The 56,389-nt window shown below is 25.8% G+C and overlaps 2 protein-coding genes and 1 long non-coding RNA gene across 6 annotated transcripts in view; 2 read left to right on the top strand and 1 right to left on the bottom strand.

Moving 5' to 3' along the window:
- Positions 1–9,652, top strand: part of LOC135925272 (uncharacterized) — a 16,449-nt gene extending 6,797 nt beyond the window's left edge. Inside the window, exons 2-3 of the long non-coding RNA XR_010571600.1 lie at positions 8,859–9,027; positions 9,348–9,652. This is a non-coding gene — a long non-coding RNA (uncharacterized LOC135925272). The remainder of the gene's footprint in view (positions 1–8,858; positions 9,028–9,347) is intronic.
- A 14,690-nt stretch (positions 9,653–24,342) lies between these two features.
- LOC135924607 (threonylcarbamoyl-AMP synthase-like) lies at positions 24,343–26,399 on the top strand. 3 transcript variants are annotated; one of them, XM_065459698.1, is made up of 6 exons: positions 24,343–24,380; positions 24,831–25,048; positions 25,089–25,284; positions 25,326–25,563; positions 25,602–25,732; positions 25,776–26,399. In XM_065459698.1, exons 2-6 carry the CDS (start codon positions 24,988–24,990, stop codon positions 25,831–25,833), a joined length of 684 nt encoding a protein of 227 aa, XP_065315770.1. In that variant the 5' UTR covers positions 24,343–24,380; positions 24,831–24,987; the 3' UTR covers positions 25,834–26,399. The 3 variants fall into 3 exon arrangements, with proteins under 3 accessions (XP_065315770.1, XP_065315768.1, XP_065315769.1); XM_065459696.1 differs by lacking the exon at positions 24,343–24,380 and adding an exon at positions 24,613–24,648; XM_065459697.1 differs by lacking the exon at positions 24,343–24,380 and adding an exon at positions 24,751–24,778.
- Positions 26,400–31,454: 5,055 nt separating this feature from the next.
- On the bottom strand, positions 31,455–56,113 carry LOC135923721 (thioredoxin reductase 1, cytoplasmic-like). Of its 2 annotated transcripts, none has more exons than XM_065458629.1 (16): positions 55,739–56,113; positions 55,190–55,337; positions 52,178–52,238; positions 40,494–40,813; positions 39,889–39,961; positions 38,796–39,001; positions 38,213–38,357; positions 37,953–38,065; positions 36,840–36,955; positions 36,117–36,351; positions 35,182–35,274; positions 34,641–34,833; positions 33,148–33,311; positions 32,814–32,909; positions 32,393–32,527; positions 31,455–32,069 (listed from the first exon to the last, which is right to left on the bottom strand). In XM_065458629.1, the coding sequence occupies exons 1-16, from the start codon at positions 55,996–55,998 to the stop codon at positions 32,007–32,009; spliced, it is 2,421 nt and encodes an 806-aa protein (XP_065314701.1). In that variant the 5' UTR covers positions 55,999–56,113; the 3' UTR covers positions 31,455–32,006. The 2 variants fall into 2 exon arrangements, with proteins under 2 accessions (XP_065314701.1, XP_065314703.1); XM_065458631.1 differs by lacking the exon at positions 55,739–56,113 and adding an exon at positions 55,422–55,517 and having other exon boundaries at positions 31,460–32,069.
- Between the last annotated feature and the right edge of the window lie 276 nt (positions 56,114–56,389).

Raw genomic sequence — 56,389 nt, 5'->3', positions numbered from 1 at the left:
ATAGCTGAAAGATCGCAAAACAGAAAGGATTATAACCTTTCAGATTTTATTTCATCCCCATAGTCATTTCTACCAATAGGTTCTTACATTTGGGGTACAAAGGGGGGGGGGTGCAGATGCCGGCTAAAATATTTTTCAAAGATATTAAACTGATTCCTATACCTTTTATCGCATATATATTCCAATTTGCATTTATTTATGACATTCACAGCAAAAATAAATACGCTACCAATTTATTTTATAAATTAATATTGATTTCAATTCTCCTTGGCGTTACATTTCTCTACCATTTTAAATTTCCCACAAATTATATGAAACTTTTTCACTGCAAGGTAAATATTTTAAAAAAAAACATAGACTTGATTTAGATTATGAGAATAGTTGATATATAATGTTGTAAAATGCTCGATTTGAGCCTAGCCAGAAAAATATTGCCTATACCTCGAAATATCCTTAATCCAGACCTTGTACCATCTATGGGAAGAATTTTACTGGTTACAGTGTAGGATTATTTATATAAAATAATAAAGTAGTTTTCCTTTAAAAATTTTAATATATTTATAAAAAAATAACATAAATATTAGTTGGAGTAAATAAGTGAGCTAGATAAAAATAGAGTCATTTCAAAGCTTTTCTTCAATATTCACAGATTTAATGGGGATTTTTATACAAAATCCTCTCTGATGTGCTCAGGCATCTCTTAAAATCATTATTTTTTAAAATTTTCGAATGGAATACGAATATATTTCTTCTCATTAATGCATAAATTGTAAAGTAGTTTATAGGGCTATTTAAAACCTTGTTTGACTAAAAAAAATATAATTACAAATTTTTGCGCTATATTTTGATGATTGTGGTATATTATTTAAAAAAATTGATAAAGTTTTATATATTTTAAAAAACTGAACTTTATATTATAGTAAAAATTTTTTTTTTAATTGGCCAAAAAAAATAAGCATCACTTGTTTTATTTTTAAACCGTAAAAATTTCGGTGAATATAAAACAAATTCTAACAAAAGAAAAAGAAATCAAGGGGTTTCCCCATTGATGATTCTAAAAATGTTATAAACTTGAGACATCAAAAGAATTGTATCTTGGTTACTTTTTATTTATTGTCATATTAAAAAAAAAAAAGGGGATTCGAAAATATTTGATATTTATTATGGTTATAATTTGCGATATTTATTTTATTATTCATATTTTTATTTTATTGAGACATCCATATTATATATAAATATTTTGATATGTATAATTAACTAAATAACTTTTTAAGTTAGGTTTATTTAAATTACACCCATTTGTATTTTATATATATTTTTTTTATTATACACAATTCAAGAGATCGTTAAATGTAAATTCATAATTTTTATGGTTAGGAAATGATAACTCTATTACTATCTGCCACTGCAAGAAATTCATCGTTTATAGATAAAAGTTAAGCATGTGATTTAGAGAGAAATAGTTTTAACTAGTAGTGTTCAATGACATAATAATACTTGTCTATAATTATTTCTTCATAAAACAGCTGGCGTTATGCCATGTTGGTATCCCGATCAAAAGAATCTTTTTACTGAATTCCTGTAACATTTATACAGGAAATACAAAAACTTATTATATAAGTGATATTTTATCGTGCATTTTTTCCGAGTGACTAGAGTTGTTAAACGCTTTGATTTGAGTGAATTTTTAAAAGGGCTAACTCAATATTTTAGCCAGAAAAATATTTCCTAAGCCTCAAGATTTCGCTAATAGATGTCCAAACATTTGTGCCAACTATGAGCAAAATCTTCAAGCTTGCGAAATATTTTAGCTTGCGAAATATTTTTGTAGTTAAAATATTGAGTCGTCGTTTTTAAAATTCGTCTCAGATTGAGCCGCTTAGAAATATTAAGAGTAGCCAATAATCTTTTTTTTAAAATTTGTATATAATCAGATTTTATTCAACTGTTGTCTTCATTTGCATAGGTGCAGCAGGAATACAATATAATGCTTTAATCAAAGTCGGATATGAATGTATTTGTGCTTTTAATTTTATCGAATCTGATAATTCCTTGATGGAAGCTGCTGAATCAAACAAAATATCTGATGTGATTTTTTGAAATAAAAAAAGTCATTTTTCGAAAAAAAAATTGTTCAATATTTTTAAATGTCATTTTTTTTTAAATATTCATAGCAACACTCGTTTTGGCTACAATAGCGCTTTTTGATACTCGATACATTTATTAAATAATTTTAAAGGCAGTGAACTTTTGTATACCGATATAATTATTTAATTCTAGCGTTATTTAACCTGGCGAGTTGCTTAACCATAATTTATTTTTAAATTATATTTATTTATTTTAAAATTCTATTATTTGAATCATTCATTGAGAAGCTAGTCCATCCCAATCAGGCCACTCATATTTTAGGGTTATTTTGCAAATTTTTATTTTTTTTTGCTATTTAGTCGATAATTCAGAACTACATATATATTGTTAAATCTGAATTTTAAATTAATATAAATTTAAATGTAAACTGTAATTTAGATATTATATTTTCTCTTAGTTGGTGCTATTGCAGTTAGCCAACTAAATAATTTGGTTTAATTTTTTTTTAAGTATAGATGTTATGTAATATGTAACAAACACATTTACATATTAATGAATATTATGAATTAGAAAATAAGGCTCCTACAAAACCATAAAATTCTGAGAGATTAACTTTTTCTCCACCAATAGAAAACACATGTTTAATCATCCATTATTAATTGTCTAATAAGTTAATAAATAAATATATAAAATTACTTTAGATTTGAATAAATTTAACTTTCCAATTATTATTTTTGTATAATTTTTATATTAGCTATAAAGAGAAAATAAATTGAGTTATTTAAACATCCCAATTTTTACATTAAATTCTAAGTTTCTAGGATTTTAAAACCCCTTTTTTGAATCTGTCTCCAAAAACTAAAACAATTATACACCTAACATAAGAATTAGTTGGAATCTTTATTTAACATAATATTTTTAAATAGTGTATATAATATGGCTATAAACGGCGTTAAGGGGCATTATTCAACCCTAAGATTTACGAGGGCTCAAGAATCCTCAAATTATAGGAGGAGTTTTTAGAATTCTCATTTTTCTTAAGGGAGGGTGAGATTTTTGAGATATGCACCTCTAATAATTAAAAATAAATCTAGAAATGAATACGAATAATAAATTATTTTTTTGTTCGAATACTAAACAACTATTTGATTCGAATAATTCAATTATTAGTTATTTTCAAATATTGGAGACCGGGGTTATATAATCCATTTATAATTTAAACGATTATTGAATAAGAATGGAAATTTAAACTTAATATAGATAATTATTTCATACATCATTAGATAAAAAAATATTCAACATTTAATTTTTAAAGAGAAAATATGTTTAGGACACCAAAGATAGCAAAATATTGCATACTTTATCATTTCGAAATATAAATAAAGCTTTAAAGATCCCAATAAATAGATTTTAAGAAAGTATGTATATACCATATTTTACATTCTGACAATTTTTCCGATTTATAAAACATGAATTAATTTGATTTTACATAGCATTTATGAAATTATAATGTGTTGGTTGGTCAATTAACATTGGCCCAATTAATTATTGCATATTTGATTTTGAGGATATCTATGAATTTTACCATTTAAATTCAAGTCAAGTCTTTGAAAAAATGTCTATGTTTTGAAATATTTATATTATGGCTAAAACGAGGGATGTAATTATTATACAAGACCTGGAGGTTAAAGAATCTTTTGTCAGATTCTGAGATTTGCAAATTTATTTCATAAAATATTTATTTTATTACATTATTTAGCTTCTTCAGATGATGATGAGGATTCTGAGACTTATGATTCAGACTGAAAAAATTATTCTTTTATTTTACCTTATCGGTTACTTTAAAAATCTTCTGCTTTTCCTAATTTATCAATTTTATATAAACATTTATTAACCACTCCTACTACCTCATGTATTGCCAAAAGGGTGTTAAAAATTAATTAATAATTTTTTCGGGGGGGGGGGGGGGGTATTCTGCTTCAATCGCTCAGAAAGTGTAGGGCCCCACTGTAGATAGGGAATAGAACCCAATAAAAATGATAACAATGTAGAATAGGAATAAGCAGAAAAAGAAATACCATCCATGAGTCTAAGTGTAACACTTATAGAATTACAGCCAACTTTCTCTATGATATTTTACTATATCTGATAATTTTAAATATTATAAATCAACTATGGATAAAATATATATTATTTTACATCCATTTGCAACTTATCTACCATATTCTCAATTATATACTACAATATCATTAATATATAATAAAGGAGGAGTGTAAGACACGAGATCGTTATTGAAATTGAGGAGAGATAGAGAGAATAAAATGATAGGGAAGTATGGGGATTAATGAACCCAAAAATGCTAATTTAGATTTGGGTTTCCTTTCTTGCTAATTATGATTTTATAAGGGGCAGATAGGGAGGGGGGGGTATATAGCTTAATGGATCTATCAGCGCCTGGAAGTCATTGATAGCAAGAATATAATATTCTAATAAATAATTTTGTCTTAAAAAAATGGATATCAATAAATTGGGATTTTCGTAAAGATTTTCAATTTTTAGAGCCTAATAAGACAGTTCATTTATAAAAACTTTCACCTGCTCAAAAGAAATTTTTTGTTTCAAATATTATTTTAAATGTGCTTAGGTTAATTTTAGGGCATACTAAGCTCTCAACACACTCCTCTCCCACTCCCTCGCAAGACCACTGATAATTGTTTTCTATTGGATAAATAAAATGTAATATTAAATACCTTTACCTAATCTAATGTCATATATAACATATTAAGTTGCATTTTTTGCAAACAAAAATTATATATCAGAGTTTTTAAAAGTGTGAAATTATTAAATATTTTTTTGTAAATTTAATTTTATACAATAACTCAAAGGTTATACTTCTCACAAGAACAAAAAAATGTGTTTTTTATGTGTTTCATATATTTGTATTTAAACATTTAATTATCAAAATTCATAAAGTTGTGTGAAATTATTTTGTCAATATTTCAAAATTTTCTTAAAAATGAATAAAGAAGATGATCTTTTGATTTTTCATCTCCCATGACATGATAACACATATCAATATTTTAAACTTTGATAGAAAGAATTAAACTAGTTTAATAGAATTATAAACTGGTAGATTCATATTGTATTTTATCCATTCCATTGTATGGATTTTATTTTATTTAAGATTGTAATTAAGTATAATAATGTACTTAATAAATTTGTAAGGAATCGGCAAAACCACAAAAGACTATCAGTCTACTCTTAGTTTCTCCGAAGTTTTAAATGTTAAATCATTCATTCCTACAATTTTCAACATACATCTTTTTTAATAATGACATAATAAAATAAATTTTAACATCTTTCACATCATCTAATAATACTTTTTCTTTATAAATGTAGTAACGGATGATGAAAATAATAATATTTCTAACATTTTAACTTTAAAAAAAATATTTTATATTAAATTATCGATGAAATTTTCTTTCCCTTTTTTGTAGACTTCTTTCCACTCAAAGATTTCAGCATAGCTATTCAAAATAAATAATTATTTTTTGTATCTATTCCCTAGCCTGGAAAAAAAGTTATTAATGATAAATATTGTGTGTTGTGAGGGATATATCTGATTTTTCCAAATTTCGAATCTCGTTAATGTTGTTTAATATAATTTTACTCGCTCAAGCGATATTTTAAAAATAAATGCTAAAAATTTTTATTTTCTGTAGTATATGAGATAAAAGACTATATTAATAGTCTGAACTTTCTCGTGTTTAAAACCTGGGATGTACTTAATTCCTTAAGCCCATGACGAAATACCCCGTATCCCTTCTTACCCCAACCTCTTCTGACCCCACCTTATTACCTCAAATCCCTTTTTACCCCTGTTTCTTCTAACCCCCTACCTTTTCCTACCCTCTATCCCTTCTTATCCCCTACCCTATCTTACCTCCTATAAAATCAAAATTAGCAAAAAAATAAATTAAAATTATCAAAAAAAGTCAAAAATTCCTACCCCCCCCCCTCCCTCAAATTTAATTCAAATAAATATAGCATCTTTGTAAGTACTTACCCCTCCCCTATAATTTCATTTCCAATCTTGTATAATATATTAGCCCCCTTCCTTCCGAGGCAGAAGTCCCTGGCTAGTAACTACCTTTAAAAATTTGCAACTTCATTATAACTACAAAATTAAGTAACTATAACTACATTTAAAAAATTTTTAGTTATTCTATTTTAAATGTGTAACATAAATGTAAAAAGAATTATCAAGAAAACACTATATGATCTATCAAGTTACCTTTTTTTACACAAATATCAACTAATAGTACACATAAATTTATCCAGAAACTTTTATACTGCCTTAAGTCAATGAGGATTTTCCTCTCCTTAAAAAATACGTTTAATGAGGATTCATTTGTATATATTATTTTGGCATTTCCATTAGTGATCTGCATTGGGCCTATTTTTTCAAGCCCGGTCCGGCCCGAAATTTTTTTTAAAAAAGTTTGCCGGCCAGGCCTGAACCCGAAATTTTTTAAAAAGTTTTGCCGGCCCGGCCCGAATCCGAAATTTATTTTAAAAAAATTTACCGGCCCGGCCAGGCCCGTATTTATTTAAATATAGAAATTAATTTTCATAATTACTTAAATTAAAAGACATATGTTATATAGCGTTTCAATAAATTAAATCAAAATTTTTTATTTTACATAAAAAATTTAATATAAAATTGATAAATTTAGATATATTTAATAAAATTTCCAAGTTTCGACCCGACCCGGCCCGAAATTTTTTTAAAAATATTAGGCCCGGCCCGGCCCGAACCTGATTATTCTAGCCTAACTTTGCAGATCTCTAATTTCCATATCAATTTCAACCCATAAGTTGTTTTTTTTCTAATTATTGAAATAATTATTTGAAGAAATATATATTAAAAAAATTAATTAATATAAGGCTGTGATATTATTTATTTCTCCAGTATTTTATTCTGAATTATCAGCATTTTTTAAAATATTTTTACAATATAACAACAATATTTTCAGTATCATGTTAATTTTTTTTACTAGTATAATTTATAATATGTTTAGAGTTTTGCATAAAATTTTCGTAAATATATCCTTTTTTTGGCATTTTAATTCATTTACCAGTAAACATACTTTTTTGCCAGTATTTTAATTAATTCTTTCTTTCTTTCTTTCTTTCTTTCTTTCTTTCTTTCTTTCTTTCTTTCTTTCTTTCTTTCTTTCTTTCTTTCTTTCTTTCTTTCTTTCTTTCTTTCTTTCTTTCTTTCTTTCTTTCTTTCTTTCTTTCTTTCTTTCTTTCTTTCTTTCTTTCTTTCTTTCTTTCTTTCTTTCTTTCTTTCTTTCTTCTTTCTTTCTTTCTTTCTTTCTTTCTTTCTTTCTTCTTCTTTCTTTCTTTCTTTCTTTCTTTCTTTCTTTCTTTCTTTCTTTCTTTCTTTCTTTCTTTCTTTCTTTCTTTCTTTCTTTCTTTCTTTCTTTCTTTCTTTCATCTCCATTCTTTTTATTATATTACTAGTAAAATATATACGTCGTATTGGAATATGGAATCAATGGGGATTCGTAATTTATCTATTATAAATCATTTACCGATGGCATTTTTTAATTTTTAAAATCCAATCTAACCGGAAATTCATTCCATCATGTGTAGAGTAACTACTCTGTAAATTTCAGACAACTTTTGCCATAAACATTTGAGTATTATTTTAATTTACATGAAATATTCACATAAAAATCAATATAAATTAAAAGTATTTCTAAAACATTTCCGGTAAAATAAGATTTTTTTAAATATAAATCACCCTAAGTGAATAAGATCGAAAGATTCATGATCCTCAGGGATTCCTTATTCCAATACGAGATATATTTGAATTAATTATTCAACAAAATAAATTCATTTTATTATCATAATTATATATTAATTATGTGAATTTTAATATAAAAATATAAATTATAATAATTCTAAAATGTCTAATTTTTTTAAAAGTGACCCATAAATTTATTAGCTTGTAATATTATTTTATTTTATATTATAATAAATAACTATAAACACCACCTTGCGGATTTAATATTAAAATATAAATTTTTTAAAATTCTAATTACATTAAAAGATCTAAGCCAACTATTATTATATTAAATAATATATAATTACTAATATATTATCCGTAATATTTTTAACCATATATTTCTTTTTACTTATTCATAAGTGCGTTTTATATACAAATTAACAGAGTTGTTAAACCCTAGTTTTAAAAGTAGCGCGCTATTTTTCTATCTCTTTAAAACTGTTGGCATGAACATGTTTATAAATAAAAATACTAAAAAAAGACAATTTTTTTAAGGTTATATCTACTAGATTTATTTGAGGATATATTTTTTATACATTTTAAAAAAATTAATTTGTAGCCACCTTTTGTTTTTACATTAATTTGAAAATATTTTTTAAAATATTGGAAATGGAAAATTTGTATTATTGTTATCAAGAACATTTTTTTCTAGGGTACTTCCCACTTCATTAATATTATAATTGTCTGATTTACTTAAATCAATTTAGATATCCAATTGCGATGGCATTTTAAATAATTTACATCAGATGAATTAGGTTTATAATACAAATTGAAAAAATAATAAATTTAATAGTCAAAATTAAATAATAAATCATAAAAATTATAATTAATTATGATAATATATTTAAATTTTCATGCTTATAGTTACCATTCATTATATTTTTTGAAACTATTTAACTACTTTTCAAAAAAGGAGCGCTCAAATAATTGGGAAAGTAGTAGCCTGCTATTGGCCATCGTTAGCACAGTATAGCGCTACTTTATCAACTCTGCAAATTAATTATTTTATTTAATAAATTTAACTATGTCTTCACAAGCAATTGAAAAAAAAATGCAAAAATGTATTGCTTCGATCAACTCAAGTAAATAATATAGTAAACTGATTTTTAATAATTTTTTATATATATTTGTTTTAAAATTTAATTATATTTATTAATATAATAAGTCTACTTTTTCATTCTATTATATTCATTAAAATTTCACAGAATGATTATTTATTTAAAAATAGTATTAATAACTCAATTTTTGTGTCATTTCTTGTATATTTCTGTTCCACTCTCATTTCTTTTAGTAAATTAATTTATCAACTTAGGGATTGGGGAGACCAGGGTTATATAGCAGTTTTCCTCTTTTGTGGTAAAATTTAATTTTTATGAAATTAACTTATTGTATCATTGGATAGCCTCATCATTGGACTACAAAATAGGAAAAAACCAGTGCTTTCTACCTATTAGACTGTGGGCGCTATTTCGGATTAAATTAAAATCGTGTTCTTTACTATTACCAACGACCTTGGGTAAGATGGCAAGCCCTTCGGGCAAATATATCAAATTTAATCCTACAAAGCAAAAAATTTAATTTTTATTGTTATAATTGTTACAGATTAACAAATTGTGCTTACTTAATCAATTTACGTTTTATATTATTATATTACTTTGTTTTTATTATTACTTGTATTTACCTAATCAATATTACTTTTTTACAAAATGTTTTAATAGAGGCTGTAAATTAAATATAGATTTATATATAAATATCGCGTAAAGGTTACAAAAAAAAGTTCTTTTTACAACATAATAAAAGACATATTATATAATTCATTCAGAATCAATATTATTTTTAGCTATTGCATTCAAAGTCAATATTCTACACAGACTAATACCCATTCTACAGGTTATTTCCCCTCAATACCGACTAATAGAGAGACCATAGCAATTCTCAGGGCAAGATCCTCCCCTCTTATATTAATAATTAATATATATTGTTGTAATATGTAAATTACTTTGAAACAAAATAGAGGAAAAAGAAGTAATATTCAAATCGATTGTTAAACAGAAAAACGTAACGAATTATTAGATTTTTTGAATAAAGACGATGCAAATGAATAGGAAAGAAAAGTATATATAATCGGGAATATTTAACTTAAGAAAAATTATGATTTTACGAACTTAATTTTTAATCTTTTAATTTTAATTTGTTTATATTATTTTAATTTCTTATTTTATTTATGATTATGTAATTAGTATTTATATTAATTAATAAAGTATTAGTAGTTAATTTATTTATACTATTTATTTTATTCTCTAAATTCTCTCAACCACTATATTTGTTGGCCGAAACATTATGTTCTATGAACATATCTACTTAAAATACTAAAATTCTACATATATAATTAAAACAAATCGTGTATATTTATAATTAGTCTCCACGAAAAAAAACATGTTAAATAGAGAATATCCTGTCACAAATAGGAATGTCCTTTCAGGACAATTAGGGCTTTATATCCAATTTTCGCTTTTTTTAACTGAATGACAATAATAAATCTCCAAAATTTTACCTCCCCCCCCTCCCACATCCTTCCAAAATTTTTTGACTTTTATTGTTAAATATATTCAGTAATCTAATTTTATTTTTAAAGACTTGTTTATAGTATGAAAAAAAATGAGAGCTTAATTAATGAGATATATAAATAATTTATTCCTTTAGAATTTACAGCCAACATTTACAGTTTATTTAATCCATATCTATCTAAGGTTTTGATCAGGGATGTGAACCCTTAAACAAAAAAAGGGTTCGGCTTCGCTATATCTATTTAGGGAGGGGGGGGGCTATTATCCCATTTTCAATTAATTAAGATAAAATATTTAATAATAGCTTCAGATTCGGAGTTTAAGGTTTAAAGAGTATAGGGAAATATTGTCTCAATATTAATAAAATAAAACAAACATTTTCCCATATTTATTATTCTTATAATTTTAAATGTTTTAATCAATCGAACAATCATAATATGTTCCAAAATATATTCTTTAAGATTTCCGTGCAAATCAACAATATGTTTATCAAGGAAGAAAGGGTAGGTTCTATATGACCTAAATTAACTAATGACTTGCTACTATGATTAAATTTTAATTGATTATCTATAAAAATTGGATTCTCTTTTATTTACTTAAATGCAGGATTTTGTCCAATGTTTTACTTTCTAGAATTGATATAAAAACAAAATACGCAACGTATTCATATTATATTACTATTCATAGCATAGTAAATTATCAGTTATAATAAAATTTTATCACAAAATAGAGACAAAAATTGAAAATTTTGAACGAGAAAAAATGAAACCACGAAAAAAATTTTCTAAAATTTATATTTCATTTTTTAATAAAATTTATTAATTTAAGAAATTTGTAATTATTTGTTTTTAATACTTTGAACTCTCAACTTTTAAAAAGGTTTCGGGTTAGAGTTCGGGTTCAGCAAAAAGGTTAAGATGCTGGCTATACCTGATTTTCATCTTTTTTTCTCCCATGGAGGAGGGCAGATCTATAACCCTCTAGTATCATATTAGAACAATTGACCTCTATTGCTAGCCAATTATATTTTTAATTATAAATATCATTTTTTTCTTACTGAACAAATTATTTTTTTTCTGATCAAATAAATACTAGCCATTTTTTTTATCTAATACTTATATTCCAGTATTTATCCTGATTAAATTTTAATATCATTTTAATAAAAATGATAAAAAAATACTGAAAATTTTGAAAATGTATTGGAGTAAATTATTCATCTAATGAAAATGTTATTTTCCTTAAATACTTCATTATTAAAGTAAATGTATTTAATATTTTATAGTAGAATAGAGGAAGAACATATATTATATTTTGAAATATATTTAAACATGTATATCATATAATAAAAAATTGTCTATAATTCTTTTTTCAAAAGCAGCTGACTACAAGCTACTCGGTAAAATATGTAACTCTTAAGTTACTAATTTTTAGAAAAATGTAAGTGAGACTGCGGATGAGCGGTCATCGGAGTTGATTGGTCATACTCTCTAAACTTAATACATATCAAACTAATTTGTCTCAAGAATTGATCAAAATAAGTATATTTATGACTTGCCTCTTATATACATGTTAATTTGTTAAGATTGATCAGCCTAATTAAAAAGATATGAAATTTGTAACATAAAATAATCTAGATCAAAAACTATATAGAAAAATAGAATTGATCAATTTATTATATAAATTAATGTTTTTATACCTATGTTCATCATTACAAATAATCCTGGTTTAATATATTTTGTCGAAAAACCATTCCGTATATTATAAAAATAACCCTTGTATTATTTTTTTTGCTTTCGCAAAATATTCCTTAAATTCTTTCTTAACCATTAAATAGAAGTTAATGGCAGTTTATAGCAACCGTCAATTATGTGATAAATTCAGAAAAGAGAGCTCAATTTAGCCCCAAATTTCAAAAAATATTTTTTAATTCAAATTTAAGTCATTGGTGGTTGAAATGTTGGACATAAAATGAGATATGATTGATATCAAAATAAATAGGTGTTTTGGAGCTATGGGCAATTATAAAGCGAGGTAGGTCATCAATCCTATATAATAATTTCAGGTCTGCTAACTTTGTCATTTCCCCCACTCGGAATTCAGAGAGGGTTTATTATTACTTTCAGAGTTTTAACACAATTTTCAAAATCACTTTAACAGAGGCATTTATTGTTATTATCTAATATTCATACAATTATTTGCTACAATTTTAAAAATATCACAATATGACAATTATGTAGAATATCATCCAAAATGAATAAATTGAATATTCATTAGTGTTGTTCTGGGTTTAACAAAATTCGTTAATAATAATTATACAAATATATGTATATACGATTTATTTTTTATATTAATAAGTATATACTTATATCAAAAAGTTTCAAACTTTATTGATGATCTTTGACATCTTTATTATAATAGACAATGTTTGGAGAGTATATAATTTCTAAATTTAGTTTGTGTGTTAAGTTAATAAATGCATATTTTAAGTTATAATATGAATTTGACTAACAACAATACGATAGATCCGATAAAAAAAAATATTTTTATATAAATACCAATATTATGATATGATATTATTTTTAAATATTCATATCATATTATATTGCGTTTATATTTTTATATCTATTTTACAAAATGGATTATTATGTAATATTTTAAATAATTATTCTAATGAATATTTATGATATATATGTATATATTACATAATATCTATAAAGTAAATCATCTTCCCCCCCCCCCCTTTTTTTAAGCAAAACCATAAGTATTTATACATAATATTTAGAATTAACATTAAAAGATAAAAAAATAATTTATTATCTTTTAATAATTTTGTATATAATTTATATTCAATGACATGATTTTTAGGATTAACCGATTAAATTTAGGCGAAATCTTCAAGATTTTATAAATAAATTATTGAATGAATAATGCCTTAACTTAAGAATATATATTTTTTTAAACTGCTTTCTGACTAAGGTTAGTGCATATACATAATGACAAGATCTAAAAGTGTCAATTTAATTTATATTACCTTAAAATTAAATGTATTAAAATAACATCTTTTATTATCATAAAATAAAAGATTGGCGTTTAGAGAAATGAATCAATTTTATTATATATTATTAATTTTATTTCTGGCGTGACAATTAATGAATAAATTTAGTTATCCAATTAAAAAATGGATATTGACTGTGTATGTTTGACTTATAAAATTACTCTCCTGAGGATATAAAGCTAAAAATCTCATGACACTATTGTATAGTACTCCATCCCCCGTGTTAAAGGCCCTTAAAAGGAAAGTTGGGCTGAGAGACTCTATATTGGATAGTGTATAAACATCGCTTAGCTCGATTTGGAATTTAGAAATAATCTATAATAAAAATAAAAAATTTTAATTCTATTAGAATTTATTAAGAAGAAGAATGACAAATATGCTTTTAAAATGTGAATAGAGTAGCCTCCTCTTTCCCCACACCACTAATACTACCTCCTTAGTTAGGTTTGGCAAAGTATCGTTATTTATATTTTTTTAGGCATAAATTTGACAACTTTAAAATAGTAATCCACACATAATTTTATTTCATTCCCATTTTTATCAAAATAAACAGCCTTCCTTTAATGACTCCGATGAGAATTTTAAATATAAATTTAATCTTTAAACAAAATCCGTATAATTATTTTCAGCTAATAATAATAAAAAAAAAATCCTATTATATATTTTTTTGATCTTATTTACGAGTTAATTAATATAACCATCAAATCTTATTGATGTCTCTCTCCCTTGTTAATTACAAGATGATATCGATGATAAGAAGGAAGAAAAAAAATGTAATTCTTTCAAGCCTTATTAATTGGTGTCACAATCACACTTTTTTTAAAGCGAAAAATGCTTAGTATGTAGTATTATATATAAAAATTGTTGTATTTTATATAATATAATTGGTAATAATATTATTCGTATTAACTTAATATGTCAGGATATTTTTCGACATTATGAGAATGATATATTTTTTAATTTTTTTATATACATTATTAATATCGCGTTAAAATGATATATTATAATTATTAAATCATGTAATTTTTATTTTATTTTTATTAAGAATTTTGTTTTTTTTATTTGGTTCATCGATTTCGTCTTTCAGTGAAGATGATTTCTTTCATTTTTTGTTAAAAAAAATTAAGATTAGTTGATGGGAATATAATTATATCATTTTTTTCAAAAACAATTCTTATATATAGGGTATTTGTGCCGAATGATTTATTTTTTAGATTTAAATATAATAATATTTTTTGAAATGTAATATTCAAAACATCATAAGTAGAGTAAGATTCTCTGAACTGAAGAGTCAATCTTCGTGACAAACTACATATTTATATGACATATCTCAGTTACCTAATTTAATGATAATAATCATAAATGTTTCTTCGTAATTATTACTGTATATCGCAATTAATTATTTTATCATACTATTTAACTTTTGTTGATTATCATTATATGAATGAATTATTCGCCTTGAAAATATCCACCTAAACTAACATCTTTCCTCTGCTCCTCATTTTCATTTCTATTCTCTGGGGTTACGACGTAAATATAAAGGTAACAGCTATCCCCTTCTGACGCTAATATGGTAGTTTCTAAAGTAATTTTTATGCAAACTCTCAATACAAAAATCTCTAGAGTGTAGCCATTGGTAACAAATCCGTCTTCCGTGTACTAAAGCTTCATGCACACACTAGCCCTGCCTGAAGCTCTAATGAGCATATTCCAACTCGTACTATCACTAATGGACACCACTATGAAAACACCTCTATCCCTAAAACCAGTCAGAAGGTATAAAAAAGGAAACGGCTGAACCAAAATTCAAGACATAGACAGAATAACACAACTGATTATAATTAGTGGTGTAGCCAAAATTTATCTATAGGGGGGATTAAAAAAATTTAGGGGCAAAGCCCCTAAACTCTCTTTCCTCTGGCCTTCGACAGGGTCCCTATAAAATAATATATAATATTAATTTTTCAGTAGTTATCTATATATCATCTTTGTTAAAGTTCGCTGAATAACTGGAAATATTATTTCTATAATTTATCAATATTTTGTGCTTTATTAGTGTCTAACCACTTAAGTAGCCAGCATAAATGAAAAAATATTAACAACAATTTGGCCAAATTTATGATTAATAGGCGACTGAAAGTATTATACTGAAAATTTAACAATGTTAAGTGTTCACTTGTAAATTAATTCAATCCAGTCGATGTAGAAAAAAAAATCGCCCCTCAAACCTCCCATTTTTTATGATCGCTCAATATATTTTATTCTATGTTAAAAATAATTATTTTAATTAAATTTTTGCTACAGATAATTTCATTATAGATTTTATTAATTATTAAAATACTTTAGTATAAATAACATTCTTTATTTAACTATGTATTTATTTTAATGATGATATACAATACAATAAATTTCAAAATGTAAAAATTTTATACAGATTATAATATTAAAAATTTATTGATAACTGTATTTAAAAAAATATATAATTATAATAGAATATAAGCAATTCTTGTTCCACATAACGGTATTTAAAAAAATATAATTTAACAATTTTAATTAATACAAATGATTATATCAGGGATCTAAACCGAACCTGAACCAAACCATTAAACCGCTAAAAACCGGTATTGTTTATCGAACCTAAATCGCTAAAAAATTCTAGCCTAACCTAAACCGAACGGCTAAAATGCCTCTGAACCGGTTCGAGCCTCATGAATTTATGTTTATAAAATAATGTGTAAAATTTTAATTATATAATTATTATTAAAATTATTCATTGATATTTATAAATTAAATATCTAATATATATAATCTTCTTAATCAAAACATGATCGTTTCGTATCTTTCTAATGTATTTAAATTTAAGGAGACTATATAGTGTAATGTTATTTATTTGCTCTCTACGATACGAACCACAAACCTCCCGTTTCAAAGTCATATGTTTTAAGCATGCACCAACTTGAATATAATTAAATTTAAAATATTAATTATATATATATTAATTACTAGCTGATATTTTTAAAATTCTGCCGTTTATTACCATACTAGGTGACGGGGTTGAAGGGTAATTATTTAGTTTGTGTGTATGGCACTAAATATACTTTATTAATAAATTTTATATAAATATTAAAATTTAGGAGAAAAGGAGGTAAAATTGTTGTAATGTATACAGTGAGCATGTATTAGAAATATCAAAATTTAAATTTGTGATGAAAATCATATTGGATAAAATTTAGAGATGCTTTAAGATTTTTGAATTTTAAATATTTGGCCTGAAAATTTTTTTTTGCAGCCATAGCCAGGCCTGATCAAAAAACGAAGTCCCATGCAACTTTCATAAAATTTTGCCATTTATTTTTATTTTTATTCTAATTTACTAATAATATCTTAAATTTAATTTTATATTTAGAATAAAATTTAGATTTGTGATAGAAATCATATTGTGTAAAATATAAAATAGAAATGCTTGAAATTTTTTTAATTTTATATATGGGCTAGACATTGGCCTGAAATTTTGTTTTTGCAGAAATCGCCAGGCCTGATTAAAAAACCAAGCCCATGCAACTTTCAAATTCTGATTTTATTTTTAAATGAATTATGACTTTTATATATTTTATTTCTGATCTCAACTAACAAAATTATTATGGTTTGCCAGGTTTGAGAAAAAAAATTTCAGGCCGATGTCTGGTCCATATTTAAAATTAAAAAATTTTCAAGCATATCTATTTTAAATTTTACCCAATATGATTTCTATCACAAATTTAAATTTTATTCTAAATTTAAATTAAATTTAAGATATTGTTATTAAATTACAATAGAAATAAATGGAATATAAAAAATTTAAGACATTGTTATTAAATTACAATAAAAATAAATGGTAAAATTTTATGAAAGTTGCATGGGACTTGGTTTTTTGATCAGCCTAGCAGTGTCTGCAAAACAAAATTTTGAGGCCAATGTCTAGCCCATATTTATAATTCAAAAATTTTGAAGAATCTCTATTTTTAATTTTACCCAATATGATTCCTATCACAAATTTAAATTTTGATATTTCTAATACCCTTAATGCTCACGGGTTACATTGCAACAATTTTACCTCTTTTTTCTCCTAAATTTTAATATAAAGCATATTTAGTACCATATACACATACTAACTAATTACCCCTCAACCCCGTCATTCTTGACGGGTTATTAGCTAGATATTTTATAATGTGCAATTAATATAAATGAAAATTTTATTTATGTGTTTTTATTTTAATGATGAAATAGAAAAATCTTCCCTATACTTAATTCGAATATAGGTTTGAATACAAAAGTGTTCAAACTGGTTATTAGAGGTTCGAACCGAACCGATATTTTTATTTTTTACGAACCGAACCTGAAACGTTATTTGAACATGAACCGAACCGATATTTGTTTAGGGTTGAACCCCTGGATTATATTATCTAAATATAAATAAATCTTATTGTAAATGCAATACTTTTTTAAAAATAGTATAATATCAAAAATATATAAATATTATGACTAAGAATTTATTATAATTAAGTTTTGTGTATAAAATTTTATGACTAAACATATTATAATCATATTGCAATTTTATTATTTGAATTTATAAAGAGTGATCTACTTTTCTCTGAGATTTGGCGAATTATTTAGAATCAAATTTTTATCTCGAATAATCTCCTTATAAATATTTAATAGGGCTAATCCAAGGTTTTTAACCTTTTCAAAGTTGAAAAAGATCTTTCATAAGTCCAGGTACCAGTAAGGTAGTAAAATAAAAAAAACAATGTTTTGATATTAGACAAGGAATCTAAAATGCAATTACACATAGAAAAGCTTGCTAAACATTTTTTGGTCTCAAAGAGTACTCTATTCTGTCAAGATTTTTATACCAAAATTCGACATCACATACTATCCTGATAAATCATCAAAGTAAAACTCTGAGATTTTCTTAATATCCTCTCGCGTTTTAAGTGTAATCAACAATTCATACTCAATCGCCAAAAGAAACAAAAACTTGCTGTTTATCTTTACCAAATTATACGATTTTTCTTCTAAATTATAAAAAATAAATTAAAATTTATAAAACTATCTAATTTGTTTAACAATATAAATTATATTATTATTTGTTTAACGATATAAATTATATTATTATTTGTTTAACAATATAAATTATATTATTAAATATATAATTGTTTTCCAAAAAATCCTTCAAGATATGCAGATCATTTTTTCTCCAACCTCGGCTCGGCTCTACTATGCCAGAAAATATTTACAATATATCTTTATATAGCCCCTCCCCCCCCCAACTGTTATTTAATATTTTAGATCATATAATTTTTAATTTAAACCATGTGATCATTTAAAATTATTATTTGTTTTTTTAAATATATTTTGATATCGTACATATTATTTTATTTCCGTTTTATAAATAAAATTATTCGCAACAAAAAAAAATTTTTCAGAGGTTATGGGGGGACTCCAAACCTCTCCCTTCTCAGTCTCCGCCACTGCTTATAATCATAACCCTAGTCACACTATAACTAGGTAACAGCGCTACCAACTGATAATGCCTACGATCCTAAATTTGGATTAGGCACCTAATTTAAGGTCATTTACGATATCTACAACATCAATCTCACTGATATAATAGACATGTCTCTTTATAATACCTTCATTCCCTTATAATTAAATAAAACTGATCCCTCCCAATTTATTATTTCTTCCGATCCCTAACTTTCGCGTTTTTGTTAAAAACTTTTGGACTACTTTAATTTCTCATCTAATATTTCCCATATGTGTATGAGCTAGTATGTTTTCTCTCCTAATCGATTGGTGACTCTGATTCCCTTCTTCCGGCATCTTGTAAGGGCATCCCATTATTTTCTTAAAATTTATTACGTTATTACTGCTTGATTCATAGTAAATGTTTTTTATTTCATTTTCGATTGCTAGAAGGAAGTCTTCTAATGTAACTCTCAATATTATTTGTATTAAAAAATTGAGAAACATTTGTTTCCCTAGAAAGATAATAATCATTTTATTGGTTATTAGATGTTAAATTTGATAGTGGTAAATTTCGAGTCTCTTTAATAATATATTTTAAAGACAAATTTTTTATCAGCTGACTCAATCCATTAGTTCTTAAGGAATATTGGCAATTTATATTTTTAAGTTTGCCAAAGTCCTATTTAATAGCAAATAATATAGGCATGAATACCCCATAAAAAGAACTACTATTTGTCTGATATTTGCTACCGGACTTATTTTATAGTATACTCTTCTAATAAGTAATAACATAACTATATCTATTAATGTTGTATCATTTTATTTAATAAATTTAAATGTGTTTTTTAGATCTAAGCAAAGAAGGCAAATTGTTGCATCTAAAAATTTGGGCCTTCCATAGCTTTGTGCAATTTTCCATAACTTACAGTGAATCCTTATAACTTTGAATTTTGCAAAAAAGACATTATTAAGTAGCAATTAACGATAAAATGTGTCATTGGTTTTTTACTTGTAAAGGTATACTTTACTTTTATTTACTAAAATAATTTTAAAATATTTTCAGTCTAAATTTTATTCAATTTGATTTGTAGGATTTATTTTTTTAATTTCCTTACACTCTTCTTCATTATATGAGTATTAATCATTCTTAAATTAAAAATTAAAATGGTGGTATTTTATTTAGCTATATTTATATAAAATGTATTCATTTATTTTGTTTTGGTGTTGTTATTTTATCTTTCCTGATGTAAGTTGTAGATTTTCAAGTTGATTTTTGTTTATACTAAATTTAGCAGTTTTTTCAAAATATGACGTAGGATAATAATGATATTCATACAAGAATCCACGAAAAAATAAGATTATTGGTGATTATTAAATTATGAGAAAATAAATATTAGTATCTTTTATAGAGAAAATGTAAAATATACAAGATTCTTTTGAAAAGCATCATAGATACATTTACTAGTAATCTTGTATCCTTCGAGATACTGCTGTAATCATGGTTGATAGGGTAAATGCTTATATTTATTTATACCCGCTATTAATTGCCACATTTTGTTTTATCTCTGCCACGTTATTTTTATGACTGCATTCGGAGCATATGAACGTTTTAATGTAGCGATTTAAAAATTCATACTCTTAGTCTCTCATACACCGTGTCCTATTTATATTTATTTCCATCGTTCATATATGATTCATTTGTGCGTGCATGCGTTTTTAAGGCAAAAATTGGATCACTGCTCAGATATTCTTTTGAATTACGCTGTAGTAGTTCAATTTATGCCATTATCATTTTTAATTTTCTGTCAAAATGTGCTTTTTTAATGTTTGCCATCTATCACTGGAATCAGATTTGATTCGCTTTGCACTAAAGCAATTGATATTTTTCGATTTATTTTTTTCAGCTATTTTGTATCATATGGTGTTACTTTTTTTGCCATTAATTTTGCTTCACTAGATTTGTTACTAATCCTTTTGTGTTTCCTATGATGCTCTATCCTAATTAAGATAGACCCTTAATCTTATATAGTTTTTCAAATATGTTTTTTTCTCTCCTCATTATTCCTAAAAGACGATGACTTCTTGAGTATTCTCTTTCGATAGATTATCATTATGTCAAAAGTAAAGGTACAAGTTGTTAGTGTCCATCCATCGGCGAAGCTAAGATTTTGCTAAAGGAGAGGCACTTTGTAATTTAAGAAGATATAATAAAGTAAATCAGTAGTATTAATAGAGAAGGGGGGGTGCTATTTGGGAGTATGGGCCTCGTTAAAATTTAACATATAAATTTTGAGACCAAAAATAAAAAATATATAGATTTTAATAATATTTTAGATCTTGATCACTTAAATGAGCCCGGGAAAATTAATTAATATAAATTATGATTATAATTACCCAAATCAGTCATTTATTTTAAATTATTTACATTTGACTATAATATATTGTATAATAATATATAATTCATATTAAAAACTGTTTATTCGCGAATCCACCCCCCCCCCTTTTAAAAATGACGAACCAAGTAGTGCGTGAGATCCAAAGAATACGATCGAAATATATCCAATTTTAAAAATATATGGCCCTCAGTTCCCCTTCCCCAAGCAAAAATTTATAATCGCAGCCAGAGGTGTATTGCGAAAGGAGTGGGAGGGGGGGGGGGCTAAGTTCCTTGATAATTATTTTTGATTTTAGCTTCTTTTCTAAATTTTGAGGAGGCTCAGTTCTCCCCACCCCTCTACCCTCCAAGTATTTTTTTCAAAAATGTTAATTTGAATCTCTAATAAAAAGATTTATGGTCAAAAATCATTTTCATATTTTTATAGACACAACACAGGGTAAAAATGCAAATTATATTTTTTAATATTTGTATTTTCATTTATAAATTTTTATATGTTGCCGGCACTTCTGCATTATTTAAAGTATAGGGATCGATTCACCAAATTAGTGGTGATAGATCCCTTTTAACAGGTTTCGAATCAACTCTAAAAAACTAAACCTAATTTTTAAGCGAAAACTATCATCTTAACCTCGATTAAGATTCAAACATAAAAGATTGCTCAATCTTGAAAAAATGTATTCCTCGAGGCTTAACGAAATTTCTACTATTGGGATATAGCCGATTTAAAAACACATCAGGCAAGATATAATTCAATCTGCATAAATACTTATCTATATTTGATATCGGAATGGATATTTATGTATCAAAATTTAAAAAGAAATCAACAGGCAAATAAAATATTTTTAAAGTAAAATTCAGCCCAAGGAAAACAAGCCTTTATATATATTTTTTAATTTGAATAGATATTGATGGTATTAAAATACATTCTCCAGTAAATAATGGGATGCGGTGCTCAGCAAGATGTAATCGACAGATGTCTTTGGATGTTGTTCAATATCGAGGCTGATAAAAGGTCGGGTTAGTCGCTGAATGTTTTGCTAACTAGGTATGGAGAAAGAGTAAGGTTGCCTACTAAGGGAAGCCTATATTAGATAATTAGCTCAATATTAAATGCGAATAATATTTTTCCCAAAAATTAATTTGACCCGCTGCTTTATCACATAGCGATCTTAGAGCTAGGTACAGCGCGAAGAAGCCATAAATAAACTGCTGTTAGATTTCATTGAATTACACCGATCAGCAGAAGCTTTATAAAATCAGCTTGGCTAGCATTTGCGTTTCATTTACTTGTGCATATAAATTCTGAGATGAATCCCAACCGAATCAAAATGTTAACCTAAACCAAACCAATATTATCCACCCCGTTTATATAAAATTTTACTACTTTACTTTCACATGGGGTAATAATTATTATTTTATCTGAAATTGTATATCATTTGAAAATTAAATTATTTATTATATAATAAATATTAAGTATTTTGGTCATTATATTGCCTAACATTCATTATAAATTAAGGAACAGGTATTTTGCTTATATTATTTTATATTTTGTTCAACCAAATCATACAAATAATATTTTGTTAATTGTGTTGTTTATTCAAATTTGTGAAATAATTTATTTAAATGTTTTTTTACATATTGTGTTGTTAATTTAAATTTGTGAAATAATTTATTGAGTATTCATTTAAATGTTTTGTTACATATACCAGTTGATTGAAATGTTTTAGTATATATACCAGTTGATTATTATACATGTTATTATTATTTTATTTTTTAAAAGTAGAAATAAAATTTATTTAAAACAAAATATAACTTATATTTTTCTTGTTTCTTTTATATTTATATCTTCTAAGTTACATCATTTTACTTTTTTTTTGGTGTTCTATACTTCTGTATTTTTAAAATTTTAAATTTATAGTGAGAATTTTCAAACAATTATTAAGATTTATAATTTTTTTAAACCGTAAAATCTAAATAAATTGTTCACCGTAAATAAAACAGTTCGGTCTCCTGTTTAAAAGGAGCTATTTTATATATAAAGTATAAAAATTCAATCTTCATTATATATTATTTATATTTTATAAATAAAAATAAAAATAAATATTACCTGACTCATATTCTGAAATCTCAAAGCGGATGAAACAAGGGACGCTGCAGATTTTAAAAACTTCAAATTAGCAATAAGATTAGTTGATTAGATAAAATAGCCTTTAGAAGGCATAATAATTTTTTTTTATCGTTTTAATCTAGAGGCAGCGTATACATCGGGAAAAGAGGGGAGGGGGGGGGGGGGGTAGGAGCATTTTTTTCTCCAAATTTTTTAAAAGGTCATCTTAGATTAACATCGAAGAGGGGGAAGGGTTTATTGGGAAGTTATCAATTAAATTTTTTAATGAAATAGGAAAAATACATCATATAAAAATTTGTAATATACTTTTATTATTAACCTATTATAATATACATATATTGCTAAACATAGACCAAATCTACATTTCATATAATTATAGTCATTATTTTTAAATGAAATTTCTGGCTAATTTCCTATTATATGTTTAAATGTTTTAAAAGGGTAGACATTATATCAGCAAACTCATATTCATGTCAAATAATATACTATACTAATGTATTCATCGTAAATGAGTGGAAGCTTTATTTAATTCATAATCTTATTATAAAAAATAACTATTTTACCTTGACAATTATTTGTAGTTTATAGTAGGGCATTAATAATTTAGGTTGCACTTTCTATGATAGATGGATTTCCATTAATTTCAAAAAACATTCAATAAGGCGGGAATATCGCTTTCGAACGGCTAAATTTTATGAGCGAATATTCTGTCATGTAGACGATGTGGCTCCACTATAGGGGAGAGATGTTATAATTCAAGAGCGTTATCAAAATTAGAGGTAGCAGGCAAGTTGCAAATATATTATTGTATTAGGGGTTAGGATAAATCGTCTTAGGTTTGGGATATTGATATCCCTGTTACAGATAGAAAAATTTCCCATTTATACTAAAAAAAATTTCTCTTGCTTTTTTTTTATCTCTTTATGGCAATATTTTTACTGCCATGCACCATTATCTACTCTTCTTAATCACAATATGGAGTCTTTTAAAAGATATAAATGCTTTGCATCTGCCGTAACAACTAGCTTGCTAACAACTTTATGTGAAGTATTTCATTCTTAATACTCAAAATTTTATAAAATAAGGTTTAAGAATATGACATGATATAATATTGTGATATTTTTAATAACTGCATGTAGATTTCCATTTGTTTTTATTTATTCATTTTTTAAATAAAGTATCAATATATATATATGTGTATATATATATTAATTATTATATTTTCAAAGTGATTCCTTCTTGGCCAGCTATTTAAAATTCTGACAATGGGCATAGTGTGTACTTTCTCAAATATTGGGAGATAAAAAAAGGATGACAGCATAAAATAGCATCTCATATCACAGTACACAATTTTCTGATATCTGTAGAACCCCAAAGGATTCACTTATGAATGTGGCTAAAAAACTTTATCCAGATATATTATCCATTAAAGGTCTCTCAATTCTAGGTATATGAAAAATATTTTTCAACAATACGTTATATATCAGAATACAATGAGATAATTCATAAATGCCGTGATATATTATTACATGGGGGCGTTATATCAATGCCAACTGATACAATATATGGAATAGCTTGTTCTGCACAAAATATTAAAGCTGTCCAACGTTTGTATAATGTCAAACAAAGAAATATATTAAAACCAATTGCAATATGTGTAGCAGATATCGACCAAATTTATAAGTAAATTTTTTTGCTTTTGTAATACATCAATATATTAATAGATATGCAGAGGTAAATGTTGATAAATGTATGTTGAATGAATTATTACCTGGACCATATACTCTTTTATTTAATCGTAAATCTAATTTAAATCCTGACTTAAATCCATACAAATCAAATGTTGGTATTCGCATACCTAAAGATGATTTTTTATATAACCTAACAAAATCATTATCAAGTGGCCCAATTGCATTAACATCTGCCAATCTCTCAAATGAGCCAAATTCATTAGAAATTAAAGTTTGGAATTTTATTATATAAATTTAAATTTATTATAGGATTTTAAAAATATTTGGACCAATTTGGATTTAATTATTGATGGAGGTAAAATTGATAATAAAGAGGCTCAAGGATCTACCATAATTGATCTAACTAATTTGAATCATTATAAAATAACAAGAAAAGGAAGGTTTTTTTTCATAAAATTTAATTATGTTTATAGTTGAAATTAGTGGACTAGAAAAATGCATCAAAATTCTAAATAAATATAATCTACAAGATCTAATATAAAATATTCCAAGAAAATACTTATTTTTATTATTTAATATAGATAATTATAATCAAATTTATCTCAATCATTATAAAATGGTTTATAACTGTATATATCTAGACCTATGCACCAATTAACAAAATTATCAGTGATAGCCTTCCAGCTGATTGATGAGAAATTAGAATATAATTTAAATTTAATTAGAAATATAATATTTCATATTAATTTATTATGCAAAATTTATTTATAACATCTTCCCTGAAGAGATAAAAACAATTTCATTTCATAAATAATGAACTATCATTAATGATTTTTATAAAAATCTTTAGTGAGGCCAAAGATTTATATATTATGCTAATGAAGGTTATGATCCAGTCTTTGGTCTGAACTAGACCAATACACATGCATGATCTTAAATAAAAGACTGGTCCAGGACCAGTTTTTTTTAATTTTTTGTTATATATTACATATATTTTTGTTTTCCCCTAATTTATTTTTAGTTTATTATATAAAATATAAAAGTATGTGTTAACAATATAATAAATAATATAAAAAGATAAAATATACACAAAAAATATGAATTGAATAGTAGGCAATTTTAAATATTATTATAAGATTGATCCAAACTGTGTTCTTCAAAAAAAAGACTAGTCCATTTCTAGTCTAAGACTGATAGACTGGACTATTGACCTTCCCTATATTATATAAAGAATTGAAGACTAGGAAATTTACCTCATTATTTTATTTATAAATTGTAGTTTAATGGTATTTTCAAAAAAATTATATTACTATAAATTATTTAATAATAATTGAAACTTTTCTGAATAGGTTTTAAATGTAAACTGTTTAATTTATATTAAAACATCCATTTATATTTTATTAAATTATCATAATATTAACTATAAGTTAAATCATCAAAAATTTATATGCCTATATTAAGGCAACCATCAAGTGCAAAAATTATTACTACAAAATTTAATGAGAGTTATGAAATTTTATAATTTTTTAGCCTATTTTTATGCTTCCAAGTCTTATTACAATAATTTAAGCACTCAAAAATGTCTTAAATAAGCATTTAAGCTGGGAGCCAGAACTAAAAAGAGTTCAAGATTCAAATTTTTTAAAGAGGTTTTGAATTATTATAAATTTTAAAATTAGGTATCAGTTTAGGTTTGAGTTGGGTTCATTGCAGGAAAAAACCCCCAATTATAGAAAATTTAAAAATAACAAATGGAATATATATTATCCATAAATATCAAGGACTTTGTTAGCTCGTTCAACTTGGAGGTAGCGTCATTTTTATTTCCCACAATTAGCAAAAGAAGAATTTTATCTAAAAGTTGAGAAAAAATCGTATAGAATTTTTGGAGGTGCTTCAAGCTTATACCTTATACTTTGACAGTAAGCAATGCCATTATTTTTCATCAAAATTTGCCATATTTTGGCTTTAGGGAAATGGCTATTTTTTTAAAATGAATGTCTTGTATTTTAGACATTATAGATTACATTTTATTCAAAGCTAACTTCCTAATACTATTATATGAAAAGATATATTCAAAAAAGGAAATTTTCTCTCAGGGGTTTTCTTATGATGTATAGTTTTTTAATTACAATTTTAAATTTTGGGCCAAGCTAGTTTTCAAGGTTCTATATAAACTCATGTAAACCTTAACATTATAAAAACTAAAAAATTATCTTGCAAATATAAAATACAGACAGGCACGTATCCAGCGGTTAAACCCCCCCCCCCCCCCAGTAGCAAGAATCTTTGAAAAAATATAAAAGGACTTCATGAATTGTGATTTGCAAAAGTATTCTATTTCAAATAGACTATATTCTATTCTAAATATTAGCAAAAAGTTATATTAATTTAAATATTTATTTCTTGTATATTAATATTTATATCACGAAAATTTAAAGTCTAACATTTTTTTAACTTTAAACACTGATTTTATCCAAAAAAATTATTTAATTCATCTCTATTAATAGCTATAAAATTTAGTGTATGAAATGTTCAGTTATCCAAATAGGTAGAATTCGCTGAATATAATACTTTCCGAGACTTTGTGCAAAAGAAACTGCAAACAGCCTACACGACCAGATAGAGCCTTTGACATCGCGCTGATAGAGAATTTTTTAAATCTAGAAGATCATATTTTGTATCCTAAGGAGAAATATTAGAATCATCTAAAAAAATGGATTTGACTGAAATTATGAGAATCGCGGATTGGCCATTCCATGTCAAATCGATCAAAAAAGGTACATTTTCGGACGACCCCTTTTAAAATTGTTAAAAATTTCTGGAATTATTTAGATAGGTATATAAATGAGAAAGCTGTTTCTTTAGCTCGCTAGCACACCTGCCAAGATATAGGGGTTCAAAAGTGGAAAAAAAGAGCCACTTTAGAATCTAAAATTTTTAAAATGCCTATATCTCAAAAACTATTTATAGTAAAAAAATGTATAATATATCATATTGTAGGTAAAAAAAATCCCAAAAGGGCTATCAAAATAATAATAAAAACTGACGCCAATTTGAGTCTTTAACTTCCAGTTTACTTATCTTGCTTCACCTGTATTTTTAAGGAAAAACGAGTTTGTTTTCGAAATTTTTTTTTGCTTTTATTTAGACACCTTTTATAAATATATATACGATGTCAAAACCTTACAGACGCTATCGACTTTTCCGAAATATACATTTTTACCAAAAATTGAAGAAAAAAGTAGATGGCGCTATTGGTTGAAAAATATTATTCTTAAGGAAAATAAAAATATTAATACGTTTATAAGAAATTAGATAAAATTTTCCACTTCTGCCCCCCCCCCTTCCTCCCACCATCCTTAAAATGTTTTACATTTTTTAGATCTCTACTTTGCTACTTTAGCTAATGACTTATAGTTCGATTATAACAGCTGCAGTAAAAACCAATATTTTATTAGGCATATTATCGATTATATTTTACAAAATAAACTGTTAAAAACGATCTCTCTTTCTGCGTAATATTTTTAACTTGTCCGTTCAGATTAATTTTAAATATTACAACCCGTCTGCAGTTTATTATTTTATCGTCTATCTACCAAAACATTCTGGATTTGGAGAGTGCAAAATCATATATTTTAGGTGCAGATCAAAAAATTTTATTCTATATCACAGATGGACGTACCAAGTATTAAAATATTGCAACCCATTTAATCTACAGAGACATGCTTATTATCGCGAGAATCTAAGAAAGATTCTACCCTGGATGACCCAAAAAAATTTACCATTCAATTTAGATATGATAATATGCTCATCATGCCGACAAAAATTAGCAAACATTTATACTTCAAATGACAATGTAGATATTGATTCTCCCCCTCATATAATTAATCAAGAGACTAATGATAACATTAATATATCCCTACAATCAAATGGGGAATCTCTCATTAAAAGAAAACGCTTATGTGAAAAGAAATATTCAAAGAAAAAAATATCTAGAGTAAAAAAAGTTTTAACGGCTAAAATTATACCATTATCTTCATCAAATAATGAAAAATTTGATGAAATTCTAGATACCTTAAAAATTAAAAAAATTATATGAAAAATATTTATTATTGGAAATTTGTTACATCATTAAGTGGCTAATGGGCATTTGCCCACTCTGATCCTTAGTTTAATTATTATATTTAATAAAAATTCAAAAATTTTTAGTATAAAAAGTGAAAATATCCGGTTATTGATAAGTTAGCAACAAAATTTAACCATAATCGGTAATTTCATAAAGCGCCATCTATTTTTGGAGTTGATAGCTTCGCCAAGGTTTTGATATCGTATATATATTTAGCAAAGGTGTCTAAATAAAAAGCAATAAAAAATTTCAAAAACAAACTCCCTTTTTTGCTTAATAACACAGGTAAAACAAAATAGGTAAACCGGTAGTTAACGGTTCAGATTGGCGCCAATTTTTATTGTTTTTTAATAGCTCTTTAGAGATTCTTTTTACCTACAATTTGATATATTATATATTATTTTACTTTAGTTTTTAAGATATAAGCATTTTAAAAATTTTACAGATTCCAAAGTGGCTCTTTTTTGCACCTTTGATACAGGGTTCTCAGTCCTGAAAATAAGATTTTAAATTTAGCAAAAATAAAATTTTTTAAATTTTATAAGCGAATTATGATATCTTTCAAAATCTAGATGTAAGTTTACATATATGCCAAAGAAATGATTTCTGGATTTTTAGCACATTTATATCATTTTTAATAATAAAATTTGGCAATTAATTAAAACTTACTTGCAAAGTTTTGTAAAACAAAATATTTTTTTTATTTGAAAACAATTCATAATATAACCTAGAGATTTAAATCAATTTGATTAAATTATGCCAGCCCTAACTATAATCACTATTGTTTGATTTATTTACAACTGTTATTATTTTATATCTAAAAATTAAAAGATTTTTCACAAAAAAAAAATTTGGAATTTTGAGCAAAATTTGATCAAAATATTGCTTGAATACCAAAAATATCTGAAAATATTTTATTCTGAGCATTTTCCCAAACCCCTACTAGAGCACTAAGGATATATCCTGGTTTGATTTATTTTTGATGCCTAATGCTGTTTAAAAAAATATTTTTTATGCCTAACTTTGACAATGCATTGCAACTTTGCATTTAATAAAACTCTTTTACCTTGTGATTGTGTTTTTTCTCGAGTCTTATAATTTGATAATCCAGGAGACAACAATACATATTCCTAAATAAATGTGGCAGTAAAATTTTTACATAAAAAAATGATTTTATAGTGAAAAGAATAATTATGTTTTAAATAGTTTATATATTTTTTGTATTTAATTTTGACAGAGTTTATATATGTTACTTTATATTCAATCCATCCTGGGTGAACGTGTGTCCTGTAAGAGATAAAATGCCCTAAAGATTATAAAAAATTTCAAATAAAATTCCAAAAAATAGACCACTTGTTCACAAACAGGTCAAAACTTTAGGCTTAGATGGCCCGAATTTGAAAAATAATTATTTTCATGCTTGGCCCAGATATAAAATTTTCTTATTTTAGGTTTTTGGCCTGATCTAATTTTAAAATTTCGTTATTTTGAATAATTTGGGCTATATTTTGCAAGTTGTTTTAAGTGGGAAATCGAAAATATAAGCAGTAAATAAATATCAAACGCTCCTTTATTTTGATTTACCAGATAATTAAAATTGATGAAATTTAAAAATAAATTTAATTTTTAAGCCCCGTCAGGATTTTTAAAAATCATACCATTTCTCGGCCCATTTCCGTGCTTTGAAAAATATTATCAATAAAAAATAACATAAATATTTTATATTCATTAAAAATATATTAGGACAAAAAGGTTTGGAAAAAACTCTTATATAAATTTATATTTATTAAAATATAGTAGGATAAAAAGGATGGGACAGACGGAGAAAGAAATATTTGATCTTCTTTTATTGATCAAATCTAACCAGCTAAACCTAGGAACAACTAACGATGTGTAAGTAATCACGAATTTAATTTTATTGCGCAGACGTTAATACAATATGCATTTAATTCGATATATTCTCAATTTTATTCATAAAATAATAGTGTTCAATAATATGCTGTTTGTTTATAATGTAATTTTTAAATAAGCTATATATAATGTGTATTGGTGTATAATAAAAATTTATATGAGCAAATCTACAAAAAAATTGTAATATAAGAGTTATCTAGGATTTGAATATACTAATGATTTTTTTAACTAAATTACGTTGAGAAAATTAAAAAATTAGAAGAAAAAAATGAGAAGTCTTCAAGATTTAATGTTAATCCAGTAAAAGCCTATATTTTTTTTAAGGCGAATACCTTCATATAATTATTCCTTTCCTTAATAATTAAAGAAAAGAAAAAATAAACTCTTGAGATCTCTAAATCCCCTCTCACCTTAAATAATTATACTAACTTAATTAAATATGAGGTGCTTTTTAAACAAAATAATAATAAAACAATTTCTTTTTAAAAAAGGTTGAATAAAAGAAAAATAATGAGATTTTTAGATATTTATAAAGGTTTTTGAGTATTAAAAAAATTAAGGAGTTGTCAAAATATATTTATTTATACATATAAAATAATCAACAAAAGAAATAGCACCCCAATAAATTAGTATAATTTATTTATGTTAGTGACGGTGAGGGGGCAACTTTAACCTCAGCAGCCTGCCTGTTCCACTGCTTGACCTGAGCTCTTCTTGACTGTCAGGCTCGTATATATCTAAATCAAAATTAATTTTTAGAAAAATGTATGAAATCAGAATTAGTGGACATTTATAGTAATTATAATGTTTAAAATTTTCTAACTTAAGGCAAATTTAGAAAATTAATATTTTTTAAAATGATGTAAAATATCGTAAATGATCCAAAAATAAACTTTAATTAGATAAATTAAAATTTTATTACATCATAAGCATTTTCAGATAATAAACATATGCTGTTGAATTGAAAAATTGTTTTTTTACTATTAAATAATTATATTTATAAAATAAATAATAAAATCTCAATTAAGTAATATTTTTTTATTGAGAATAAATAAAAAACTTCAGAATTGGTAGGATGTATGCCAATGGTGCGATCAAAATCGGCCTTAGTAGCACCCACCTTCATTGCAACTGCGTAGCCTTGTGTTACCTCTCCTGCGTTAGGCCCTAAAAAGTGGAACCCAACCACCCTTTCCTTTCAGATTAATGAATTGAATTATAAAAAAAAATTAATATTAAAGTCATAAAATTTATCAAGATATCCAGTTTTTCCCCGATAATAAAAAATATCTATTAAAATAATTCAAATTATTATAATTTATATTAGTGAAATGTACAATAGAAAGTTTTAGGCCAATCGGTCTAAATATTTTCTTTCTGCCTATCTGGCCAGAAATTTATTCGCCGAACTTGTACATTTAGATACAGGGTATTATTTAATATATATTATCTTTAATTTGTTAATTAAATGTAACATTTACCTTTTCGGCTTTATTAACGATGAGTTTGCCATAACAAGCGTTATCTTCCCTCCCTGGTATAGTCCATTCCAAAGGTTTAAAAGATGTGTGATACACCTGTAAAATAAATTAATGAGATATGATATCTCCAAAGAAAATTAACAGAGGCAGAGTACAATTTGTAAAAAAATATCGTATATCTAAGTTTATCTAGCAATTTTGATATTACTTCTTATGTCTCAAAAACAAATTAAACAAGATAATTTGCAAATTAAAACCTACGTGAGGAAATAAAAATTGATCCCAACACCATAAAGTGATTATTTGTTCAAATTTCCTTCTTTATTTATTAAACCTCGATTCCATCCTCTCCGAATTTATCTATAGCCTTTTCTTCACTTAAGCCACAGGCTCCGTATTCTAAGGGCGTAAAAACAGTAGTAGGAACGTTGTCATAATCGCACAAAGTTTCTTTATCCTCCGGTGTAATTCCATAAAGTCTTCGAACCAATAAAATACCTTGTTAGTTGTTTTTGAATATTTTATTAAGATTGTAAGTTTAATTGATTTGTTATCATATTCAATTATTTCGAGTGAGAGTTTTAAGCAAGAATTCGAATATGTATAACGTAATTTTAATAATAATATAAAAGTTTTTTATCTGAGCATATTTTTCTATTAAAAGCGCTTAAAGGAGTATATATCATATTTTCGTCACCTGTTAATATTATAACTTAATGCATTAAAATAAATTCATCTTAATAATGGAAATCTTTAAGATTAGTTGGCGAAACCTGATCCAAACCAGCCCGTGGAATTTTCTATCAGGTTTTTCGACCTAGCAGCCCATAATTATTACCCAGAATGACCTGTAAAATATATTTTGCACAAATTGTCCAACCCAACCCGTTATAATTTTTTATAAAGGAAACGACATAAATTTGCCTATCAGCCTTATCATTTTTATATCTTCGGCCTGGCTTGTAAAAATATTTTGAAAAATTTATCCGGCCCAGTCCGAAATTTTTTTCTCGGCCCTGCCTGCAGTGGGCTGCGCTGACCTCTACTTAGGATCGTGGAAAATGAAAGATATTAAAGTAAATCATTAATAGAAGAATAAGAAGAAATTAATCTTAAAATCAATCATTAAAATTCTCACAAATAAAATGTTGATATTTTTTTTAATCCTGCATGGCGTGAATTAGTGTTTATTAGTCATTCCGAGACCAGCATAGCCTTGTTGGGCCAACCAATCATACATCAATAAAATATAGGCCCAAATCGTGGCCTAAAATTATTAATTTTATATGTCATTCCTTATAAAAATTTTAAAAAATCAGGCGGAAAATATGTACTAATCATTTCCATATAATATTTTGTGATAAATAGAATATAGATATACATCATTAAATTAATTATCAAAGTTATTGAATATTTAAATTTAATGCATATCATTAAATTAAATAATGTAATATTTTCAGTTAAACTTTTATAATTCAGGGAGGGGCAGAAACAGGTCACAAGTCTAGAGCTAAAAAAATGCTCACTCACTGATTGCAGGCATGGGTCAAAAAAAAAATTGATTTTAGAGATATCTAAGTAAACATTTGGAGATTGTACAAGCCCAACTCGACTTCTCAAAATAAATATACAATTGAATCTTGACTAAAAACAGTTAATTAACAACACTATTTTGAACGAAGATTTAACAAATATGATAAATTTAAATATTTCATCAATCAAAATATATAAATTTATTAAAATATATAGTTTATTTTAAAAAGTAGAAGATAAGGGAAAAAATAAAATATATATTAATCTCAAACACATAAAAAATTTTTATTATACCAGCTTCGACAGCCACCGGGGTTAGTTCGGGCCGGCCTTGGGCGTTATCCCCTAGAGCATATATATGGAATATGTTTGATCTATCTCGTTCATCTGTTATTACTTTGTGGGACTCTGGGTGTAATTTTATACCAGCGGCCGTATCTAAACCTACGTCTTTCGATTTGGCTATACGTCCTATTGCTAGTATGATCTTTTTTTGGAAAGTAAGAAATGCCATTAAAATATTTTAAACTTTAAGTCTAATATAAAATTAAGATATTCCATAAAAATAGATTTATTTTTGTAAGGTTCTAACTACACTTTAATGAATTCTAAAGAAAACGTGATATAACTCGTGTATAACAGTTATTGAACTTTATTTTATTATTTTAAAAAACATAATTTGTTATTAATCCTTTAATAGAAGGTGTCGTTTGAAAATCTCGCACAGGTATCTTTGATTATAACCATAACTAAATTTAGACCAAAGGTGGAATTAGTATAGAACTCTATAATAATCAGACAAAACGAAGAATTATAAAATATTGCTATTACTTACCGTATTAAAATCTTCGTTTTGTTCCGTCTCGTTTCCGTCCTTGTCTTTAACTTTGTAATATACGCGGTATATACCTGGCTTGCCATCCTGGATCTTTCAGCGATATTTTAAAAAATGAAATTAAATGATGCATTATTATTTCTTCAATCTTTTTTTTTAGTATTTATTTATAACATAAAATCATGGTATAACTTTATTAATTTTACCAACAGATCGGTAATTAAATAAAATCAATTTATGTAATAAGCAACAATAAACGTTTTATAGCTTTTCCCGTTAACCTGGATATGCCAAAGAAATATATATCATATTAATTAACATATTTCTATTCTAGTCGGACAAAAAAGATCCCTTCAAAGTAGAAAATACAAATATTATAATAACTTTCTAAACATAATTTTGAATTATTCACCTTATATTCAAAATTATTAACATTTTAAATAATATTTGAAACATGTATATTTGGTTAGCTTTTCAATCAATTCATGCAAAATTAATAACTGAATAATGCGCATGGGTTATCAATAGAATTTCCATATATTAATAAAAAGGAATTTTTAAATGAAGCAGATATTTTTGCTAAACAATTTTGGACTATATATGAAATATAAAGATACTAGCAAGTTTAAATGAGTACCCAGAAAAACAAAAATAATTGTGAACAGATTAAGATGGTATGAACATACTATGAGAAGGCCCCAAAACTAAATCGGAAACAAAATTAAAAGTTAGAAATAATGGATAAGCTGAAGAGAGGCAGGCCAAAACTTTAATGTGCCCATAAAGTAAGTCAATATAGTAAAATATAAATTAAATAATACAGATTGTATGAACAATATAAAATGGAAAGAAATACTGAAGGAGCTTACCACCCGAAAAGATGAAAGCTAAAATATAAATTTTTTTTTTAAATGTTCATTAAAAGAATAAATCACTTTTTCAATCTTGACTGGCACGGCTGGCCTTATAAAAGTGATTCCGTGGATGCTCATGTATTTTCCTATTAACTCGGCCATCTGTTGATCGAACCCCCTAAGTAAGATAGAACGGACCATAACAGTCGTTTGAAAACCTATTCCTTGGAGAAACCCGGCGCATTCTAGTGAAACGTAGGAAGCACCTATACAAAGTGTTTTGCCAGGAGGGTAGGGTAGGCTGAATATATCGTCGCTAAACAATAAAAACATTTTTGAATATGGAATTTTAAAAAAATTTATTTAATATTTAAATTTATAAAGTATTTAATTATTAGTTATAAATGAGATTTTATTATAAATGAAAATGTTCTATTGTCGATTAACACACATTTTTCGTGCATATTTTGTAAAATTCGAATAAAAAACGTATCTCATATCATTTTTACTAATTCTCTAACTATTAGTTTGTAGCCTTTTTTATTAAATTTCAATTAATTTTGATATAATCGTATCTAATCTAATGGAAAACTTACTATTCTATCCAAACAAAATTTTATCAATTGACATACAATTTTGAAAAAAATAAATAAATAATTCATAGCACATTTTGAACCGAGAAATATCTATTAATATTGGAACAATATTTACATCCTAATGATAAATATTTTACCTCATTTAAAATAATGAAGAATTTCATGTTGCATATTAAAAATATTTTTTGTTGTAAAAAAAACAACTAACCTAGTAATACAATATTCTTTGGCACCAGGAATATCAGGATACTGAGGCCTGACGCCAGTCACAACAATAAAATGTTTTCCTGTTACTTTTGTGATTTTACCTTGTTTATCTTTAGCCTTAATTATAATTAAAAATTATATGAAAGAATCTTACGGCGATAAAATGTCTAAATAATATTTATATTAGGTAGGTTACTCAATTGTCCAGATTATTATAGGGTTTCAACCTGTTTACCCCTTATATTAAAAAACCATCAAATTAATTTCACTTTAAATTAGAAATAACAAAAGCGATTCCGATATCAGGTTGGTAATATCTATGACACATTAGTGAATGGTTTGAAAACAACAAAAGACCAAAAAATGAGGGTTTCTTTGTCAAAATAATAAAATATTTTTGCGTTTTTGGTTATTTGTTATGATTTTGGCATATGTGAATCTTGAGCAAGATTATGCAAAGTGACAGCAACGACTTAAATGATGAGTTACGCTTATAGAAAAAATTTACGAATTTTTGGATCGATAAGAATAGTTTTAATAATGCCTTAATCACACAAAGAGCTTGCTGATGAGTGTGGGGAAAAAGTGCTAACCAGCAAGATCGTTAATTCGATGGAAAAAAGATTGAAGGTAGTTTTCCTCTGAAGTTGAGGATGAACTTAAACATAATATTTTCAATGTGTCGCTCGATCAAACTATTTCATTACACGAACGCTTTCAACAGTTTAATTACCTTTACTGACCATATTGGCTTCCTGTTAGATATATTTTTTTTGTCAAGCGCATCTGATGCTGATTAGAAATTTATTCATTAAATAAAATATTTTGTTTACAAGTGAAGATTTATTCGAGAATAACATTAATGAATTAGATCTAATGATCGAACTGAAGATTTTAATTAATATATTATCCATACCATCAAAACTCCCAGACAAATTTTAGGCTCTATTCATAGTAATATAGAGAAAGGATTTCCTAATATTTCAATTGTTTTAAAAGTTTTACCAACAATTTTGATTCCCGGAGCTTCAGGTAAGTGTAGTTTTTTAAAACTGAGAAATTTAAAAAATATACTAAACAAATTTTATAATGAAAAAAATGAAATATAATCAACTTCAATAGTGTGAGGGTCAGTAAAGCGAGCGTAAGCGTTGTAATATTTAACCCCCTTTTCCCTCAGAGTAGTTTTGTACTTGAAATTTAACCCATGTATGTAATCTTGCACCCCTTTATGAGATATTATACATTAAAATAATAACATTTAAGCTAGTATAACTAAATTGTATTATTCTTTATTTTCTCTCTTTCTTTCATATCATTACTTTTTGATTTTCTTATTATTACATAATAAAATTTTGATTCAATTCTATCAACCTTTAACCAAGGTATTCCAATTATGAGTTCTGTCAGGATTTTTAAAAGTAACGGGAACACCTTTTTTATCGACAGTTTCCATTTTCTGTTTTTTGTCGGTCTTTTCCTTTACTTGATCATCGTTTTGTTTACCATATTTATCATCCTACAAGAAATTTAATATTTGTTTTCCCATTAAATAAGCATTGAAGAATAGAGACGATAAAAAAAATTCACTGTCCTCTTCATTCAAAAGCAAATACATACATATAGATATTTCCTTCCTAGAATTGTCGGAAATCTTACATTATATAATCTTAAATCGTTTAATAGTTTAGGGCTTTAAATCCAAAATGAATGCCATATGAATAATAACATGATATACAACAAAAGCTAAAAAAATGCCAGCTCTCAAGCCAGTGACGTGGCAAGGAAAGCAGGCGTTATTAAAAGATAGTTCAGTATGCATATATTGACCTGCGACCGACTAGAGTCTTAAAACCAATTTTTAGAAAGCCAAAACGGACCAAAATTTTTTATAAATTCGATCTAGGCTTGTTAGTAAGTCTGGGCAAAAAAAATTTAAAATAATATTTAAAAAAACCTTATCCTGATTTTCATTAGCACTTTCTTTGTCTTTTCCTGGTTTATCGTTAGTAGAATTCTCCTGTTTCTCTATTGTATCAGAATGATTATTGGGATATTCCCAACCGTATTTAATGGAATCGGAGGCTGTTTCATTGAGTAGCGCAGCGTAATGCATGAGCTTTTTTGGGATACAACCAACATTGACGCAAGTTCCCCCTAAGCCTTTTACCATAAAATATAAAATATTTTTAAGGGGGAAAAAATGAATGTAAATAGAGTTAGAATATAATCAGGTCATAGCATTTTTAAGCATAAATATGATTTAATTCAAATAATTAGAAGATTATAAAATTTATGGCAAAATAGTAATAATAATTTTAAAAAAAGATTGATTATGTAAATTAAAATGATTAAATTATTAGAATTTTATGTTTTTTAAACATATTTTAATATATTTTTAAGGCCTGATATGGTTTATGCCACCTTTAATTAATAATGTAGCAAATTAATTACAAAAAAACCAAAGGTATTTCGTAAATCAACATAATCATATTTATTTATCATATATAATTAAATAATTCGTAAAATTAAATTGAGAAAAAAAAAGAAAATTACAAATAAAGATTAACAGCACCTTCTTTCCTTTTTTTACTGAGTTAAAAAAAATTTAGTTTATCATTTTTGAGTATCTCTGGTTTTATATGACTAGAATTAAATAAATATCTTAATATTGATTGATCTCCCCTGCCTAAACTGGGTGTTAGGTGTAAATATTTAACGTGAGCTAGGTTTCAAATAAAATATTCTTATATTTACCTAGGAAAAATAATTTAATTGTTAATTTTCCTTAAAATCCCTAAAATGAATTACGTTCGTTTATGATTTACTAATCAAACCCTATATATGATCACGTTCGTTTATAGTTTACTAACCTCCTTAAAAAAAGGTCTTTAAATCTTTTATAAAAATCATATTGAAATTTCAAGATAAAACTATAAGTTTAATAATATTTTTGCCAAATTTTATGTGGCCCCTTACCATACCAGGCTATGTAAGGATAACAATTCAATTATCATTTTTTAAAAAAAATTTATTAATGAGTCAATTACCCCATGTGGTTCCAATCGGTGTTGGAACAATGTAATCAAAAACTGCAACTTTTTTACCAAATTTAGCAGCTTCCTGTATAAAAAAAAGAATAAAATAATCTTAATTAATCTTTTAGGGTGGAAGAATTGTTCTTCAAATCTCGTTTGGCTTTTGCTCTCAAATATCATGATGTATGTATATTATTTGGGCTATGCCGATATTTTTGTCGATATTAAAATGACCTCGTTATAAATGTACATATCTTAGAATTGGCATCATCTAATTCTTGTATCCATCTTGGAATATCGATATAACATTAAAACTTGTTATAAAACAAAATTATTATAAGGAGGCGTCAGAATTGGCCGATCAAGAATTTGTTCTTGATCGGATCGGCATAAAATTGTTAAAACCCGATCCACGACATAGGCTCATTTCATTTGCCGATGCTAACTATTCCTCAATATATTTTTATTTGATATAATATTTTAAAGTATAATTAATATTCCAAGATGTTATGCATTAAAAATTTACTGCTTATCTTGTGGCAATCTCGAGATATGCACATTTATAACCATATCATTTCAATGTCGGCTCAGCTATATATATTATTTTATATATATACTTTGGAGGCGGCTTGACCACCGGATCCTCCCCCGAGAACAATCAAATCGTAATCGTATTTTTTCCCATCATCTCCTACTTCCCTACCTTTGTTGTTTTGGCTTTGAATTTCATTTCCCGTGATTCCATCGTCTTTACTAAGAGGTTCCTTGATTTCCACAGCCTTTTCTCCCTTATCCATGAGCTCCCTCAACTTACCTTTCTCGGCGAGTTTGAAAAGTTTGTCGGAACCGCCTACATGAACAGCGTTAACAAAAATGTTTGGGACCGTCCTTTGGCCAGTCATGTCCAACAGGGCTTGTTGAAGTTTGTCGCCGTTTTCTTTTTCAAAAACAAGGTAAAATTATTATAATGCCTAAATGTTTAGTGAATAATAGAGATGTATCGATACAGCTTATTTTTCTCGATACCGATAATAAAAACTGATACCACCCCGATGCCAAAAATTATGCATAATTATCACAATATAGAATTTCTCGAAAAAAAAGCAAAAATATGATTTATTAATAATATATATAATTAATTTTTTTTTGAAATTTAAAATTTAAATAAAATAATAATAAAAAGAAAAAATCAAAAGCCTCTTCTTTCTTTCTTCCTTTCTTATCATATATATAATAGTAAATAAAAAATTTTTTATAAATTCGTTTATAGCTAAAATGTATGCTAAAAAAAATTAAGTTGGATAATGATAATCATTGGGAATTGGTCACATCGTTTAACATTATAAGTAGTGTTTGCAACGGTCCGGTCCGACCGACGGTCCGGTCTTATTAGACTTTTCGGTCCTATGGGACGGTCCCGTCCAACAACACGGTCCGGTCCGGTCCGACCGAAGACCGATTAAAGAATATAAAAGTTTACTATAAATTGCTTTATAGTTAATGTGTAAGTACATGAACATATAAAATATGATTATTTAATGCCTAACACTATATAATATCTAATTCATCGTTTACTTTTTATATTCTTCCGTTTCATTAAATTCAATATTCATAGTTTACTTTTTATATTCTTCTTTGATTAGGCATTTGTGTATAATATAATAAAAATGAATTGATGATATAATTGAAATATTAATAGGGTAATTTAACTATTCATTTTTAATAAATTTAAATGCAGAATAAAACTTTTGTAGCTTTATAAAAAAAATTTTTTAGGTGGGACCGGACCGCCTGGACCGGACCTGACCGACGGTCCCACGGTCCGGTCTCATTTGACTTAACGGTCCATCGGTCCGGTCCCATTTTAGAAAAAAAGACCGGACCGGACCGTTGCAAACACTAATTATAAGTATATATTGACACCATGATTAATAGGCTCAATATTGTTTATTTATTCTTGTTATTCGAAAATTATACGAAATTAAAAGGGTGTGATGTTGTTAAACGGCTTGTTTTGAGTCCATTTTCAAAAAGGGCCAACTCAATATTTTATCCAGAAAAATATTAGGCAAGCTTAATTATTTCGCACATAGATGGTACAAAGGTTTAGACATCTATTAGCGAAATCTCGAGGCTTCGGCTATATTTTTCTGGGATATTGAGTTAGCCGTTTTTAAAAATCGGCTCAAAACAAGCTGTTTAACAACACTAGTTGGTGATATATTATTATATATATTATCTGTCAAAAAAAAAAAATTTTTTTATTTTATAATTATCATTAAAATTTTATTCGAAAAGCAATTTTTGAAATAGGCCTCCAGAAAATTAAATCGAATAATAAAATATAAATTTCGAATCGAATAATTTCAATTTTTTTTTAAAAAAAAACAAATATTTTTCAGATATTCTAATCAGTACACCATTTTTTTAAAACATTTTATTGCAAAATTGGCAAACACAATCCATATAAGTAGTATTAAATAAATAAGTTAATCGTCTATAACTTTTTTTTCTAATGACATATATAAATGTTGAGGTAAGGATAAGGAACCTATCCCCTTAAAGCATAGAAAAAACTCTCAACATGGATATTCGTACACATCCCTCTAACATCAAAGGTGCTTGAAGTTTCATATTTAAACTAACTTATGAATACTGTTACTCCAAATATTTTCAAAATAAATTTAAACAAAATCATAAATAGAGGTTAATTAATAAAAATAGAATGGCAATTATAATACGAACATTTATTTTTAATCATCGGGATTTCGTCTGCGCAGTTGGGTCAGGTAAAATTCCTGAATTTACGATGCAATGACAGAAATAGAAGTGGCCCTATACAATTATTCTCTGAAAATGAGGCCTAAAAATATGCCAATCTTAAAGTTTATGGTTGCCCTTGGTCCCGGAAAAATTAGGCCTAATGATAAATAATAATATTTCAATAAATAAAACATGTGTAGTTATATTTTATCCAATTTTAATATTTCAAATTTTTTTTTAAAAAAATGGCCACCAATATTTTGAAAAATTATATAATAAATTTTTACAATACTAAGGCACTATGATGATTAAATTTTCGGATCTCTGCATTATTCTATCTCATATCAATAATATCGTCAAGGTCTCGTATATCAATCTTTGTTAAATTTATTTTAACTCTACTTTGAAAGTTGATTACTTTCTGAAATTAACAGTGTATTTCGATTCATATCTTCATATATTATTGCTAACGAAAAGTTTGACATAGACTTATAACTTAGTTACACCGTTTAGTCCTGTATTCACAATCAGCTTTTTATAAGTCCTTGATCATATTCATACCATGCTGAAATAATGTCCTTGGATCTTTCTCTCCCAAACTAGCAATAATCAAGCTTTTAGCTCTTTATTCACAATCAGCTGTTTACAAGATTATAATCTAGTAAATTTTTGGATCCTTCCTATAGCTATATATGAAATCTAAACAATTATATTAACAACATGAATCATTCATTTATTATCATACCTACATATTTTTAAAATAACCAATTACTGTCTATTTAACCCATCATTGCCTAGATGTGCAGGATCAAAATTACAAACAATACCTCTCATAGTTTTCTTGCACATTACACATACCCTCAAACTTATAACAAACAATTTTGTAACATCATTTTAAATATTCATAATCCTATATACATAAATTTATCTATTTTACAATTTGATTCTTAAATTCCGACCTGAAATATTAACACAACAATCAACATATCTCAACCAAAATTCCTTCCTACCTTGTTAAATGACATGGTATTTTAATATTTTAATCCTACCCAATATCTGACAATCCCTTTGACCTTAAACATAATAACCTAACCCTTACACGCCACCTTATATATTGCTCCACAACAATCATTAGTACAATAACATTATTGTGACTTGCTCAACAATATTGCTGCACAACAATCACAGTATAAGAACATTAATGTGGCTTGCTCAACTTACCACCAAGATTTCTTTGATTCAACCAATGATATTCCTGCACAACAATCTTTAACCTCAAATTTTAATACATATTTTTCCAAAAATATAGATTTTAAGTTAGTTTGTATTATATATTTTTTTTTTAAATATAAATTTCTATTTAAACATTACTCAATTATTCTTAATACAACAAAATTTAAATTTTTAATTTTAATTTAACTTTTATTATATATATTTTTTTTTTTTTTGAAAAATCACTCATTCATACATACCCCCTACCCTCTTCTCCTTTTTTTTATTCTTCTAAAATGGGTATGTCAAGCATTTGTAATGCCTGCCATAGAAATATAACCTTGACCCAAGCTATTTGTTTTTATAAACATGGGCCCAGGTCTAAACCATGTATAAACTCTGGTAAACCCCCTTCAAATGAAATTTTATACAACAAAATTGAAACAACCCCCATTGTAATCCAAAATTCTTATCCTGATTTTTATGATAATTTTTTAAAGTGGGAAAAGCCACCAACCTTAATCCACCTACCCCTTAAATCAAGGTCTTTAATTTCTAATTTTTTAACAACACTTATTATGGAAGTTAATTCAAATTTAAATTCCCTTAAAGCTTGGGAGAATCTTTTAACCTTTCCTTTTAAAGTCTTAATTAAACCTACAGATAAAAATAAAAAAACTATTTTACATGAATGTATAAAATATAAAATAGACCATTTTTATGATTTAGAAATGGAAAATTACGTTCCTGATGTAAGGGCAACATCTAATTTTTCCCATAAATGTAAGATTATATCAAAAAAAATAGACCAAGGGGACGTATGTGGAGCTCTTAAATTAGCCTCATCTAATGATAAATTGGCTCCATTTGATGAACATACTTTTACTTTACTAAAAGAATTGCACCCTCAGGCTTTTCCTGAAGATCTTCCCATCCCTATAAAATTTAATTTAATCGAAATAGGTAAAGAAGAACTTATTAAAACAATTTTATCTTTTAATAAAAACTCTGCAGGGGGAATTGACGGTTTTCGCCCCTCTTATTTTCAATTTTTAATTAACCCTAAAAATCCTCATAAAGATACATTTGTAAATTCATTGGTAATACTTAGTGAAAATATATTGAACAATGATTTACCCAGTCAAATTCACCAAATCCTTTTTGGCGCAAGATTAATTGCTTTTACTAAGCCTGATGGTGGAGTTCGGCCAATCGCAATAGGGTCTTTTTTTAGGAGACTATTAGCTAAGATAATCGTTGAGCGCATCAAACCTGATGCTTCAAAAATGTTCCAAACATATCAACTAGGCTTTGGTACTAAAGGGGGATGCGAAATAGCCGCTCACTCTCTTCGCATATATATCGAAGATCCTCCTCCAGACGCCGTAGTCTGTAAGCTTGATTTTAAAAATGCTTTTAATTCTTTATCCAGAAAAACATTTTTAAACATTTTTTATGAAAAATTCCCATTTTATGCAAGATTTATTGAACAGTCTTATGGCTGTAGAACCCCTCTCAAATTCTGGGAATATACAATTCCTTCTGACGAGGGTATTCAACAAGGAGACCCTTTGGGCCCTCTGATCTTTAGTTTAGGTATACATAACCTAGTTCATTGTCTAAAATCCTCTTTTAATTTAGATTTAAACATATGGTATCTAGATGATGGTACCATTTGCGGACCTTCTAAAAATATTCTTGCAGCGATAGATTATATAGAGAAAAATTCTCTAAACATAGGCCTTACTCTAAATAAAGCTAAATCGGAAATATGCTTTTTAAATTCAAATACTCTCAAAGTCCAAGGGTTTAAAATCATCAAAAAAAGTGAAATTAATCTTCTAGGTTCACCTTTAAGCAGTTTTTCCAACTGTGAGGTGTTCGTGGAAAAATTTTTCGAAGGCTTATCAGGACTCGAAACTATTTTAAACGAAATTCCTTCACACCAGAGCTTTTTTCTTTTAAAAAAATATTTATTTTTACCAAAGATAGTACATATTTTTAGATCTTCTTCCTTTTTTTTAAATAATGAAATTATTAATCGTGTTCATGAATTTTTTAGAAGTTTATTAGAAAATATTTTAAATATTAAATTGGAAGATTTTAATTGGGGCTTCTCACAATTACCCTCGAAAATGGGTGGTTTAGATTTATATCCTTTAAACCTTCTATCTCTTTCCTCATTTTTGGCATCGCGTTTGATGAATAACGCCATGATATCTTCTTTTATCTCTCCTAAAGATAACCTTTTAAACTCAGCCTGGACATCTTTAGCTCCACCTGAAGCTGTCTTACCCACGATCTTAACACACCAATCTCTATTCGAACCTTTAATTAAAAAATTTTTTAAAATAATCTCATCAAACCCCCCTTTGGAGTATATTCAACTATTACAGAATGCTGACTGTACTAGTGGCTATGAATGGTTGGAAGCATTACCAAGTCGTAACCTAGGTAACCTCTTATCAGATGAACAATTAAGAGTTGCCATAGGCCATCGACTTGGATGTAACATTGTTCAACCACATACATGCATCAAATGTAAAACATTAGTTGACTCCAAAGGGAGACATGGTCTAAATTGTATATATAGTCAAGGCAGGCATGCAAGGCATGCAGCAATTAATTTAGCTATTAGCCGTTCTCTTACCAGGGCCCGAATACCAAACATCCTGGAGCCTACAAATTTATCGTTAGATGATGGCTTAAGACCAGATGGTTTAACTTCCGTGCCTTGGTCTTTAGAGAAATCCTTAATTTGGGACTTCACATGCGTATCTTCTTTCCCAAAAAATTTAAATTCTAATCCGGTTGATATAGCCGAGAAAAAAAAACAATGAAATATTCCAAATTCACAAATTATATTTTTACACCGATTGTCATCTCTTCCCTTGGACATATGCCAAGTGGAACTTTAAAGTTTTTAAAAAATATAGGGGATAAGATAAGAGCCCTTACATCAGAACCTAAAGAATCTTATTTCTTAAAACAAAACCTCCAAATCATAATTTTAAAATATAACTACACATGTTTTTTGGGAACTTGTAGTCCCACCTCGGTTTTTATATAATATTTTATTTATTTTATTTTATTTTATATTATATTATTTTAATTTAGTATTTTAACGCTATGTATTATTTTACACAAATTATATCTAATAAATATATATACAGATTTTAAATAAAATAAAACAATAATTAAAAAAAAAATAAAAAAAAAAATAAATAAAACATTCATATAAATATTTTTTTATTTGGTATTAATATCTAAGCAGGGACAATGTATTATATATAAAAATATTTATTGTACATGATTATTCGAATAATTTAGGTGAGGCATTAAAAGTACTATATAGAAATATTTTGCCTGTCCAACAAAGGCGAGTAAAAGAGCAAAGTAGAGAAAATAAATAATTTATTATTATAATTATAAATTTAAAAAATATTATTAGTCTTGGTGATTTTGTTCATCAAGTAATGCTATGTTAGCATTTCTGAAAGGTAACGATGGCCGTATTGATAACGACAAAAATATAGGTTAAGTTTTAGGATGTTACATGTCAAAGGAATCTAATTAATTTCCTTTTGCGCATAACTTTTTGTATGTTTTTTGTATACTTAAATATTTAATATTTATAGGCCGGGCCGTATTTTAAAATTTTAAAATATACCCGGGCCGGGCCGTATTTTTTTAAAAAATTTATACAACATGAATTATTATATTCGTCAATTAAATATGATTATAATGATTATATATAATAATGATTGGTGAAAGTTAACACTAGCTAACACTCATAGTATCAATTACATAATAAAATTATAGTTTTCCTGCCATGGAATAAATACGCAAAGGATTAAATACATTATTATATAATATATAATATATGTTATATTTTTTATTAATTAAAATATCATTTTTATTTTTTTTATAAATACATGGTATATTCTCAAAATATTATTTACACAAATTTTTTATAGTATCAATTTGTAATATACTAAATATTTGTTTAGAATTTTAAAAAAAATGTGTAGTGTTGTTAAACGGCTCGTTTTGAGCCGATTTTTAAAAACGGCTAACTCAGTATTTTATCCAGAGAAATATTATGCAAGTCTGAAAATTTTGCTCATAGAAGGAGCAAAGATCTAGACATATAGTATCGAAATTTCGAGGCTTAGTCAATATTTTTCTGGCGAACATATTGAGTTAGCCGTTTTTAAAAATCTGTTCAAAACAAGCCGTTTAACAACATTAGCGAATATACTTGCTTATTAAATGATAATACTCGCCTAAAAATATGATAAAATACATAGATGAATTTTTTGTAATTTTAAAAAATTCCTAGCCAGGCCTAAAAAATTTTTTTTAAAAAAATTCAGGTAGGGCCGGGCCCCAAAAATTTTTTATTTTAAATATTCGGGCCAGGCCGGACCTATAATATTTAAACCCGGGCCGGGCAGTAAAAATTTTTGAATGAAATATCCGGGTCGGGCCGGAACTTTTATAATCAGGGCCGGGCCGTTAAAATGGTACCTCTGCAGGTCTCTGATTCATATATTGTAAAAAAGTTGATAATAACTTTTAACATTATTTAAATTAAGTACATAATAATATCCCTTCCTTTAAAGTTATGCAAGACATTAACAACAAAATTCTATATTGCATAATTGGAATCAACTAAATTATTTTAATTTGGTTATTTTATAAATTGATATAAAAAATATTTGATTTTCTTGATTATTAGCTTTGTTTAAAAAATAATGAATGTAAATATATAAATAATATATTATAGTAACATGGGTTAGTTGTATCAGCATTTGAAATATAGTCGAGATGCTGATTTTTTTCATTAATAGTTTTGTTTAAAAATAATAAATAGATATATAAATAATGTATTATAGCATGTTGCATCATTATTAAGAATATAGTCGTGGTCTTGACAGATTTATTTAAAAAAAATATTTTACCATCATTAGTATGAATAATTATATTTTATTCCAAAGAGTTTCATTTTCATTAATATATAAAATATTGTCTGTGGTCTTGATAAATAGCTTTGTTATATTATATATTTATATATTTACATCTTTTATTTTTTAACAAAGCTAATAATAAATAGGATCAAATTCTATTTACTTATTTATTTAAAAAAAAAGCACCCTATTCAAAATTAATAATAATTAAGTATATTCCAATAAATATTTCTATCTTTGCATTAGAAAATCTTATTTTAAATGTCTTAGGCATAAACTATAAACGAAGGGATATATTAGGTACTCATTTTACAATGACTAAGCAACATGATCATATTATGATGAAGTGTATTGTCTAATTTAACTTACAAGAAATGAACTGAAAAAATATTTAAGTATATATAAAATATACAAAAAAGTTACAAAAGGAAATTAGATTTCTTTGATATGCAACATCCCAAAATCATATCCACATTTTTGTCGGTAAAAACAATTATGTGGCGTTATTCAATAAACACGGCCATCTTTATCTTGCAATGTAGCATTATTTGATAAACATAAAGTCACCAAGACTAATGATCCTTTTTTTTAATTTGTAGTGATAATATGATTTTTTTCTACTCATACTCTTCTATCTCGCCTGGGCATAAAATATATATAGATGGCACTTTTAATGCATCCCTAAATTATTTAAACAATTTAATACAATAAATTTTTTTTTGGTCATCCCTATGCTTATATTCTATTACCAAATAAGAATACATATATTCGAATGCATTATTTATTGAAAAATTATTGCTTATCATTAAACCTAATTTTTTCGCCATCAAGTGCAACCATATATTTTAAAATTGGTGTATTTTTAGACCTCAAAAAGATTTTTTTTGAGAATTACTGTAAATGGGATGCTACTTTCATTTCTGTCAATGCATCGTAAGAAGCATTCAGGAATATTGTCTGACCCAACTGTATATCTAATTAAATAATACGTTCGTATTATTTTGGTCATCCTGTTTACATTAGAAAGTAATGTGCCGTCTATAATAATTGAAGTCGCCAAACCCAATTTTTTCAATTAAGGTGTATTAACATAATACCAAGTTCAAATATGGAATATGGAGCACATCTGATGTTAAAGGGGAGAGAATGAAATACAATATTGAAGGCCTTCTCCGTGTTTTAAGGAAATATGTCCTTATCCTCATCCAAACATTTATCTATTTATTGATATCATAAAAAAACCTCTATTGCGAAAACTTCTATAGCCCTATTAAATATTTGGGAAAAATATCCAAATGTTTATATTCGAAAAAAGTTATTGGCGATAAACCTATTTTTTTTATACATATTAGTGATTTTTTCATCCATCATCCAACTAAATTTGTTTTACATTTTCTATGATATAAATAAAAGATATAAATTAAGTTAATCCAGGTATTAAATTGTGACTGGGTTTAGCAGAAGTGGTATAAGCTAATTTTAAAATCTATGGTATGTGTTAAGGAGGACGGACTCTTTTAAATATTTATATATATATTCTATATATTCTCACTCTGCACACTATTTGCTTTTATATTCTTAATTTAGAATTGGTCTGATGTTTTTAAATTCTTAAATTAATAATTCTCATAATCTTGATTTTATTAAATCTTTTAGAACAAAAAAATATATAATGGTATGGAAAAAAAATTTTTTATGATAAAATGTAATATTATAATAATCATGGTAATCCTTTACAAAAAAATTTCAATTATTTATATATTATCTACAATTCATAAAATAATATAAATAAAAATACACAATATCGTCTTTTCTTTAAAAAAAGGATCCAATGGTATTAGTCTTGTACCCTGGTTTTTTAGCTTGAACTAATAGAAAAACCTATGCAATTTGTTCAGGTGAACTCTTGAAAATAAATAAATAAATATGGGGGCCTAGCAAATGTAATATTCATCCCAAGTGTCAAAAACACCCATGGTGTTTTTGGTGAGGGATTCTCAAAATTGATCATTAATTAGGTAAAAAATTAGGCGAATCTATTTTTTAAAAATAATTATGGTTCATGCAGATCTCTAATGTCAAGCCAATATTATATATTTTAGCTACATTATACCTCAAGTTTGCTTCTTTCATGTTGTGTTTAAAACTGTCTAAAATTATAATCTTATAGGAGGCTAAACTTGTTGCTTCAACGTTATTATTTTAAAATCAAATATATGAAAAAAATAACTCCCAGAGAAAGGTTATTTACAATAAAACATCCATTTTGTAAAAGCTTATTGGATTGTCTAAAAGTAAATTATCAATATTTAATATTTTACCATTTGTACTAAATTTTAATACATTATAATTACAAAACAACAATAACTTAGTTTGCATAAATTTAGAATTATGTTTAAGATTATATATAAACTGCAAGAATTGATTTTCATAGTTAAAAATATTGAATACAAATAAGGGCGAACCGAAATTTATAGATTCTTTATATCTTCTTAAATTTAACCAATATTAATTTAAATAATTTTTTATAGGAATTTTTATTATAATAAAAAATGTATTTCAGGAATAACTCTTCAAATAAAATCATTTCTAATAATAAAATTTAGCATATAATTACAACTTATATGCCATATAACATATAACTAAATTTTTTTAATTTTATTTAAAAATAAAAACTGATATTTATTAAAATCACAAGTAAATAGGGAAACTATTAAATCGTGACTTTTATTCAAAAAATCTTTGATTTTAACCGCGATCTAAATCAATTTGATTAAATCATGCCAAACCTAGGTGGCGCACAACATAAGTCACTTATAAAACATAAAATGGGTAACATTAATTAGCCTATAATTCTAATATAATTTGAGTCAATAAAACAGGAAAGTTAAAAAAAACAAGGTTAAAAAATAAAAATCATTAAATTTTATGAATAATTTATGATGATTCTGCAATCGTTTCAATAATATTCAAATTTGCTATAAAAATGTTTATTTATCTATTTGTTTTTGTTAATTTATCAAATTATTTATATTGGGCGTGTCTAACAAATATTAAATCATTCGAATAAGAATAACTATTTCGAATAGTTATTTGGATACCTATGCTTACAAACAAATAAATTTGGCATTATGTCTAATTTTTATTCCTTTTAGAAAATATCTTAAAATTATTTTATATTTATAATATTTTATAATCGATTTATTGATTTTAATTGAATAAATATAATTTTTTTATTATTATTTAAGAATAGGGTGAACAAAATGTCCCACCCCCCCTCTCAATCTCTTATAAATTGGTAATTTTATAAAGGTATCATTTTATTAAAGGATAAAAATTATTAAAATAGAACTTACCTACTACATCCAGTTCCACGGCCTCGAATGGAATTTTTTCTTTGCGAAAAAAATCTTTAACCTATATATATATATATTTTTAAATTAATCAAAATTAAAGGTAATAAAATACTTTATCTGCCTAAATTATAAAAAAATATAAATAAATAGCTTATCTTAAAAAAAACTAATGCCAGAAGATTAGCTCATTCCAGTAAGAATATATGTTTTTTTCCTATAACCGTATTACTAGCTTTTATTCAAGAACATATAAAAAAAAGTCATTTTAAATGAAAAATCGGAGTTGTTGGTGAAAAAAGATTGTTAAAATAATTTTTAAAAAGTAACTACAAAACCTATTAAGTTACTTATTATAAATTATTATGGAGATTTTATTTAAAATAAATAGAATTTATTTTCATTCACCAAGGGTTGTGATCCCTAATTCTTAAAAAAAGTTCGGGTTCAGTGAAAAATCACTAATGTGGTTTTAGAGTACAGAAAAATAAAAAATTATATTTAGTTAAAAAATTTTTAAAAAATCCAAGTTTTTTTATTTTAATATTAAGGAGAGACCTGCAGAGGTACCATTCGTAGAGCCCAAATATTTTTTTCGATTTTTTTAAAATACATTTATTTAATTTTTATAGCTAATAATAGTGATTGGTTTTAAAATATACGTTCCCGGCCCGGGTATTTTTTTTAAAAAAATTTTTAAGGACCGTCCCGATATTTTATATAAAAAAATCAGACCTGGCCAGTCCTGAATATATTTAAATTCAGGCTGAGCCAAGCTTAGGGCCGGAGTCATTGATATAATTTATCATCATAAGGTAAAGAATAATAATAAAATTTATAAAAAAAATTACATTATAACATTTTAAAAAATTAGCTAGAGATGTACCGATATTTTATATCGGATCGGGTCGATATTTCACCCATTTAAAAAATATCGGTTATCAGCAAATATTATAAAATTTTCCGATCCGATCCGATAAAAAATGGCGTTTTAACAATAATAAAATATTACAAAATTTTAATAAAAAGTTATGTCTAAAAAACAATTTATTTTAAATAAAATCGAAATCCATTTTTATGTTTAATTTTTTTAATAGTAATAATTAGTTAATAAACATTCTGCTTATAAAAGTGTGCAATAATCTCTTCAGAATCTGTTTTTAGTAAACTGATATTGGTCCCCATCACAGCAGACTGGCCTCTGATAAATTGGAAATTTTGGTATTTCTAAAAAGAAATCTTCAATATATTAATTTTAAATATTTATTTAAATATTTATTTCAAATTTCATAATATATTTGTATATTACTTATTATGTAAATAGATTAATGTTATTACTTATTATATAAATAAGTTTTATAAATAAAAATATTTTATATACTTTTATTGCAATTGAATTGAATATAAACTATAATTGATCATTATAATATACTTAAATGGCATATATTATGGTATAGTTAAATTATAGATGTTATACTAATAGAAAGTATATTAAAAATTAAAACCATTGGCTTTATAGAATACAAAATTAGATACAATTCCTAAAAGTGAAAAAACGCACTATTTTGAAAAAATATCTTAAAAATTTTTAAATATCAAGATTTATTTAATCAAACTTCCTCATTATTGTTGCAAATGTTGAATTAAAGAGAAAAATAAAAATGTTTATTTATTTTCAAGAGATGTCAATCAGATTATTATTCTTTTAATAATATGTTTTTATTGTAAATTAATAATTTTATTTAGTCGGTGATTTTGTAAAATGAGTGGAATATTTATAAATTGGAATTTGAATTATTTGATATTGAATTTTATGATTATACTGTTGAAATTTATTAGATTTTGAAATGAAGTGAAAAATTGAAATAACATTATTTGTAGTGAAAATTAAGAAATATTTTAATTATTTGTAGTGTTTAACAACTAGACTAAATTAAATAAATGAAATCAAAAGCCCAAATATTTATAAATTGAAAGATTAAGAAATGAGAATAATGAATATAAAGTACAAAAGATTTTCAAAGGTGAAAATTATGAATATAAATACATGTTACATCAAAAAAAATAAGATAAACATGAGTATACTTACAGAAATATAATTGAATAAAATCACCATTATTATTCGTATTTTCAAATTGAATAATTTTTTATTCATATTGGTATAAATAATAATAACATGCTGGGCCTACAATTTTTTTTATGGCAGGCCTGGACTGGATCAAGGCAATGAATGTCTCTGATTTCAATGACTGAGTTATTTTCTTTCTCAAATATTTATTTTTCATATAGGAAAACTACAGATATTCTTTATTTAAATCATTTTTTAAAAAAATTCTGATAATTGGTAAATTTTTTGGAAAAATAGGATTTCAATTAGTGTTAAATGACCTGATGATGATTTTTAAAAATAGCCTGATTAAGATTTTAGCCAAATAATATTGCGTAAATCTGGATATTTCTCTCATAGATCGCAGAAAGGTTTGAACCTCTATTTGCCAAATCTCAAGGCTTACATAATAGTATATTGGTTAATAATATCTTAATCTAGCCATTTTTAAATTGGGATATTTCACAACAAAAATTTTAATACTTGATGCATTTCAATAAATTGTTGAACACAGGGTAATTTTTTTTTTGAATGATAAAAAAGTTATAGTCAAGCTCAACAAATTCATATATAATGAGGAGAATACAATGAAAAATATAACATAATGAAAAAATTATCAAGCAAAACTTATTAGAAATTTGTAAAAATATTTTCCTAATAATATGCAAAAAAAATTTATACAAAAAAATAGGACAAATTAAAAATAATCAAAATGAATATATATTTTAGACATCCTAAAAGAGGACAACTGGTAGCCATGAATTTATTGATTTTTTTGTGAAGGTTGGGGGGGGGGTGGTGCTTTTATGAGCTTAAAAGATATTGATAAAAGCACAAATATGTAAATTGTGGATCTCCCAGCTACATCTATGTAAGTGATACAAAAATAAATTTCAAAATATATTTACCCCTGAACAATACGGGCAAGTGGTCTTGCTAAAAATGATGACCTTATTTGAATCAATGTAATGTTTGACTATTTCTGCAGGAGTCGGAATTGGAGCCATTCTGTTATTTTTAACTTCTAAGAATTTATCTAATTTTGGCACAAATGATCTATATATAAAAATAGAAATATATCAAATAAATGGAAATGATTGTGATATAAATATAAATGAAAAATCCAAGCCCATAACTTACAGGTCAATATAAGGGCATCTTAAATAAATAATATATCATATGTATAATGACATCATAACACAAGTAAAATTTAAAAAATAATATTTTTTAACAAATATCAAACACTTTTATATTTTCGCTTTATGAAAATTATAAAAAAAAATAAATATGCCTCAAGTCATTATTCAATAACATAATATTTTACTGCCTGACTCATTAAGTTTGTTTCATATAATATTATACATAATTTTAAAATCAACTCATATTTAAAAATTTAGTACTTGTTGAATATATTTTTAAAAATGTTAAAATTTAATTTAGATAAAAATAATAAATACCTTTGTAGAGGTTCATTGATAAAAAATTTATAATTCCAATGATATAATCTTTTCAAATACTTAGAATTATTGTAATAGGATCTGAGAGTGTCAAATTTTTTTGATCTGTAATGATAATTTAAATTCTGAAATTTTGCTGAGTAATCATTATTTATTTGGCAAATTGATTTAAATAAATTGTAATTTTTGGTAGTCAAGGGCAATGTTTTATGTGATAAGATAATTTTGATATTTAATTTGTGGGAATAAATTGCAAACATATCCTCTACTGGCAATAATTAATATTTGAGAATTGTGGAGCATTTAATCGAATTTATTTCATATATTTATACATATAGAAAAATAGAATCAATATATTATAAATAAATATTATCATCAAATATCTTGGCTTAAATTATTATCATTCATTTATTTTTACTATAAATATGGGGTTATTGTAATTTTAAAAAATTGAAGTACCTTGTGATGATATAATTTATCCATATATTTTAAGTCATTATAAAAAAATTAACTTAAATGACAATTAAACACGCTAATTATGCATATCGTATATGCATATATTTTTTAAGAACAATCAAACACACCATGCATGATTTTATAGTTTAACATTTGAAAATTTTTTATAGTCAAGTTATATAAGTCATAGAAATA

Source organism: Gordionus sp. m RMFG-2023, chromosome 2 (assembly GCF_954871325.1).
Source record: "Gordionus sp. m RMFG-2023 chromosome 2, tfGorSpeb1-WG-v2, whole genome shotgun sequence".
NCBI lineage: Eukaryota > Metazoa > Nematomorpha > Gordioida > Chordodea > Parachordodidae > Gordionus > Gordionus sp. m RMFG-2023.
The sequence above is the reverse complement of the archived record's forward strand: the minus strand, read 5'-3'. Positions and strand labels throughout refer to the sequence as shown.

What these genes read in the sequence shown, in the direction of transcription:
- LOC135924607 (XM_065459698.1), top strand. Translation starts at nt 24,988, where the DNA reads ATGAATGTGGCTAAAAAACTTTATCCAGATATATTATCCATTAAAGGT. An exon ending in GATATCGACCAAATTTATAA is followed by an intron (nt 25,285 to 25,325) that starts GTAAATTTTTTT and finishes ATATATTAATAG; the next exon opens with ATATGCAGAGGTAAATGTTG. An exon ending in CAAATTCATTAGAAATTAAA is followed by an intron (nt 25,564 to 25,601) that starts GTTTGGAATTTT and finishes AATTTATTATAG; the next exon opens with GATTTTAAAAATATTTGGAC.
- LOC135923721 (XM_065458629.1), bottom strand. Translation starts at nt 55,998, where the DNA reads ATGTTTGCAATTTATTCCCACAAATTAAATATCAAAATTATCTTATCA. An exon ending in TCGTTAATAAAGCCGAAAAG is followed by an intron (nt 32,528 to 32,813) that starts GTAAATGTTACA and finishes TTAATCTGAAAG; the next exon opens with GAAAGGGTGGTTGGGTTCCA. An exon ending in TACATCCTACCAATTCTGAA is followed by an intron (nt 32,070 to 32,392) that starts GTTTTTTATTTA and finishes ATTTTGATTTAG; the next exon opens with ATATATACGAGCCTGACAGT.